We start from the raw sequence: 64,525 nt of genomic DNA on the forward strand, positions 1-64,525 counted from the left end.
ACTCATTTGCTACAGTTTTGCCACACAGTTAAACATCCCAGAAAGGAGGATTGTTGATTCTAGTGTCAGCCCCAATAAACAAATAATATTTCAAGATATATTAAATTAGTCAGGTTACACCTCCTTGTAATAAACATTAATTTGAGCAAAAATTTAGCATTACTGCATTGTGATCTGACGCTGAGAATTATGGCCATGTGGCTGGTAAATATTTTGAATGCAAACAGTGACAGTTGGTGTCCAGTCTGCTCAGTCGAGTACTGACATAGCCAAACAATATCAACAAACATGACCAATGATTGCGTGATTCAAAAGGGGGCTTATCCAATCAAAACCAAAAAAACAATCTCCTCATAACTGTTTTTGAATTGTCTATTACATCCGAGTGGCGCATCAGACTCAGACAAGTGAAAATGTGGTTGGAAAAACAGGCAGGCCGCAGACATGTAATGAATACATTTCCTGGTTGGCAGAAACATATTTGAATATAATTTCAAATGAGCTGAGGCACACTTTGTACACTGTACACTGGAATAGCTTTGAAAATAGATGAATTACCCTGCTGAATAAATCAAGCATCTCCCCCCCCAACTAGTTAATGAGTTTCCACAAATACGTATGTATGACAGTATATCAGACCAAGATTGTTTCTGTTTTTCAATAGGGAAATAAATGTTCTAGTTCACGAAGAAAAGACGGGGTTAGTGTTATTTTCAGTCAGTTTTAGGTAACATTTAGATGACAGTGTGATTATATAGTATGGAGTATGAATAAAATATTTACTGAGTACCTATCCCAGGACAAATATAACAGTAGTAGTAGTAGTAGTAAAAGAGAAGAGGACACGAGGTTTGGTAGTTACTGTAGGTGTTAAATAGTTTGTATTTAAAAGGGATTTAATTACACTGTATTTTTTAAATTACTGTAACTGAGTCATATTGGATAGCAAGACAGGAAAAACTGGGAAAATAATGTCACATGGATAATATTGCCACAAAATTAGTTGGTATCATGGGTATAATTAATTTTAGAATGATATGTGGAAACATTTTTCTTCATTAGTTGTTATTGTTCTTACTGTTGTTACATTTATATGGTGTACATTATTGCCGCTGGGGAACAAAACGTTAAGCTTTTTACAGCTGTAGCTATGAAATAGTTCTAATATATAAAAAATATCTAAGAAATATAAAAAAAATAAAAATAGGAATAATTCTGTATTGTTCTGTAACATGTAATATAGACAGACACTGCAGACTCATGTTTTATACAACGGCTTTCTGCTGTGGAAGTGCACATGCATGTGTATGCATGCAAAGAGGGAGACTTTTATTTAGTTTTTTTATGCACAGTACATGTGTGGATTACTATAAGTTCTTTGGTGCATGCACATATGAGTTAGTGTGTGGATGGATCTGTACTGGGAGATATGAGTATCTGTACATTATATTTATCATATTTCATTATTATTTGGCCCTTCTGTGAGGCTGGTGTGGTAAAAGGGAGACTTTCTGTTGTGGTTACAGCATGATGTAATATAGTCCATTAGTGGATTATCCAAGTAAACTGTTATGAATACATAAACTTTCACTTCACAAACTTTATTGTGGTTTATTGGACAACAAACAGTAAACAGTGTCGCGAAGTATACCCCCTTTGAAGTGTGTGCTATATTATAATTCATAATACATTTTTATTATTACTAAATAAAAGTTCCACATATAGGTATATGGTTCCTTTCCATGACATAGCTATTGTAAAAGGATCTCATTATTAAATATTTACTAGGCAATTAGAGGGTGTAATTAATTTCTAGGTTCCTCCTAAACACAAATCTCTCTTATTTGATGCACTTCTTCCCTTCAGTCTGTACCCAGCAAGTATTGGTACCCTGTATGTCCAACATCTCCGCACTATAATTTGCAGGCTGCAATTTTAAACATTGCCAATTTTTCAATATTTTTTAAAGGACTCTTGGATGTCAAACTATATTGCACCAAGATTGGAGCCTCATCCTTCAGATATGTGACAGGCCGAGCCTCAACACAATCATAACGCCAGGGGCAATTCATAGTGATAGACAAATGTACAAATATTTACAACATTTTACAGATGTTTCGATTCCATAAAACAAATCAGTGCTCGACATCTCGGCCCCTCCCTCAATCCTTCCTGTCTTTCTCTGTCAGTCTGTCTGTCTGTCCGTCTGAAGGTTGAAATGCAACGGCAAGCCCGCAACCATAAACACTGAGTGATTTTCCCGTTTGCAGCTGTCTTAAGCAGACTGGGAGGTGTTTGCAGCTTTATGGATATTGACTCCTCCTGTGCTCTTTGATCTTGGCTGTCCAGCTTCAGACTGGAGCCTCCCAGCTGGCTGTAAAGACGGTGACAGATTCAGACAAGTAGCACCGACAGAAAACTGCATGTACATGTATTACCCAGGCCTAGTCAGACAATAACTACGTCTGTCAGTCAGTCAGTCAAGCTGGGAATGAAAAGGTTTTGTTGTAAGATCACGGGAGAGGGGGTTATAGTTACATCCAATGCCTTACACACAATTAGGATTATGATTTACTGGTTTTTCATTTATCCTGATAAGTGGGATGAAATAGTGTAAATATGACAGCTGCAGTGCGGTTTAACAGTCTCACAGTGCAGTGCTTTGTCTTGACTGTACTTACACCCATCAGCCTGGTCTCCCCTCAACAGCTCACTCAAGGGGAATGTCCTCATTGTCTATTAGCTCGGTGTTTGTCCATGTGTTTACGTGTGTGTGAAAGAGGTCTCGGGCCTGTCATCAGTCAGATTTACTATAGCAGCAGCATTGGCAGGCAGGGGTTATATGGGTTGGGATGGGATGTGAGGAAGCTCGGCTTGGCTCAGTCCCTCAGGTCCTACTGTATGTGTGTGGATGAGTGTGTGTGTGTGTGTGTGTGTGTGTGTGTGTGTGTGTGTGTGTGTGTGTGTGTGTGCGTGTGTGTGTGTGTGTGTGTGTGTGTGTGTTTTTCAGGTCAGCACCTCGCCCACAGCCCAATGATGATGTCCATGCCTGATGATGTCATGGTATCGATCAGCAGGGCGTCTGTTGTGGGATTTGGTGTCAGTGTCTGGAGAGAGAGAGAGAGAGAGAGAGAGAGAGAGAGAGAGAGGAGAGAGAGGAAGAGAGAATTGGGTTGATGGGGTTAGGTGGAGAGAGATAGAAGAAGAAAAATAGATAGATAGATAGATAGATAGATAGATAGATAGATAGATAGATAGATAGATAGATAGATAGATAGATAGATAGATGAGAGGATTAATACCTCTCTCCTGTCAGTGCATTAAATATGAAGAAACAGCCAGAAGCTCAGTAGCTGAGAATCAACAGGAGGTAAAAAAAAGCAAGCTCTGTTTGAAGGTAACAAAATCTGCCTACCACCTGGTCTGCCACATAACCCCGATAAAACCACAACTTTTCATTATTTACACATTGTTTGCATTACAAAAGAAGGTGTTAATCAGAAATGTTTATTTTAGTATTTCTTTATCGACAGCCAGCAACCTTTTAGTTTAGCAAGACTAGTTACAGGGGGAAACAGCTAGCCTGAGGTGTCATTTTACGAGGGTTTTATTTGCAGGGCCATAATGCTGCATTCACATGAAGGCAGGCAGATGGTAGGTGGCCAACCGGATGTTAGTGGATGACAGCAGGAGGGTAAGGCCGGCAGAGAGTACCCGCAGCAGTAATATTAGACGGCATTGCTGTCCAAAGTTAAAATAAGGACAAAATGCTAATAATTAATAAATTACATGGAATAATATACAATAAATACTTTTATTTAATATATATATTTTTTTTTTTAAACAATCACCATAGAAACATATCGTCATGCGTGTTTCTAGTGTTTATGCTAAACTAAGTTAACCGGCTGCTAGCTGTAGCTTCATATTTCATGGACGGACATGCGAGTGGTATCAATATCCTCATCTAACTCTCTGCAAGACATGTATACATGTATTTCTCAAAATGCCAAACTGTTACTTGCACAACTGATTATATGCTAACTTGTTAGATAGATAGATAGATAGATAGATAGATAGATAGATAGATAGATAGATAGATAGATAGATAGATAGATAGATAGATAGATAGAAGGAGCGTGGGGAGGATGGTGCCCTCAGTGAAGTGAATCAAGCCCTATTACCATCCACACAGGGGACTTGTATGGGGGAGGATTACAAACCGTACTGCCAGGTCCGGCCATCATTTAAACCTACTTCAACATCTCATGCAGTTTTGATCGATATGTTGCCAAGCATTAGGATCACATTAACAGTGTGAATATATAGACTTATGAGATATTCTTATAAACATTCACTGCAGTCCCCTCGCAAGAACGGCCTGCTTTTGCGCCATCATCCTGCCAATAATTACTTTAATGAACATCCTCCTGTGCGATAGTGGGATTTTATGAAGTGGGCAGAATCATAAAATATACAGTGGGTTGTTTTTATGGATTTGGGTCCTCTGGGTTTCCCTCCGATGCCTCGGCGTAGTGCAGCACCTCCATCACATTGACAGTCAGTCAGTGGGCTGAACCATGGTGAAGTATATTGTGTAGGCTTGTACAGTGCAGTTAAGCTACAGCTGCTGCATTAGGGCTTGCATGCTCTGCTGTGTGCTATAAGGAAGAAGAAGAACAAGGGGGAAAAAAGACTTCCTTCACCTCCTCCTCCTCCTCCTCCTCCTCTATCTCTCACTATCCGCTTCCTGGAACCTGCCCATGCAATTGGATTTAGTGTCTGTCTGTGTGCCTGGCTTGTCTCAACCCTCTCTCTCTGTCTCTCCACTGCTCCATGGCACTCCACTTCCCTCTTTACTGCCCTCCTTGGCTCGTCTCTGTATTCTAATTGGACGATAATGCAGCCAGTGTGGTCCACAACTACAACACTACATGACAGTGCAACAACAATGGTGCTCCTTCAACAGGCACACTACTGACTATGTATCGAGCTGCTGCTGCTGCTGCTGCTGCTGCTGCTGCTGCTGTGTGTGTGTGTGTGTGTGTGTGTGTGTGTGTGTGTGTAGGTTATACTGTGTCTGTTTGCATATTTGTGCGTGCAGAGTGTGATACCCAGGTCTGGTGTTACAGTTGCTGTTTGTGTTTAGATAAGGGGGCAGAAAGAGGGAGCAGAGATGGGGGATGGAGAGATAGACAGTTCATTGTTTACCTTTATCGATTGCACTCCCTTCTCCTCTCTCGCTCACATTCCTGTCTTTTTCTACTGCATGCGTTCAATTTGATTTATCCTCCCCTCTGTCCATCCATCCATCCCCTCTCTACAAACCCTCCTTTACACCTGACCCTTTGCACACTTATCGCTGCACCCATTGCCCTGCGCTGCTCCCTCTGCATCTGCTCCATGTTCAGCTGGGGAATGGGGAGCTGGCCGAGTAATGGCTGTAGAAACAGCCTAATAACATTACAGCTGCCATAAGGGTAGGGAGGGGTCAGGGAGGGTAAAAAAAAAGGGAGGGGGGGCTATGTATGAAGGGTGAGGTTTGGTGGGGGGTGCTGTGAAGGAGGGAGAGGGAGAGGGAGGGGGGTGGGGGGGGGGGGAGGGGCAGGTGCATCACTAATGGCTTTTTAAAAAGGTTACAGCATGTCGCTCCCTCTTCATAATGGGGCCCTGGCTGTGCTGGAAATGCAATTTCCGGGAAAGATAATGCAAGGAGTGAAGGGCTGTGTGGTGGTGGGGGGTGGGGGGGTGGGAGTTGAAGTTGGGGGTGGGAAGGGAGGATGGGTGGGTGGTGTGTACCTTGCGCTTATGTTCAAGTGAAAGAGAGAGAGAGAGCTGGAAAGAGAGAACGAAGACAGAGACGAGGGAAGAGAAAAGTGGAGGGGGGGAGGAGAAGTGCGGGCGTGAAAAAACGTGGGGGGGTGGTGGATGGGTTTTGAGGAGGTGTTCGGGGGTGGATTTACAGATTTTCTTGGATGCTCAGATAAAGGGGAAGAGACAAGAGCGAGAGGAGGAGAAAAGGTGTAGAGGTGGAGGGAATGCAGCATATAAACTGGAGGAGATGCAGGGGCTATCTGCCTGCGTGTGCGAGCGCATCAATAGTTAATGAAGACATTATCTGTGGACACTGCGCCCGTGTAGCTAAACAAACATTATCCTTCAACCCTTCAACATCCTGCATGGTTGGTTAAAGCCACGTATACTAATTAACCCCGCACCACCACTGGATATGAGTCTCAACTTTGCCTGATTGAATCCTCCTGCTTTTCAATGGGTATCTGTAATTGCTAGTCATGTTAGAGGGACGATTTAAGTGTATACATTATGTTCTTGTCGGCACTGCACTCTTTGATGCTGTAGTAATACTTTCAATTTATTTCACACCCTCTGCACATAACACAAAATCAATAACTCACAGTTATGTGTAATTTCATTGAGTCAGCCTGTAGTTCTGCCTGAACAATTATAATTTAACTAAATTAATATTGAGCTGACATCTGGTATCTGTGCATGTGAGAGAAGTGTGCATGTGTATTATTTTTCATGTAAGGAGAAAAGAGAGGAGAAGGCAGAGCGGTGAGGAGCAGAAACATAATAAGTTGCTCTACACCTGCTGGAGCTTACATTCTATACAAATTCAATACCAACGACACACACCCACTCACACACACACACACACACACACACACACACACTCCCCTCCCTTCCACGTCTCTGTCCCATCATGACTCATCCGGCTTGTCTCTGCTCCTCTCCTCCACTTAACCACGATGATGACATGTGCAACTTCCTCAATGGAGCGCCTCAGCTGACTGCGCCTCACCTCCAAACTGTCAGGGGAAACTGATGCCCCCCGAACCCACAGCACCTGCTTTTAAAAACAGGTCCCGTATCCCAGCAGATAGAAGACAACACGGAGCGGGATGGAATTTGAGATTCGAGTGGGAATGCCCCATTGTCTGGATGTTATAGATTTTCTGTGGTGCCTCTTTTCTTGCTTTCCTCCTCACTGCCACCTGCTTGCTCGCTCTGCTGTAAAAACAACTAAATTCGATATAGAAGCTAAATTAAAACATGTTGGGTTTTGTCACGTAATGTGATTCACTAATCATTCTGTTTGGTTCATCCCTTTTTTCTCTTGCCTACAAAAAACAGGCTACTGACATGGACTGGCGTTAACTGTGAAAACCTGTGGATTTGCCCCTTGAAATGATTAGCAATTTTAAATCATAATAGTAATAATAAAGGAACAATGGTTCCTTGATTTTTGCTGGATTTTTAGAAATTTTACAGCTGAACCGTCAACTAAGCTTAGATAACTAAGCTAACATTAGCTACATGAGCTAAAAATGCGGTCTCCAGCTAACTCTATAATTTTACCAGGTGAGTTATCTTAGAAGAAGAATCGTACATATGACATGATACATGGTAAAAGTCTGAGCGTCCAAAGGCATTGTTCAGACTAATATAAAACCAGATCTTTGTTATTTTGTTCTAACATAGCCCTGCCTTACTTTCAAACGGTATATTTTCAGTGTTAATGTTACAGGAGAAAAGGCTTTCAGAATGAAGACTGACCCCATGGGAATAACCCGCTGTGTTTGGCAAACTTCACAATATCTTCGGTAATGACTGGGTTGTGGTTGCTGGAGTGTAAATTTCATGCCAAATCCAATAAAGAGCAGGATAGAGCTGCTAATGTTACACAGTACCCTGGTAGGCTCCAGGACCGGATTCATAGTGAGACTACACAGGCCTTGGCTGTAACACTTGGTTAAAACTGGACAGTAAGCTAGTTCGCTGTTCAACTCTTGTGTTTTTAGTTTTGGAAAGATAAATAAGATAAGACTAGCGAATGGTAACTTTAAAAATAAATTACAAAAACTTCAATGAGACTGATTAGGAATGCAAATGATTATCTTCTAACTTGATGTCATCTCCAGGGGTTAAAAAAAAAAAAAGGTTTTGAGATATTGAGGTCATAGGTCCAAATTCTCCCGGTGCAACTTGCCTACACCCAAAAAATCTTCATCACATTTAATCTATTTAACTGTTAAATAATTTTTTTCTTGATCTTTATATATCTATATTTTCTTTATTTTTCCCCTTTAAAACAATCAAATTAAAAGGTATTGACTCCATATATCTACGTATCATTCTCTTTCAATGGTTCTTCATCTTCGTGATCCTCTTCTAACATGCTGCCTAATACACTTTTCATGGTAAAGCCCTTTACAAAGACTGTAATATTGGATAGTTTCATTTGCACAATGTGACAAAATGTGATTACTCTCCAAGAAACACCACTTATTTCTTATTCTCTGGTCCCTTTTTCTCTGTGGCTCCTTCTCCTTACATGCACCTTCATCCGCAGTCTATAAACCACTCAGCACTGTATTACCATTCAAATATTTGGTCACAATGTTCACGTTTACCATGAAAGCCAAATGAGCATGCTGGTTTTGCAAATAAAATCACCTAAAATGACCAGAAAAACTCCTGTGATTGGAATGCGGAGAAGAACACAGTCAAATTAAAATTCCCAGCAAACTAACTAAGGGAGTTGTGCTGCCCACACTAATGAGGCCTGTATGGGCAGAAAAAGAGGCAGAAAGACGCTGCAGGTGGGATTTCACCAAGGAAACAGCGTCATCCTTTGAACCTCTCTGACTGGGATGTTTGCTGGTCGTTTAAATTCAGTAAAGCAGAGGTTTTTTTTAGGAATTGCAGGTGCATCTCTCTAAAGTCTGGAGAATTGAGCTGGCTGTAATTAGTGTCAGCTGTACTGTAAGGTTTCTTTGATCAGCTTTTCAGTGTAATTCACGGATCTGTGTTTTATGGGTGCAAATTCCTAAAATGACTCAAAAAGGCACTCACTGTGGAAAGAGCATGCAGAGTGAAGGGGTTTAGAGACACTGACGTACAAGTAATTCTTTCCATTATCTGTGACATGAAGAAAATGGATCTCATTATATCTCATCGGTGTACACAGGTGTAGATCCTCTCATTAACAACTGTGATTGTTCCTTTCATTTCATGACACAGCTTGAGAAATATCCTCATGTAAGATGTCTGAAAAGATGAAGGCTGGGTTAGAACCGTCTCTCTGTAGCCCCTTCAGAACATATATAAGTACATGATGTACATTGCCATCTTGTGGATTTAACTTGCAAATGCATAACCTCCTGAGAGTGACAGGAGTCATATTCCTAACACGAACAGTATGTTAGAGTCAACAGACAGAAAGTCAGAGTCAATGTTGGTTTTATCTTTAAATTCAAATTGTGATTCAGTTTTTTTCTTTGACCTGCATTAGTTACAACTTCCCTATAATCCACATGGCAGAGTTGAAAGGTGGAAAATTCTTGTGATCTAAAAATGAATATGCTGAAATATATTCTCCCTTTATATTCTTGCATGATGCATCATTATCAAGATTCAGATCCATCTAAGGTGTGTGGTGGGTACGAACACATTAGACCACATGGTGGCAGTACTGGGCCTATCACAGCACAGAGCACAGGTCTCCTTTACATTAAGACGTATGATACTTCTATAAAATAAAACACATAAAGATTAAACCAGTGCTTCCAGCCTTTTTGGCTCGTGACCCCTAAAAATCAGTGTCTAGCTGGGGGTCCATGGTCATGTTTCAGTTGTCTGTGAGTGGTTAGCAGTTCCACCAAAGAGCCATTTCTCCTCCAAACAAATTGTTTCATTTAATAAGTACCCGCAGATTTATCTAATGATCGTTATGGGGGGGCCTGACCCCTATACCACTGGACTAAACTACCAAAACCTAGGCCCACCTACCACCAACAACACCAACATGCTGGTGTATTAGTATTAATAATGTCACACAATAATATCGGCCATTTAAATGTAGGACTCGAGTATTTTTACATTGTTGTATTAGAGTAAAGAATCAGAGTATTTCTTCCGCTGGGATCAGATTTCAACGATGTCGAAGGCAAATAAATAATAATGACTTAAAAAAACAAGAGGAACACTTACTAGCTTTATTTGGAACCACATCTGACGGTCTTCATCGATGGATAGCTCAGTTGTCATGGTGATGGATGCGCTGTCATCACATGACCTAAAAGTGGATTGTTAGTCACATGATAAGAGGTGCTCATGGGAGTGCAAGATGGTAGCATATGTCTCTGTTCTAGGAAGGTCTTTGGATGTGAATGACCTCTTTGATGTTGATGTCAAAATCCATCAGGGGATGAAGACTGAGGGGCGGTTGAAAGGTCTGGAAAAAGATAGTGATTGAACCTTGTGTTTAGTAGTTAGTACGTAAAGAAGAGGGAAGACAGATTGTTACAGAGGTCAAACTCAATGCAGCAGAGGCCGACATGTCTCCACTTTTAGTCCCTATTATTGTGCAGAAGTATTACTTCAAAGCTCCAGAATTCTCAATAAATAAATAAGTACTATTAACAAGTACTCAGATGTTTCACCTGCTTCATCGCTCTGGTTGGACAAAAAAACTCAGTGATCAGTGGTTGTAAAATCTCACACAAACCCCCACACACACTCTTTACACCTGTGTGCACATACACAAGATGAACACACCAGCTCACAGAAACACCAGCGAACACACACTCACAAAGATCACACTGAATCACCGTGTGAATACTGTAACAAAACAAACACTGACACAGACAGCTTTTCTTATTGCAATATCCATTTATTGTTCTCATCACACAAATCTTTACAAAACAGAGGGTTTGCTGCAACAGGATCAAAGGAAATGTGTTTCTCCCACAGAGTTGCAGATCTGAAGGAGACCGGTGCTTTTTATTCACATGTCAGTCAACTGCTGCGTGTTTGTTCTTTAACTACAGTAACTACAGACTTTACAGGAAAAGTAAAGCTGTAGTGTTGACGGTTGAACCAGAGGAGAACATATTCTGACCTGAAGGGAATCTGGCTGCTGAAGGGTGTTTTTCTTTAGGTGTTTATTCATTTGTACTAAAGCAGTGCTCACACAGTGAACACTGATTCAGAAACTGACTGCATGGGTGAAGAGTTACTGAGATTTTGCACAAATGAGAAGCTTGTACTTAGAATTATAGGTTGTCACTGAAAGTACTTAATGTGTTTTTTGTTGTTACATTTTTCCATTAAGATTATTTTAAGGCATTTATGCTTCATCGGGTCAATAAAGACTGGGAAGCAATGAGGAAAAATCTGAAACACAGGGATATCATGCAGCAAAGGTCATGAGTTCACAACGTTGCAGGTTCGTGGTATATGTGCTCTCTGCACCACCAGAATGTCACAGTTTTCATGATTTTTCTTTTCAATCAAAGTACAAGATGCTCAAAAGATCTCTGTGCCATCTTTCTAATAATAATAATAATAATAATAATAATAATAATAATATGTAAGGGTAATTAAGCACATACCTTTAATGGCTATACTGCAAAGTTATATATAAAAAAACAACTTCCTGGTGTGATTCATGTTACTTTAGCTCATGCGCACAGAGGAAATACTAAAAGTGAATACAGTTTTCTCTCTTTTTTGTTGTCAGATCGACAGACACGTTTGTGGTCTTATGTTATCTCACACAGCCAAATGTAAAAGTCAATTAAGCTAAATACAACAGGGATATTAAGCAGCAGTAAGTGATTTTTAATCAACTGAATAAGCTATAAACAGACATATTATCATCTTGGCTAACATGTTAGCAAATAGTTGTCTGTTTTGACTATCTAGATTTTACCACACAAGTTTAAGATCAAAATTCTTAAAGTTGCACTAATCAATATATTATTATATAATTTATTTAATAATTTTTTTAAACAATGGATCAAATAACCGTATCTAATGTGATAGGGTTAAGCGTTGAACATAGTGAGAGTTTTAGCATCTTTGAGCTCGTTGTTTTGATTTAACTCCACTGTTAGGTGCAAATGTAGCAGAACATACACTCTACAACGTAGTAGAGTGTTACATACACACTACTACTACGTTGTAGTGTGTATGTAACACTCTCAACCTTTGTTTGTAGCAGCAGGCAGCTGTGATAAACCTACTGTATGCTAGCTGCCCAGCACTAAACTGCAGACACAGTTAGCTAACTTAATAGCTGGTGGACACAGGAGAGCATTTAGCGACAGATATATTTTCCACAGGAGTTTACATTCATCAGGTGGCCAGAAACAAGAATCCAGATAAATGCTAATGTTGCTCTGTGTCTACTGTGTAATGTGTAAATAAGCACCTGTAGGCTAACAAGTTAGTCAACATTATAAAGTGATTATGTAAATGTTGTGTTCACAGCTAGGTATTCCCAAGTCACCAACAAATAAAAAAAAGGATAAATTGCTGCTTTAACATTGTATTTTTGTTAGCTTGCCCTATGCTAGCTTCCTTGACTTTTACATATGGCTGTGTGAGCTAACGTAAGACCATGGACGTGTCTGAAGATTCGACAACAAAAGAGGGAAAAACTCTACGATTTATGCTCGTGTGAGAACTCAAAACAGAAAGGGCTTCACTTCCATAACTCAATGAACACACAGTATGATAAACTATAAGTAAACAACTCTCCCAGTCTAACCTTGGTCCAGTGGGCATGTAGTTTGATTCAAAGAGTGAGCCATCTGGCTGTTTTCCAGCTGATCCAGTGTAGGTTCAGAGTGGTTAAGCACCTTCATACACACTGTTCTCTATCATCATAATAAATACAACATTTTCCCCAATCTCTACACTGAGTGTTGTGATGCTCGTGTAAAAATCACACTCTCAATACAAAAAAGAGTTATGTACAGTATCATACAAATAGGTTTCAGTGTTAGAAAGTGGAACAAGGGGAAGGGACGTACAGTAATAACTAGGCTAGGGAATATAAGTGTGATTGTGCGTGTGTGCTTTTGAATATGTTCAATATATGTGTGCTCTGTAAAACAGGTCTTTATTCTTGTGTGTGTGTGTGTGTGTGTGTGTGTGTGTGTCGTCCAGCAGAGGGAAACATTTCACAGCACAGTGATGGTATTATAGTCAAGATATCACAGAGAGGAGAGCTAAACAGAGGTTGTAAATAAAGAGTGTTGGGAGAGGAAGAGGAGGGAGAATAAAAAAACATGGATTCGAGGGAGTGTGCAAATCAAAATCAGCAAAACTGTCACGCCACACGGAGTGCTTATGGCAACCACACAGTATATACATGTCAATAAATAAATCTGTTAATAAAATATCAGAAATTAATCACAATAATTACATGACTCTGTAGCAAATCTTTTAAAGATTTGGCAAGAAAGAAATTCCAGTTCAGGGAGAGCAATGCCATTCATGAGTGAAATAAAAAAAAAAAAGAAAAACTACAAAAAAAAAAAAAACAGTCTGTTGGCATCACAGAAAGTGTTTTGTATGAAGGCTCCTCATCTCGAAAGAATACAAAATACAAATATTTGCTCCTGAATGCGATGCACTTTATTTGGCTCACTGTTGTGCCACCTGCAGCCGAGAGCTTGGCTTTGTCTTATCAAATGTGTTTGTATTTCACATGGTTTTTTGGCGAAGCTGCAACCATCTGAGAGATAAAAAAAAAATACAAAAAAAACATGAAGAAGAAAGCCAAATGAAGATGTCGGTACTTTCATCCTGTTTGCTTTTGTCTGGTGCTTCTGCTGAGAGATACGAAATGGATTCTTTGATCTGAGTAAACCTCATGCCGTGCTGAGTAGGGCACTGCTACTCAGACTACAGGTGTGTGTGTGTGTGTGTGTGTGTGTGAGGGTGCGTGAATTGGATGAGTTAAGGACAGAGGGTGAGAGAAAGACACCAAGGGAGAAAGTAGAAAGAGAGAGGGTGAGAGAGAGAGAGGTGTGTGTGTGTGTGTGTGTGTGTATGGCTTGCTATGGGTTTTTATGGGTAAATCTCAGCAGCACACATATCCTTCAGCCTGTTTCTTTGGTCCAACATGGCAACCTCTTGACTGCAGACATTAAAGCTGCATCCTGGGAGTCACACAGGGAGTCCACCGTCACATTTAGCTTTCAGCACGTGCCTCCTTTAAGCGGGTGAAAAGTCATTCATACCAAACAAAAAAAAACATTCTCAGGGGTCACAGTTTGATGTGTTCTTCCTCACAGAGCACACCACTGAAGATGAAAGTGAGCTTCACATGAGTTTATAGAAGAAAAAAAGTTAAAAACAAAAGTCTTTAACTATAATATTCAAAATGAAAAAGAAGAGCTGTACCTGACTCTGCACTGAATGTTCAGCTCTTAACTTTACTGGGAGTCCAGCAAAGAGAAAGTCTTTGAAGAGTTTGCCTATCGGTTCCCCGGGGGTTGAGAGGGCAACAGGGTAGGGTGTGTGTATGTGTGTGTGTGTGTATTAGGGGGAGGTCTAGACCTGTGTGGAGTAGGAGCGGTGCAGCGTTGCGTACCGCCCAGCCGGATGGGCGGCGCAGTGCGGCGAGTGCTGCTCCGACTGGTCTAGACTTCGCTGGAAATGGAGCGAGACGGTATGAGGACATCGGGGGTGGCGGGGAACCGATAGGGCTGATGGTCATGTGATCTCGGTGAACGGAGATTCCCGCGGAGTCTGCAGGGGAAAGAGAGGAGTGAGAAAGAGAGAGGAAGGGGCAGAGAGGAGGCGAAGGAGAGAGAAAAGTGAAGAAAAGAATAATCAAGAGCAATGCACGGGATGAGGGGAGGGAAAGAGGAGAAGACAGATGCATAGAGCCGAAACAGAAATAAGGCAACAGATGACGGGGGGGAGAGTGAGGAGTGACAATGACAGGCAAAAAAGATTTAAAGTTGGTTAGAATGGTTGGACGTAGGTGTTGTAAGGTGGGGAGGAGGAGCAGAGTGCAGGATGCTGGAGGAGAGTGAGGGACAAGGGAGCAGATTGAGAGGAGAGAGGCAAGGTGGGAGACAGAGGAAAAGAGGCAGTCAGGTGAGGGTTAGTGACGGTGACAGACCACAGAGGATGCAAGACATTCTCCTAAACACTCGGACGTGGACTGGTGTTACACTACTGCCCCCCCCCACTGAGAGAATACCTTTAGAGAAGGCAGCACTGCTGAAGAGAAGATAAAAACTTGAGAGGGCCTCTGCAATCGCAACGACTTTTTACTATTATTTTCTTTTGGCCTCAGCTGAATTCATAGTTTTCCTCCAGCCAACTGCTTTGCATTATATCCAAATGGTAAATTACGCCTCGAGTATGTCAGCGAAACTGCTGACTCACCTCAAAGAGATAAGTGACTCTCTAAATCCCCGATAACAAGGAAGTGTGTAACATTGTAGAGTTTAGGAATACGGGGACACAGATGAGTTCGTTCAATCCTCTCAGCTGTGTTCGTATCAGCCGACAACAAGGCTTAGAGATTTAAAGTATTCACTTGGGCGTTGTTGTTGGGACTGGGGGTGCAGGTGGGGCTCGGAGCATGCATGTTTGGGGGACTTGTTCTCTTTGGGAAAAAAAGGAGGACAACGGATTCAGGTAAGAGACAAGGGGTGTGTATCTCAGCCCCTCTTTTTGTGAGCGCAGCCGTGCCTCACACCCGCCCCCGCCCCTTACCTGAGGGCCACTTAACTTTTCGAGTGGACTCTCCACACAGGGCAGCGTCACCATCGGCATGCCCAGCACGGACTCGGGGCGATGGGGTCGTGGTGGAGGAGGACTGGGCTGCATCTGCTGGAAATTGTTAATCACACAAGTCACCTGGAGACGGGGATAAAAACAAAAACAAAGGTATGAGGAGAGTTGACCCTTTGCCAAACCCCGCCCCTCACTGTGATTATCCAATCGTAGCTCAGCACAGCATGCATTGCCCATGTCAAATGTATTATAGGGCTTATACTGACAAACTGGTATCTCAAGAGTTTGGAAGGTGGTGTATTTTATTTTATTTTTTTAAACAAAAGAGCTATTCTTTACAAAATATGTAAGGAATAGATTTAACAAGGAAAAGTCTAGTACGACATTATTACAGTAGTAACCTCATTATTTCCAAAGCCAAGGGACATGTTAGCTGAGTACATTATTTTGTGGAGTTAGTTACATAAGAAAAAGACCTATTGAGGACTGGAACATACACCCTGTGGGAGCCAATATGCTAATATGAGGGTTTAGAGTGTAGATAGGGGCTAGGTCCTACTTTTTATTTGGTTTAGGGGAATATTAAACTCCAGAAAGTCATTTAAATTTTATTCATAAAGCTGTACTATAATACTAGGACTAACTAATTATACCCTGCAATAACAAACAAGCAAACAAGCCTCAGTCTTTTGGCACTATATCATCATCAAGTGCCTTTTTAGGACCCTTTTACAGGTTTTTAAATGACTCCGCTTGACACATTTAAAAAGTGAGCTGGAGATGGAGTTTTCAACCAACTCACATACTAGTATTTTAGCATTAGCATTAGCATTAGTAGCTTTCCCTAGCTAGCTACAACGGATAAAAACTCCTATTGACAGGCAACATTTCAGCCGACTAATTCCCCAATTGTCTGCTAGTATTGATAATCCTACAATATACAACTCCTACAGAGTTTCCTTCTCACCAGAAACACAGCGATGGCTCCCCCAGTGAAGAAACCCGCCAAGACGTCAGCCCAGTGGTTGCGGTACTCAGCCACCCTGACCACGCCTACTAGCATGGCCAGACAGAGCAGGCTGAGGCTGATGGTGGGCTTGGTCAGCCGCGTGCCTTTGGTCTTGAACACCAGCGTCACGTACATCTGCAGAGGAGCACACAAGAGGGCACGCACAGTAACATGCAACGGACACAGGAAGCAATACAAGACACACAAGCATATTATGCATCATTACAACCCAAGTTAATAGTTAACGTCTTGGTACAGTGTCTCTTTTGGGCTAAGTTGCAATTTGCTTCACATTCAGTCTGATATTCCTTATGATTCAATAGTTCCTGTGCAATGAGAATGTTCCCACCAGCCACTAGCCACCTAATTTACATTGAGTGGGGTGAGTGAGTTGGATGAGATGCTTGATACGAATCTTTGCGCTAACCTAAGACTGTGGCTTCATATTTATGGTATCAGCATGAGAGTGGTATCAATCTGCTTATCTAACACTCAACATGCTTTGAGCTCTTTTCTCAGCAAGAAAAGTTGAGTACTAAACTAAGTGAAAGCAAAAGGGTGAAAATATTAGTAAAGATGAGTCCTCTTTAATTGAGTAAGCAAGGTTTCAATTGGTGGCAAGTATTTATCATCTCGAGCATGCTCCAACCTACCACTGTGTACACTGCGGAGTAGACGCTGAGCGCCGCGTCCTTGGACGGGAAGGATTTCCGTGCAGACATGACAACCAACGGGTTGCCTGTACAGGCACGGCGCTCTGCGATGTACTGCATGGTGGACTGGCAGCCTAACGCTGTGTAGTTTGGTCGGCAGGCAGACAGGAAGTGAGGCGTCTGGTTTCCTGTCACTACCTGGCCGGCGTTGGCGAAGATGGTGGTGGTGAACAGGCCGAAGGCATAGACGCCTAGGTAGGAGACGAGTATGAGGGAAGGTTGGGAGGAGGGTTTGGGGGGAGGAGGGGGGATAAAGAAGTGGTATTAAGTATTAAGAGAGGACAAAAAGTTTAAAGATATATCAGAAGATGAAGAAAAGTATATTAAATGTTTGACAGAGAGCGCTATCCAAAATGTGTAACAGCACTATGAGATAAAACGGGTGATAATACGTTTATACTCCCTAAAATAGCCCCAACACATTATTATCAGCTGAGGTGTGAAATTGCAACAGAAGCCTCCACCTCAGCTGATTCAGCTCAAGATGCAAATTTGTAGACTACTTAATATTCACAAGTGCCACGATCCTGAATATCTTACTGCAAAGATTATATCACAGTTTATCATCCAATTAACAGCTACATGTACACGTTCTGGTTGACAAACTCTGAAGTGTAGTAGGTCACATTCTTACAAGTCAATCTTTTCTTTCATTTTATTTTAATCTTTGTTATTCGGCCTCTCACACTCCCTGTGAAAACTACACACCTAGCACCCAGATACAAAAATGCCCTTTCACAGGTCTGAAAAGAGCAGAGGGGCTGTGTAATACAAAACAGCAGGTTCACCTAGGAAGCGTATTATGCGTCTCAGGAGGGGGTTGAAGTAGCAGCAGTCTGCAGTGACGATGGTCTTCTCCTGTGTTCCCTCTGCCTTGGTGAAGAAGGCACACAGCTCTCCAACAAGAATCTGTGCACACAAAGAAAACACAAAAATGGTGGTTGAAAATGTTGAGTGTTGACATGCTGATAGACATTTTTGACACATCTGAATTCATCATGTTGTATTATCAACCGTTTTGGGGTTATGCCCCCCACAGCACTGTAACTACACTCAACCCACACCCTTACACACATAGGTCAAAGGTCCGGATCAGCCACAACACAGCAACCTGTGAAACTTTCATTAAAGACACTTCAACACAAACTTCAGCTGCAGCGACAGGACGGTAGAGGAGTTGAAGTGTGTCAAAGTTCCCAACTGCTTTTGCCCTACCTTCACAGGAATGTTTTCAACCTAAAAATACAACCATTTTTGTATTTTTAGCCATGCTAGCAGCGTGGCTCTAGAGATGGAAAAAGTCTGTCTTTTGGTTCACCACTTTGGCCCAGATATCTCTAAAACTACTGGATGGATTGGACAATTTTTTTCTCAATCAGTGAATCTACTAATTGTTGCAGCTCTAATTATGTGAATGAAGCATATCCCCCTAGTTCCCACTGCTCTGTGCAGGTGCCTCAATCAGCCAGTGAGAGCTTTCTAGTGCATCAATCCCCCACTGGCTTCACACCTGCAAATGCTGCTAATTGTTTGTTGTAGATCACTACCAGAAAATGAACCAGGGTCTCTGCAAAAGTACTCAGGTTTTTTGCTCATTATTAACATTTATTGAAAAAGGAAAAGATGTGTCTGAATGAATAATAACAGCACAGACAGGAATAAATAGCAGTGACTGAGGCAGATGTAGAACCAATAGCAAGTATTCTCCAGAGGTAGCTCACATTATGGAGGAAGACAATACACTTAGGACTTTCTCTTGTCTTAAACAACTTCTAACATAATGCAGTTCTACATCATTTGACCACAATGATGAGTGAACCTGTGCTGCACAGAGTTCTTAGCATTACTAATGATCTCAGAGCTCACAGTGCAAATGGATCTAATTAGACTCCTCAATCATCATCTGTTTTATTAAGCGTGGACTCCCTGGCTGTGGTCGGATAGAGATGTAAACTAACTACAGTCTAGAAATGCCTGTGATCAAAAATAGCAGCCATTGTTGCAGGGTGCTTGTGGTGTTATTGCTCTCTTTGTGAGGAGCATCAGGCTTGTGGCAGAGGTTTTGGTCAGGTGACTGTGTTCAATTCACTCCCTGTGAATCTGAACAGCAGTGCCTCTCCAGACTGATGACAGACCTTAATGGACTGCAACTGTGAGACTCCTCTGTATAAGAGCCTACAGCACTCATACAGACGCTGGCACATGCAGACTAAAACTTAGCCCCCTCGATGAATTACTATGACAGAGATATGCTTAATCTTAAATCATCCTGACAGTTTCCATGCTCTGCTGTGACAGTACCAGGACCCACTTTAACGCTGACCGTGTTCCACAAACCCATCAACCTCATCTTTCCTCTTTCAATATTTGACATAATCCCCCATTTATCCCCCTCAGTGACAATGCCTGAAGAACTGCTGTCTGAGCAGAGAAAGCAGGAGGAAATGAAGGAAATACAGACATTGTCAGAGAGAGAAAAGGAGAAAGAAAGACAGCACAGGAGGGAGACAAAGAGAGATAAAAATTATCGTGTTTCTGTCAAATCTCATGCTTCTGGCCATATTTCCAAGCGGGTCCAGCCAAATCAAATGAGTTAATAGCATGCAGGGGCCCAGTCAGTGCAGCAGTGCTGTGAAGTGCGTGCCCGGCCCAGTGCTTTCTTCCATTAGTGAAACACAACCCTACCGGGTGTTCCATGGCAACCCTATAAACACTAATGCGAGCATGAAATCAAAGCGGAGGGGGTTTAATCAGTAGCTTCAAATCAGAGATGTTAGGGGCACCGTCACACTGTGGACAACCATTTATGGGGCAATTAAAAAACAGCATGGTGGCTGTTTCCATGGGGACTGCCGGACTGTGGAAGGTTTCAGCATGTGTATACCACAAAATGTGAGATAATGGTAGTGTGCTGTCGCTCATGGACAAGTGCTCTTGAACACTTTGCCTCAGGCAAAGTTGTCAAGCAGTGGGTGGTTGGCCTTTTTGGAAGAATAGTACTACTACACCCTTTTTGTCCAAAACTGTTGTGCTATAATTCTGTGATAGGCCTTTTAAGACAGAAATCCCACACAGATTTCAAATTTAAATAAACACACCCAACTTATCTGGTTTCACTTTGATTTACTCTCTCCTAACAGTGTCCTTGAGGTTTTTATTGTTAAAAATTAAAATTTAGCTCAGTTAACTTAAAAGTTGTACCTTTGAGTTGGCCCAACTGAAAATGTTCACTTAATTTACTCAGAGAACAAAGAGAATCTGTGAACTAGAACTAGGCTCACTGTTTCCCCTTGTTTCCAGTCTTTGTGCAAAACTAAGCTGCTGGCTATAGCTTCATATTTAACTTGTGGTAGTACATGCTATTATTCCAATAAGCTGTTCCTAAACAACTTAATTTGATGTGTTAAGTGAAAGATCATTCAATCAATTCATCAATCCAAGTGAGAAGACTGAACTAATTACTATGAGTTGCAAATGATGATGATGATTAGATAATTTAATTACACTGTATTTGAAACTGACAAATGTATCCAGTCACACTGATTTAAAGATAAAAGTAAGTTGATTTAGTATAACTTTTACAGTATAAAAGAGTCTTGTATAAAGTAAACATGGTGTGAATTCTAAAAGTTGGTTTTCACATGTTTCACTACTACAGAAGTTAATTGAACTGTGTCACTTTGTATTTTATCACAGCTAAAGATTAGAATTAGAATTAGAATTCAACTAGGATTTTCACTTAAAAGGCGAATAATCTCCTGACAATTTGTAATTCTTATTTTTCTCAAAAATATACAGTTTTTGCTGCGTACCATAACCCTTTTATTGTTAAAGCAACAACCACACCCACTCAACCCATCACTACTGAAACCAAACCTATGCCCTTCAAGATAAGAGCAGGACGGTCTGTGAAAGATTAAGTGGAAGAGAGTGTGACAATACAATAGGAAAGTTGAAGCGTAAAGCAAGAAGAGAGGAACAGTATGGGGAAGGTAGAACGGGGATGGGGTTAGAGGTAATGCTGCAGGAATGAATTATTCATGCGTGGATGGCACCATGTGAATCATGTAGCGCATTATTTCAACCAACATTTCTAAATGATCTCTCTCCACTGCAGTGGGACGCGCTCCAGCTCCCTGCCTCTGCCCCGACTGCTTCAAGGATTCACAGTTAAATATGACGAGGTTGTCACTGCAGTTTAGGGACGAGCGGATAATAATTCCTTGAAATTAAACTGCTCACCCAGTCTACACTCTGACAATGCAGAAGTGCTGCGATGCGTCCAGAAACGTTCCAGGACACATGATGATTTCTAGAAATAACAGGATGAGATTCAAGTTTGGAGAAAACTGAGCATGGACGGGGACCTATATTACATACAAACTCACATGCATGATTTAGTTGCAGAACAAGGAAAAGGAGTGAAGGAATGAAACATTAATACATACATGAGACATTATTAACTCTGTGTGCATGCACAAATTACATCAGAACTCATTTCTGTCTGCAGAAGGAAGCTGGAGGATCCTGCTCTGTGTGTGTAAGTAATCAGATCTCGATTTGTGTCAGTGGGTATTAGTCAAATGTGAGAGTGCATTCAGAGTGGGGCTTTTTATGAATACGTGCCTATTAGAAGACAATAAGCGGGGATGTTTTACTTAGAGCGCTGAGATGAATGAAGAGGATTGTTGAAATGGTGGAGGAGCAGTGGGAGTAGAGGAATGAAGCAAGCAAGGAGAGATAAAGAGGAGCCAATACAAGATTTAAATGAATACACTTTATATAACTATTTTACATATTATTGTGTAAATAAACAATTATTCAGTAGATTTGCATGTTCAGAAGCCGGAGAAACAAATGTCAGGATATGTGCTCATTCTCAAAGTGAAGATTATGATCTGAATAAGCTCTTTTAAAGTTACTGGTGAATCTGTAAGATCTAATTACTGTGTAAAACTAGCTGTACTTGTGTGTTTCCTGTATTTTAAAGACTGTCTGAAGCCGCAAGTTAGTCTAAAGAAAGGAGAGGATGCAGGAGACAATCAGCCTGTCGTGCTATCATTGTGTGGTAATGATGTCAATAAAGCTGCAAGGACGAATTGAGCAACTTGGAATAAGTCTGAGTGATGGCACTGCAGCAGAGCAGTGAGATGCAGATTGCTTCCATTACTATTCTCTTCTGCAAATAGCAACTAACTCTGTTCAGTCCGTGTTAGTGACAAAATAAGGGGGGGGGGGGACACACAAAACAAACAGAAGATGGAAATATATGCTTGACTTTGAGTCATTACATAAAATGGACCAACGCTGCAAGAAGCACTAAGACTGGGTTATTATATAAATCATAATCCTAAAGAGTACCAAGCGGCACTGCCGTGGCTGGCAAGTAAATCCAACATGGAAGTAACAAAAACTGCAGTTCCTCGAACGGCCACTTGACGCTGGTTTCAGAGGTGACCAATCTCCATAAGACTCAAAATTAAAAAACAATTTGGTACAAAAAACGGTTTTGGTCTGTAAAGTTAATTTTCTCATTCATGAAGACTGTATAGGGCGTTTAAGGTTCCTGCTATGTATAATTAGGGCATGGCCACTTTGAGTCACAGGTGTCTTTGCCCAATTTTAGATTACTAATCACTAATCAACATTGCCACCAGGCAACCAGTGGAAATGAAAAAAAGGTTGATTAGCGGGCTTTATAGGTGCTGGTAGGCAGATTTTGTTACCTTTGAACAGAGTCGAGCTAGCTGTCTTTATGCTATGCTAAGCCAACTGACTGCTCACAGTAGCTTTACATTTACCACACAGACATGAGAGTGATGTCGATCTTCTCATCTTACTCTCTGCAAGAAAGCAAATAAATGCATTTCCCAAAATGTTGAACTATTACTTTGTTAATATTAACAATATTAGAATGCTACCTTTACAGTTCATTTGATCATATTTCACAAGGATGAGGAGGACTAGACGAAGTGTTCTTAATATCCCAATAAAGAAAAAGTAATTCTACTCAGAGCTTCTGTCTGTAATTACCCCGTCTCTCAACAGTCTTACGTATGCTAAACTTTAAATGGCAAAAATGATGATCACTCACAAGTAAATTATTTAGCAGAAACTCTTTGTCTGGAGATATTCAGTCTTTCACTGGCAACGGGTGTAATGAAAGAATGCTGCAGCCCTTGTATGGTTAGGTCCAAGTGCAGACCCATTTCTGTGAAGCGCAGCTCTGCAGCCATAAGACCTAATGCTTCTGACAAGATTGGGAAGGTTATTCAAGTGTGAAGTACAAAGAGATGCCTAGCTGTCACTAGTATCCCATTATCTGTCATCATCTACAGCGACCTCAATCTCTGAAATGCAGTGTATATGTGAGATTTGGGCTAATGGATGATGCCAAAGACACTGCACCTGTCTGAGCACATCAGGATCATTATCACCTTTACTCACATGTGGTTCTCACCGGGACTTTGACTGCATGGAATGGGTGCTAACAGGAAACGGACTGAAAGGACAGACAGGATACAAACAACAGCATGTACTTCAAATCCACTGACGTGATGAAAAATGACGACTGAGAAAAGAACATGATTTCATGGATGTATGAGCACACAACACATATATGCATTCACAATTACATAGGGCACTTCACATAAACCTTACTGCATCTACAAAAATGTAGGCATGTGATAAAGCACAGCAATTTATGCACACAGATTATGAAATCACATATAACGCAGCAATTCCACTCGTTTCACTGAGCGAAGTGCGATTGCACATCTTAACCACTGTTAGCCTGCTGAGAATCTGTCCTGGCATCCAAACACTTGTTTCTAGTATTGTACTGGTATGCTTTCAGGAACACAGATTTATTCAATTTTTTTGTGTTCACTAATCCATCTATTTCTCTCTGATCTCTATTTTCCTCTTTCACCTTTCATTGTTTTCTCGTTCTGGGAGAAAAAGTAGGTTATATATTCTTTGTCTTTCCTCTTCCATTTTTATCCAGTTCAATTACATGCCCCCCTTTTCCAAATCGGCTCTGTTACATTCCTTAAAAATCTGCATCAATGCGACTGCAAGCTGCTTAATGTCTCACTGTGTATGTATCATTCTGCTTTTGCCTCCCTACTTCTTTGTCCTTTCAAATCTTTTGCACATGATCATCTATTTTCTCTCCTCTTGATCACACAGTTGTGATCTGATGGATGTACCTGAATGTACCTTTAATGACCAGGGTTAAATACTGGAAATTTAAACAGCTGCACAAACCTGGACATTTTTCGCCTGTGTGTCCTATTGATCTGTGTGTACTTATTTGTTGCTGTAATTAAGACTGAATATTAAGTATGGATAAAAGACACCTTCTCCAAATTTCATTGAAGTTATAATCCTTTGGATTTTCAAGGAATCTGTTTTATCTAATTTTTTTATACTACTTCAATGTATTTACATTCTGTGATTACTGTATATCCTAGATTTTCTTTCTTTGTAGTGGCGGAGCCATATTCATGCTGTATTCAAATTGCTCTCACACACTGGGGGTTCATGGGAAATGATGCATGTATGTAATCCAGTGTTACTGTTGGTAGTTTTATATCTCCGATAGCCGCTTCACTGTCCACATAGATATTAGAGCTGTGTTACCGCTAACGCTAACCCAACATTTCAGACCTCTGTAGCTTTAAAAGCAAGTCACTGGTGAAACATAGGATGACTTTTGCTATAAAGTAGTCACAGGAAGAGCAATGTATTTGTCATAGAGGTTAGCGCTGACAGAAATGTGTTATGTTGGAGTAATGGAACAAAAGTAGCAGCCACAGTCAGCTAGATGAAAAGCTTCAGGCAACACACTGCAAATCTCCAACTCCTCAGCAATGAAACCAACTTTACAGTGCCCTGTTGTTAGGCCAATTATATTACAACTTTAAAGGCATAATGAGTAGGATTTTCCCAAAGAACAATGTCTACACTCATACAAACATAATGCCTCTCAATCACTACTTATGACCCACTAGAAGTGTGTGGTGGTGTCTTAATCTGCAGAGACCCTGCCCTCTATTTTTCCCCTGTATTTTCTTATTATTTTGTTTTGTTTGAGCAAAATAATTAAAATGTGTTTTAATATATTATTGCATATTCTAGTGAATGAATAACATAACAAATTATAAAACACATTTTGTAATTAATCATCTGTATTTCTGTGTTTAAAATTAAACTTTATTTATGACAGAAAATGTTAATATTCTACAATAATACTTTTAAAATCATAAGAGTACCTTCAGCCCTAGACAGGAGAGTGACAAGTGAACGCTGTACTACTTTTTCCACTTCATTCACTCATCTGTTTCATCACAGAACCCCAAAATAATATTCTTCAGAGAAACTTAAACGCACCGTTGTATAAGATTCCCTGCTGGAGGATGATGGATGTCACAGCATGGCATTTCTATTCTCAGAAAGCCATAGATTTGGTCCAGCAGCCAAATGCAAACTGTAAGAATAGAGGGTGGCGAGCTGGGATGCACCCCTGTTGTGAATGCAGATTGGGCACTGGCATTCGTCAGAGATCTCTGAGGTGCTGAGTGAAGCATGGCAGTCCACCAGCCACGCAGGACCCCTGAGGTGTCTCTCCTCTCTGCCTGACTGAAAAATGGATCAAAGCTAAGAAGCAGAAATGACAGCCCCTGTTCGGTCTAATTTCATTTCACAGGAATGGGTGACTTCTGCCGAGACCACTAGATAGGCCACAGGAAAGCATAAACACTCTCTCTCTCTGTCTCTGTCTATCTCCCTCGCTCCGAACACTCTATAGTCAATCAGGGTGATGCAACAACCGCCTTGGGCCCGCTAGGAAATTGTACATGGGCAGGCAGCTCAGCTGTGAACCAAACTACAGGGAGAGTGAAAGAAAGGAGCTGGTTAAGGTGACAGGGAAAAGAAAATGTGACAGAGGTAACAAGGTGATTGTTTGATGTTGCAAATATAAAAATGGTCTGGTGATGCAATCCCATGCTGGCTTGAGTAGGGTGTTTATAATTGTGAGCAGTAAGATTGTAGCTGTGTTCCAGGCAGAATGGGAACTGTGCAGACTGTGGTGAATTATACTTCTGTATGGATATCAGTCTCACAGATAGTTACAGCTGATAGAGATAGAGCAGTGAGGAAAACAACATGAACCTCATACCTTCCATGAATCGCTTTCTCTTTTGGTTTCTTTCTGAGTCTTGATTTAATCTTTTCTCTTTTTTTTAGGTTAGGGGCTAATTCGTACACCATCTCCCCCCTCACCCTCTTTCCATCGCAGAACGAAGAACAGAAGTCAAAGGGCAGAGGCGAGAAAGCCTTCACCCAGGCACATATGCTCCCATGGCAGCCAGTGTCACAGCAACCAATGCCCCCCCTCTCTCACCATGGAACCCACCCTGCCATCTGTCTCATTAACCTGGGTTAGCAGCATACTGCCCTAGACTGTATGTGTGTGTGGACGTCTGTGTTTGAAAACAAAAGGGAGATATGGCATGTAGTAAAGCAAAAAAAGACGATGGACAGGAAGGAAGCTTAAGAAAGAGATGACTGAGTGAGAGACAGACAGACAGACACAGAGGCATTGATCCATGTCTGTGCAATTGTGCATGAATGTGAAAGTTTTCTTTTAGGGCTGGTGTGAGGTCATAGTTCCGCCGGGTGCATAGTGCAGTTTAATGTCAGTCTACTAACATCACGGCTGAGGGCTTGAGGATGCTGACAGGACACCTCTGTGACATCCAGTGCACATGTACAGAGTGACTAAAATATGCTCTGAGGTCAAAGATAGGACAAATACAAAACACACCTTACACACACTAACAGTGTGAATGGTCAGAAGCATGATGTTCAACTCATGTTTAAGCCTTGCTGACTATGAATCATGGTTTACTGCTGGGTTACCACCATGCCTAAACATAAAACTATAAAGAATGTCACACTATCACTACAAAGTAATGCATTACTGTAATCACGTTACATTTTGCTGTAATGCAGTAATGTAACGTATTACTGTCCCTAAATTCACTAATCACATGACAGTAACTAAACAATTATGTCGTTGCTTGTGTTATATGAGTTCTTCAATTATCTGCACAATTGGCAGAAGACTCAAACGTGTCTTTTAATGCACGTTCAGCCAGGGCGCTCTTGTGCTGACTCCAAGGAGGAACAGGTTATTTGGCAAATGATTCGAGAGGCTCCTCCTCATGAGGTATAACCACTACTGTAGTGATAAACGTCAAATAAGCTGGACTAGTCTACTATAAAGTCATGGTCAAGAGCACAAGCAATGACTTGAATGAGTTTGTTCGTAATGCAAAAGTAATGCAACAGTAGTGTAACAAATTCTTTTCTATCACAAAGGTCTCAACTTCTAATATCCGGTGCTGTAGTGGATGCCAATTTGTCTCAGAATGTGGATAGCAAAACCCAGAAACACATTTTATTTCTTCAGAGAGACAGATGAAAGAAATGATGAAGGAGAGATTGCATTGAGTTACAGAAGCGAGTGAAACAGAGGTTCCCCCAGTCGTGACGTCAGGACTTTGACTCTCTCTGGCTCTCTGAGCTTCTTTTGATTTTCTGAACTGTGCTGTTTACTCCACCCCTGGCATTTGTTCTTAGGAGTGTACACCATGTCATTCAATAAAGAGTTACTGAAGGAGGAAAAACACTGTGAGAGATATCGAACTTGGTAACTGTCAGCTAGCAAGCTAGCTAGGTTGCTAGCTGACAGTTAGCAAGTTCCAGTTATGTCACTAAATCCTACACACTGGTCCTTTAAAGGTCAGCGCTGTCAACACAACTTGCTTTTAGTCAGTGGTGCAAATTTGTGTGTGACCAGGCCTTTATCATGTTTGCAATGTTATTTTTCCATTAGAGTTAAACATAGCGGATTCCCTGTTCCAATCAGCAAGACATATATACTGAATCATTTATACTCATTATTACGGCACTTAAGTGAGTACTAATTTGTTCTTATCAGTATCACTTAATTGAGTTTATATTAATTAAGCATCAGTAGAAGTATAACTTGTGATATTGGGACTTATTTGCTGCTTCTGGGTAAAATGAGCTTGCCTATTTTTTTGTAGTAGCGTCTTAACTACACATGGGTGCAGTGTGGGCTTCACCTTGAATTCAACTGGATGAGTCAGAACAAAGCTGTAAGCTGACATTTTTTCATGTTTATTGAGTTAAGTGTTCATTTCTCACTGTGTGTGCCTTTTATCTCAGTATGATTTCAGTCACACACAACACTTCTGTCTTTCTTTATCTGTGGATAAGGAAGTGGGACAGAGGAACAGAGTTTTGATCTTCCTGTGTTTGATTACCACTCCACCCACAGACTGTAGAGCAGACAAGCTGAGAAGCCCTATCAGTTCCTAGATGTGTTAATTGGGAGGTGAGACAAACAACAGGTGTGAGGAGAGGCCCATAAGGGCATGACATAAAGAGTTCGAAAAGGTAGAGGAGGTGTTGATGAGAGTAGAGACAATCTTGGAAAAAACATAAGGAACATTTGTATTGCGTGCCATCAGGCTGCACTTTGGTGAATTCAGCAGATTTAAAGCTAAAGAAAATAGGCTAGACTAAACATAGATAAGGCATATGGAGGGGAGGATTGGTGATGAATAGAACATGAAAGCAAAAAGGTCAGCGTGGATGAGATGTAGCGCCGTGAGGAATGGGGAAGGTTGTGGAGAAAGGACAAGCAATAGAGGTTAAAAGAGAAAGAGAGAGACAAAAAACCGAACTGATCAAAGGAAGGATTTACAGAGGGGCAGGAACACATATATTTGCGCATGCACTGTCAGGCTGAATCTGTGCTAGATAAGTTAATTCATCCTGGACTTAACTGACTTACAAGCTCCATTAGGCAAACTTTCAAGATGCCCTTAAAATGAACCAAATACCAAAGTGTGTGGCTGTGAATTTTCAGTATTGCAGATGCAGCAGATGCCTTGGGGTAAAATCCAACAGTATTCTATAGCACTAAACTATTCATAAAAAGAGTTTTCCTCAACGGAAATATGATTATATCGTTTTTCTAATACAAACGGAAATGTGTGACTTGCTATAACTGCTCAGGGAAATTTGCAGTCTTGTGATAGAAAGAAATAATGGCGATTCAGCACAAATGAATTCATCTGCAAATAATCACATCTCTGATCTAATCAAAGGAGGTCTGCACATTTTTGACCACTTACATAAAATAATCACATCAACAAACATTTATGCCAAACTTACTTACATCTTCTTGCTTCTAAAAGCAAAATACCCTTTTACAGGATACAGGATAAAAATGAGTCAGCCTGAAACAGCTGTTTTAAACCGACTCATGGAGCTAATGGTAGCTTAATTAGCTAGCTAGCTACGGTTGATAACATCTGCCAGCAGTAATCATCATTTCAGCTGGCAAAATCTACGGTCGCCAGCTACAAATGAGAAATCCTAGCCCCATTGTTTCAAATCTGCCACCATTATCACTATATAATAATAATAACATACCTCTCTGGTTGAATATGTTCAGTCTGTTGAACTTGTAATCACATCAGTTGAAGAATAACATTAATTTCCAGTTTATTAGGTATATCTGGGTAACACTAATACAGGCTGATACAAGAGCTGTGCACTGAATGCTAGTCAAATCCTAGATAGACAAAATATAAGAAACACCTGTCAGTATAAAGCAATACAATTCAGGAGCACTACAAACTACAGCTGCCAAACTGATCACAAAACTGAATCATTATAACCTTCACCAAGGTAGGGTTTATTGCAGGGCTGTTACATGAGACTGTGTAAGCTTCTAGGCATACCAATTGTATAAACTCAAAATAGTCTAATAGATTCTTTTGGTGCTTTGACATTTAAGACCAACAATTTGAACTACTTCACCCACAAATGTAGACCAACTGTACTACCCAGGATGATAATACACTGTTTTTATTCACATGTAATACAAATGTGACCAAGAGACCGAGGTCTTTTCTATTCTGTTTCAGTCTCCAAGTGGTTGATTGGCTCCTTGTGCTGGAACTTCAAAAGGTTATTGATGATTTTAATTAGATGTTGGGACCCTACTGGGAGCTGACGGAGAGCTAGAGTGCCCTCTTTTGGGCTTGGAGGACTCTGGGTCTGACCCAAATATAGTGGTGGCTGATTACCTACAGTGATTCAGGGAGGCAGGGTCACCTGTCAGTTCTGATAATCATGTCCAATTTCTAATCTACAGTCAAAGTTACTGTAAATCTCTACCTTTCTTGTATACAGAGCTATAAAGACAGACATGTTGAAAAGCAAAAGATAATTATATTGTTCAAAACACAAGGGTATGTACAATCATGTTGCTTGGCAACTAAAAGGCTATGTTAGATCTGAACTTTTTACTTAAAACCATACAAAACGTCATAACTCTTTCCGTATTGATGACGGATAGCTTTTGTGTCATGCAGCCACTTCACGAAATCACCGAACACGAAGCTCTGATTGGCCGCTGCACTGGACAAAAAGAGATCAGGCTCCTTTGCAAATAGCAAAGCACGTTTGCACCAGACTGGCACAATCACAAGGAGTTACTGCTGTGATTTACCTTGCTGTTTGTTACACACACCAAAGCTTCTGTCAGCACAGGTTAAGGCAGACTAGCTGGTGTAAGTAATGTGCTCTGACCCAGATCAACTTACAAAGTAATTTACCCTCAGCTAGGGCAGCTTTAAAGGTCTGCTTGGTTTGGATTAGTGAGTGTAGTGCAACTGCTGTATATATCAGCAATGTTAATAAAGGGATGGTGCAGGTCTTTAATTTAACTGCAAGAAACTAAAGCTCTGCCCAAATGATTGGGGTAGGGAGGTTGGGCTGAGTCTTGGATTAAAAGGTTTTTCTATGAACCCCCTCAGAAAAAACCTGCAATCCCCTCTCCCCAATATCTCAAGACAATATATTTATGCCAAACATAGGACAAAAAAATCCAGTCGCCTGTTGAGTTGAGAAAAGAGCTGATAAATAAAGTATGAAATCTCACAAGGGAAGAATGAAATAAAAAATCAATCTAGGATGAAAGGAAGTTAAAAAACTCTCCACCTCCCCTTTCCTGACTGCCCCGCACTCTTTAATCATTTTCATACAGTCCCTAAATCAATACTGCACTTACGCAGACCCAAGTGTATCGACTTTATTAGTGACTGGTGTAAACACAGTCAATTCCTAATATAACTTCATTCAAAATTTGTCCAGGGTGTATTGTGGCAGTGAGACAAAGTGTACACCCTGGCCCCACGTTGTAACACACAACCTTGCTCCTCGCCATCTACTGCGGCACACAAACAGGATCTGTTTCTATTTCGTGCTGCAGTTGTAAGATATTCTTGTCTTTGCAGTAGGTGCAGGCTATGGTTTTGCCTGCGCATGTAATCCGGTCAGGTTATTTGTCTGCTTTATATTGTGGCTGTAGGCTGGTTCTGTCTCTGCTGTTCTCAGTGTTGTTTTTTGTGGTCTGTTGGGATGTAAGCTGTTAAGGTTTGTGTCTGTGCTCAGAGTCAGTGCCAGGTGTTATGCATTTCACGCTCACTGCCTTCCGTCTCACTTGGGGCTCAGCAGCTACCCTCACACACACACACACACACACACACACACACACACACACACACACATACAAAAAAAACAGCACATGCCCCCCTTCAAATTGCCTTCCTTTGTGCTCATTGTCTCTTTTCTCACCTATCATCTCCAGTTTTTCTTTTCAGACAGAATCTGCTGCCTGCCATTATTAGTCCGTCTTCACTACAACTTTTGCACTGTTTCTTTCTGTTGCTTTCCCTGTTGTTTGTCTCTTTGACCGTTCTTCTGTCTGTCTCTCCTTTGCCACGTCTGCCTCTTTCTTCCACTAATGACTTATCTGCTCATCCCCATTACATCAATTGCAACAATTTTTGCTTCATTTTTTCTCTCCACACACACACACACACACACACACACACCACACACACACACACACACACACCTGCCTGTCATGGATGGAGGGGGTTACCACCATGCAGCTTGCCAATCTGCTCAGTATCTCAGTAATGCTGCACACACACCAGAGATGATTCATCACAAGACTGCAAAAACTCACAAATCAAACGAAGCAGAAAGCAAACGCTCGCCCTAAATACTTTCACATACAGAAAACAAACCCATCACTTCAACTTTGACAAAATCTTAGTTTCTATTACAGCTCTTTCCTTTTTCCCCACTCTCCCTTTTCAACATTAGGACAAACACCTTCTACATTTACTTCCTCACTTATAAATATACCCAACTCTTACCGTGATGGTGGGGATTGCTGTGACGAGCGAGTACATGAGCACAGGGGGGATCTTGCTGGTGTCATCCGGACCAGGGTAGGGCTTGGAGAAGGTCTTGTCGTAGCAGAAGAAGCCCTGGATGTGCACGGGGAAGGTGTCTGTATACTCAAAGTAGTAAGCCAGCAGCACCGTCCCAGCCATGATCACCAGCTGGAAATAGAACATTATCCCTCCGTTAGGAACCGAGAGGACGAAAGAGGATGGAGAGGCGGAGGAGGAGGAGGAGGAGGAGAGGAAGAGGGGAGAGTCAAGTCCCTGTTCCCCTCAGCCACAGGGAGATGCATAGGAAATACGAGAGAGAGACAGAGTGAGTGAGGTTCAGTGTTTGGATCAGAGAGAGAGAGAGAGAGAGATAACAAGACCAAAAAGAGAAAGGGAAATCTGCATGGGGAGGGTCCTCTCTTCAAGAGATGAATACGGGAACAAAAAACTGAATAAAAGAGGGTTCCGTGGCAGCAGAAGCAGCAAAAACAGAGAATTGCATAGAGAGCGATCGAGAGAATGAGAGAGCAATAGAAATAGCGAGAGAGGAAGGGAAGGAGGGAGGTGGGAGGGAGAGAAAGGGGGAGTGCTGCCAGCACTCATGAAATCTACTACAGTTGAGCTGTGGGTGTATATGTAGATACCGTGTGTGTGTGTAGAATACATGAATGTGTGTGATAAGAGCATGTGCAGTGTGTTTTTGCAGACATGTGGTTCTCACCCTGAGCTGAGGTCTCTGCTAAAAAGTTGAATTCTTAAAATACTTGTAGGAACTTCTCTCTCCTCTACTACTACTGCACTCTAATGTCTGTAGGTATACATGAGAAATAATTATGCATAAATCTGATCTGATGTTTTTTGGCAGAGGTAAAACTGGAATAAATCATGTCCGATGTTTCAATCTGTGATAAGAGATATAAAACACCTAAATATGGAGCCAGGAGTCTAGTCCCTTCTGCTCTACCTGCTCAGCACCAAATGTTAGGTAATCAATTACCAACCAGCAGGGGAACATGGTGGAGCATTTAGCAGCTAAAGAGACAGATTTTTCTCTCATGAGTTAATGAAGACTCATGAATATTGGGCTTACAATCATCAAATGGACACAAACACGACTCCAAATTAATTCTACTGCGCTGTGGGTGCTGGATGTGTAAATAAGCAACTGTTTGCTGACTACTTATAAACCTTAAAGGTGAAACTGCTTCAGGTGTTATTTAAATTAAAGTGATCATGAAATGCAATATATATGAAAAAATAAAGCATGCTTTTCATAAGACACACTGACAGGTACACTGACACACAAGACAAAAATTAACTTAATCATTCAATAGTCCATTAAAACTAGAGAGTTGCCTATTTACACATCAAGTAGATAAGTCCAATATTCACTTTCTTTTTAGTTCTGGTTTGGTTTCCATCAACTCCTGAGTGATATATCTGGCTCTTTAGCTACTAAATGATTCACTATGTTCACCAGCTAATCACTAACTCTGACGCGGGGCAGGGAGAGGCAGAACAGCTTTTCACTGAACAAAGTTGGCTGCTGTTTGAAACGAGGTTGGTGAGAGCGCTAGGATTAAACCAAAACCGTAAAGTTGTGGGCTGAAAAAAAGCAACTCCTTACACATTACACATAGGGATTTGAACCAGTGTTAATATGAAACGACTTTATTAGTGCAGCTTTACTATTAAAGTCTAATATGATTTTGATGCACAAAGATGTTTTCTCCCAATATTATTTTCAATGGCATTTGAGATAACACCATTCAGTATCTGTAACTGTAAGTTTAAGAATTGGATGTAATGAAATGCTGTTGCACTTGACAACAGAGAGAAGAGGCTGAGGGTTGCAGTCTGAATCCCTCTGGGATGTTCAGCACAAAGTCACATCACTCTGACTGACTCCACCCACAGCTGTGGCACAAACAGTTGCCCACTGCATGCACTAACATGTACAGTATATGTACTGTATATATGTATAATGTAACCAAACACCGGCTAATGCATACAGAAGCACACACAAACACACACACACACACACACACACACACACACACACACACACACACACACACACACAGCAGGTCTAGTGTATATACAAACAATGGGTGGTTGTTTTTTTTATTAGCGGTTTCTTTATTTGTATCAAGTCAGCCTTCATCTGTGCCTCCCTTGAGGAAGATGTGTTTTGCTATCTGTGGTTGTCATGGTGAAGAAATGTCTGAGGAATCAGGTTAATAATATTCTGTATTTATAGTGCTTCTGCATTAAAAATGTGATTGTAACGACCAGTCTTTAGCATTAAGTTTAAACTTTCTGACCAAAAGCTGAACAGAAATCATACCAGCATGTTGTTCATGTGTGCTATTTTTTGTGTACATGCCTGTTGGAGGTGAGGGGCTGCATACACACCTGATGGGAGCTCTTTGGTGGGTTTGCTTTGGGCGAGAGGGGGTGTTTGATATGTGTGACTCATGAAGCCTTCCCTTGTTTTCCTGTTTGATATCGTAGTGCTCCTCCCCTGCATTTACCCAGCATATTGTGACTGGCTCTGACTCATGCCTGTGATTGCTAAACTGAAAGCACACCAGTAATTCACAACGCCGCCTTAAAAACAGCAGCATACTTAGTCGAGCTGTTAACATGCTTTCTTAATTCCGGCTGAGAATGGTGGAGACACGATTTTGCTTCGAGCTCCTGCAAATTCGCAGGTCAGAGTTCATATTATTGAACTTTAACCCGCAGAGCCGCATGACCAGCTCAAAGAAGCATTGCTTTTTTGGTGAGTCATCCTCTGTGATCTTGGCTTTTCCTCATCACCCCATTTTTGACCACATTGTGCGAACTACAAAAAGCAGCATGAACTCGAACGTAATGTACCATAAGAATGTGTGCATTTATGCAGCTCTAAAAGGATGAACAATGTGGCTGAGTTACTTTCACCGCACCTAACGCGAGCACTTGAGCATAGCTACACATTCACAGTCTATCGAAGTCACAACTAACCAGTGGTGATTGCACAGCTGTTGGCGAGGCCTCTGTCAAACCTGTTATGTGGGTGACAGCAGCTCTTTCACACCCTGACAGCTTCCTTATATCCCCCTGCCCTCCCTTTAGCACTCCTTCACACTCTCCCACCCACTATCACCTAGAGACTCCTGTATTCTTCCCTTTCATTTTTCTCTTTCTTGACCTCTCGTCCAAAAAAAAGTGTTGCCATTAATAGAAAAGGGGACAGGCTTCTGAGTCAAGAACCCATCCTGGTCTGACCTATTTTAGCATTGACATGGAAAGGCAGATCAATAGCAAAAAAGAGCTTGTCAAGATGAAAGGTCACATTAAGGCAGTTCAAGCTGGGATCTGTCACAGGGAGACATGAGGCTGTGTGTTACGAGCATGAAGAGTGTGCGAAGACTGAGGAGTGTCTTCCTCTATCCATCTTCAGACGTCATCATCTCCCTCTGAGTCTGCCTTCATATCACCGCTTTGAAAATATACTTAATACGTGTCAGATTATCAAGCCATTACTGCACTTTGCCTCATTACCTACTGACATAAAAGAGACTAAATTATTTCAGGTATCAGGATATTCTGAACAGGCCTCAGTTGTGAAAACTGTGGATATGTGCAACAGGTCTTACAGGAAATTAGTTTTTCATTAATTTCTATGAAGCACTATGAAAAGTGCTCATCGAGGATAAGAAGAGGGATTATCTGGTCTTCATGACCGATCTACAAGAGACAACGGTCAGTAATTAAGTGCACATACTAAGAACTCAGGTACCTTCACTTGGGAATTTTAATTAAAGAAAATGTAGCCCACTGTATGGGCGAGAGAAACATCACACTTTTTTTCCCACTACAGTTACAATTACTTATTAAATAAGGTTCTACATAAAGTGTGTAACATTTAGGAGGATCAATTGGCAAAAATGGAATATTATATTCATAGGTATGTTTTGAATAGGAATAGTTGTGTTTTCGTTAACTTAGAATGAGCCGTTTTTATCTACAGTTAAGTCCACCATGTTGAACCGCCATGATCTACATCAACATGCTCGGAAGGCAAACGGTATTTAGTTGGTCGCAAACTGCAACTTCACCACTAGATGCCACTAAATCCTAAACACTGGCCCTTAAATGTACAAAAAATGTTATGCTATGCCAAATTTCACTATGCTGATTGCACTCGGGCAAAAAAATATGCATTTAATTGGTGGGTGCTGAGAGAGTGAGTCTAGGTCTGAATTGCTGTAGATCAAGTTTTAATCAGTCAGAGCTGCATCATTTTCAAAATATTGAGCTGCTACCCTTAAAGTTGTAAATTGACAGTTTTACCAACAGGAACAGCAACTGTCCAAACATAGTCTGTCCACTTTTGGGTTTCTCTACATGTTTGAAGCAGTGTGCATGTGGCTGTATTTAAAGAGTGAAAAGGGTGGTGTCGTTTTCCAGGCAACAAAGACCAAAACCAAAAACCCAAGAGCAAAATTTTAAGGAATGTATTAAACTGTGTTTATCTGCTCAAACTGTGTTGGGTTCACTGGCTTACTACCTACAGTCAGTGGTGGAATGTAACTAAGTTCATTTCATATTGTACTTTTTACTCCACTACATTTGTTTGACAGCTTTAGTTACTAATTCATTTTCAGATTACATTTGTTCATCCCCTTCCTGTCCAATGAAAACCATGTATCTCCAGATTCTCCTACTTTGAAATAAACAGTTTAAAAACCCTCATGGACTAGCTGGAAAATGAATCATCACAAAGCTGAAAGCAGGGCGCTTAGTGGTTCTCACAGGACAGCCATGCTACAAACATATGATGATCTCAAAAAATATGATGCATTGCTGTATTAAAGAATTTTAAATGAGCTCAAACTTAAATGTCTACATCAGTACAATACAACATACACATTAATGCAGCAGTAATATTAATCTAAAAACATCATGTATAATAATAAAACCCTGATAGGGACTTTGTTACTGCACAAAGATAGAGTACTTTAACGTTTTATACTTGAAGTAAAGTTTACAGATAATACTTATATCGCTTTACTAAGGTTTTGAATGCAATAATTTTACTTGTAGTGGAGAATTTTTACAATGTGGTATTAGTACTTTTACTAAAGCAAAGGATCTGAATACCTCTAACACCACTGCCTACCTGATAACCAAAGAGCCAAGGCAAAGCCAAGGAGATCATCATCAGCTAACTGCTTAAGTTTGCCGGGTCCACTGTGCAGTATTTCCTCACTGTGTGGAAGCAGGACCTAGCTGCTATAAGAGTTTAAGCACATTAAAAAGAAAACTCAAGCAGTCCCAGTCAGTGTTAACCAAGGTAACACATCGGTTAGTCCTCACCATAAAAAGCACACTGTAATATGAACAAGTATGTAAGATAAGCAGCTAAAGTGGATTGTGTTAGAATTAAATAACAGTCTGATCTTTCCTTCATACTTTCTGTATACTACTAGCACTTACTAGCTCTGCTTTGCAATACAAGAATGATACTGTTTCAACTCGATGATGATGTTTCTTTGCCTGGGACATGTAGCTTCAGCCTCAGTATTTTGGCATTGTAGCATGTATGCAGCCATCAAGTGCATTTAAGATCCCTTTTACAGGGTTCTCGTATTGAAACTAGTAGGGCTGCACCCTAATAGGCAACTTAACTGTTAGTCAATGAGAGTTGAAGTCTTAGTCGACGCACTTTTAATTAATCAGATAGTCGCAGAAAAACAAAAACAAAATGTCAAACTCTATTCATCATCACAGTATGATACATAATCAGTCAAACCACAGGGATTACGTAAGGATTCCTCCACCACTGGTCATATTATTTTCATAGGAAACACTGCAACTTGTTGAGTGTACTGTATCTCATTACCTTCAGTTGGCTCATTTAGTTTAGTATGAACAAACAGGGTAGCGTGGTGAGCTTGTTTCATCTGATACAGAAAAGAAACACAAGTCTTAAAACCTGAAAACAGACAACCAAAGTCCAAAGAAATTTAGCTCAATTTGCACATTATCCCTCTCTGAAAGGGCACAGTATTCAGCAGGTACTCACCGTCAGAGCACCATCACATTCCCAACGACCCTACAGGATGAGATTCTGCCCTTTTCTCAGATGACTATCCTGTTTTATCTGATATCTCCATGTATGACAATAGAAATGTCATTGTGTGTCTCTCTTTCAACTGCTCCATACTTCTGCCTTTAAAGACAACAATACTCAAAGACCCAGCCTTTCCTCCTTCTATATTATAATTTGACCTCCTAAAAGCAACCCCCCACCCCCGGTCTCAGCTGTTTCTGTTATTCTTCATTTCTCACTCATCCTTCTAACACGTCTTCCACGCCTGTGACGCCAAGAGGCAGCCAGGTTTTACAACAGCAGTGACTAAAAGACAACTGGAAACACGACACAGATAGATGAAAAGCATTTTGGCAACGCTGTGGGAATGTGTCCAGGGAACAGCAACAGCCAACGGCGTGTGAAGGACCTACCGCAGTGAGCACAGTGCAACTCTTAAAATATAATCACTCTCCCTCCATCCCTCCCTCCCTTAACCTGGATAGAAAAACATGCCATCCTTGCACAAATCCAAATCATAATCTTTTTCTTCACAAAAAAGGGATAGACTGCTTTACATGGTTAGCCATCCTTTATTAACTATATTAATACTTTACTAATATGAAGGGAATGTTTCTGTGATGATGAACGTGTATCGAAATATAGTGCTGTTGACTATTAACCAGGTGAGCGTTATATGTGTCAGATGATTACTGTATTTTAATTGCACATTTATTGTTCTTGAATCTTACCAAGTGAGCTTCAGCCAATCATATCTTATACTGTCAGCACTGCAACTATCATCATCATTTTTGGTGTTTTTATGCATATTAATTTCAAGTTATTACTTTTGTTAAGTCCTACAACGCTGCAATAACGAAAGGCAAACATGTTGTGAGGTAATCTTACCCGGCATTAAAGGTAGTATTCCAAGAAGTTTGATTAATATTGTGATAACACTGTTTATGGTAAGGACTCGGCCTAGATGGGGGGCTTGCTCTACCAGGTGAGCTACCTTGCGCTACATAGCATAATTTTGTCATCTGATCTGCTCTGAAAAGGACTGTGCAGCTACCCTAAATGTATTTTTGTGTGGACTATACACACCTACAAGCTGATGAAGGCATCACAAGAAAGACAGATTTAAAAAGAAAGTCAAAACAGATGCAGCAGAGGCCGAAACATCCTGACTTTTAAGGGTCAAGCTCCAACAACTCTGGATCCTACACTTCCCATAATGCTGTACATTTAGTCTCACACAAGGGTTATTTTATTTATTTTTGACTCTTCATTGATTAAGGAGGCATGTTTTAATCTTCATCTGTAAAACTGGTGAAATTACCTTTTAATGAAAACAAATAAGCATATTGATTATGATGCATCAATGCAATTAACAAATTAATAATTATGTTGGTAGAATCAATCTTACAGCAGTAATTGTTAAAGTAGGTATCTCAAAATTAAAGACTACAATACCCAGAGAGCCACCTGCTTCTTTTCTGCAAAAAAGATTTTAACCTCCTCATCTTGGCATCCATCAGTGCTTTCTGTTTTGCTTTACTGCAGAGAATCAACACCATCAACACCATCAACCATTGGCACAATTATTTAGAGGTTTAGCTCAGTTTGTGCTGGAGGTACACTGCCCTCTTCCTGTTTGGTGCTGAAAATCAATCCAACAACCACAACAATTAAACCGATGGCACAGACTGCAGCAGAGCAGCTGCCAGCTTTCTCAACAGTTATCTCATCCGATTTCAGTTCTTTAAAGCTAAAATTGTAAAGATATAAGATAAGATATAATTCTGACTAAAATGTTCCATTTTGCACCTTTACAAGATAGATCTCCACAGGATATGAAACAGCCATGAGGCTCTAACAAGAGTCAGTATGTCTGTTTGTCCTGTGTTGTTCTCTGTCTCTGGAGGTCCAGCTGTGTCCCTGGATGCTGTTAAAGCCGTGTTGCTTGAAAGAGCAGTTTTGTGTTTTATGGACGGAGGATTTAGAGCAGAAGGACGGTGAGGCACAGGGGTCCACCGTCAGACACATGCTGTCCATTAAGAGGCCCGCCATCAACACACGCTACACTGCACCTGGCCAGCATGACAGGAGTCCTGGGGGAGGAGGAGAAAGCCCAGAGGAGGGGAGAAGGAAGGAGGGTATTAGATAAGAATGGAAGAAGGTGGGGGTTCAAAAGCGGGGAAGGGAAGGGAGGAAAGACGAGATGAGAAAGACAAAAACAGTAGAAAACCAGAGACGGAGGAAGGACAGACAGAGACAAGAGTGAAGGGTGGATAGAAAGAAAGAGGAGGGGATGAAAGACAGAAACACTTCAGTGTGGAATATAATTGTGTAGTTTAGGTAAAAGACAAGAGAAGAGGGGTGTTTAGGGAACAGGTGCAAAGCTCAGGGTGGCGGCAAAATAACTTTACCACCTGCTCCTCTGTTCCAGTTTCTTCTTCCTCGTGTCCTCTTTTTTTGACTGTTTTTGTAATCCACAGCACCGCTGACTGCCATTCACCTTGTGGAAATGTTAAATATGAAAAAGTAATACACCTTCCTTCCTTGGTTAGTGTGGGTGGCTGTGTTTGCTGTCTATGTGGGTTTAACTTGACGGCTGTCTGGCAACGTAAAAAATGTGTGTGTGTGTGTGTGTGTGTGTGTGTGTGTGTGTGTGTGTGTGTGTGTGTGTGTGTGTGTGTAATGGCCAGGTCGTCTCTGGTGGTTTGAGCTGTGTGAGTGTGCAGTGACATTTGGTCTATTTTTGTGGTGGCGAGGACGTGACTTGATTTGATTCCACATCTTTTGCTGGTCTGTGCCAGTTGAGGCAATTTAATGGTTCTTTTTCTTATTCTAATTGTTGACTCTGGCTTGTTACAATTTGTTTGCTTAATACTAAACCTGGAGTGTAAAAATGTCATGTGGTGGTTTTATGGTAGCTTATGTGCCAGAATATTTCTTAGCTCGAAACAGTAACACAAGCAGGCAGTTACTGAAAGAAGACAAAACAAACAAATGAGATATGACGCATGAATTTGTGAATTTCGTAGGTGCTGGTAGGCAAACTATGTTACTTTTGGACAGAGCCAGGCTAGCTGTTCCCTCCCGTTTCCAGTCTTTGTGCTATGCTAAGCTGATCAGCTTCATATTTACTGTACAGATATGAGAGTGTTTTTAATATTTTCATCTAATTCTCATCAAAATTTTGATGGCAGTGACAAACAACCGGTTTAGTTTGTAGGACTTGTGGGTATACATATGTTTTGTGTGTGTTGTGTGCATGACCATGTGTATGCTTTACGTGTGAGGTGTGTTTGAGGTAGACCCACTGTTCTGCACTGAACACAACTAAACATGACAATAACATTCGACATAACGTTGTTCAGCGTTCAGCATAGAGACACTACACGCTCTGATAAACTACGCAGCACAAAAACACAATAAATTATTGAACAACTGCTGTATCTGGTTTCCTGTTACATATTACAGAAAAACATGTTTGATCTCAGAAGACCATGACCTTGTATTGTTTTAGAGTGAGTTGGAGTGTGTTTCCTCAACTAGGTATAAAGCCAAAAACCTCCTACCAACCAACACTGTGCCAGCACAACCACCAGCCCCACCCACACAATACCGTACTCCCACTCCCACACTCCCATTTCTTTGGGTCTCTTTTCCACCTTTCATTAAACAAAAGAAATGCCCTGACACAATTCTACAAACAGGAAGATTTCTGTCATCCTAATGTGGGTTATTTTGTGTGAACTGGAAACTGACAGGCGGTCAGTGCTAATTACAGCTTTGCAGCAGGAGTTGGAATAGCTCAGTGGTCTGCACTGATCTCTAATCTGTCATTCTAAATACAAGCGAGCCTCCCTGCTGAGACTGGGACTGAAGGGACTGGGCGACAGAAACAAAACAAAAACCTTCAAAAACACAATTCTTGAGGCAGACACGGCCGTATTGTGAATCATTAAAAATGCTCAAGTGTCCAACTGGTTCCAGCCATAGTAGCTTTTTCATTTCATTGCAAAAATTAAACTTCTTCAGCTCTACCGTGCATTATAGCATCTTTAAGTTTGTTGTTTTTGTTTTACAGCATGCAACTTCACTGTTTTGTAAAAGCTCTGATACTACTGCTCAGCACCAAACCGAAGGAGAGTTAGCTACTAGCTGATGAATATTTAAATATCTTTTCAAAATCACTTATATTTTGAACTATTTTGCGCTTGATTAAAAGAACAAAAACTTTTATTCCGTCCATCACAATGTTTATTTTGATTCAGATGCACATTAAATATTTAAAAATGCAATTCCTCTGCAGCTGTACTGAGACCTGTGGTCAAATCAGTGTTTCATACTGGTGCAGCTGTAGTAGAGTGCACAAGTGACTATACAGGTACAAGCTAATGATTAAGCAGCTATTCATCTATCAATCTGTAGACACTATCTTCTCACTATCGATTTTGTCTGAATGTGATCCGCCCAGTGTGGCTCCCTGACAGTCGACCATGGGTTTACCCAAGTCTATTTCAGTCAATGGAATGTAATTTAGCTGGTAGATGTCTGATGTCTGATTCTGGGGTCATCAACCTTTTATATTACTTAATAGTGAGGATTCTATCATGTTTTTAGAAAGAGTTTTGGCTCACCATCCGTACTGTATGGAAATGAATCTGTAATAGGATCTTTGCATTTGTACAGTCATGTATAAGATTTAAAACTCTACACGCTGGCGTTGTTTTTTTAAAATGCATTTGTTGTCTGTCTCTCTTCAAATTCCTTCCCTACAATTTTTTTTAACATGCATCATCACTCTCTCTATTGATATCTTGCTCCAACGATGACAAACAGCTACATTAAAACAATAATGTTTGGAGCTGGCTTGTGCACCCAATCTATACTTGTACTTTGACAGAGGAGAAGATGATAAATAGGCTTTGTTGGCTGAATAAATGGTTTCCACCAGAAAATGACCCTGAGAGCTTTGTCACTTGTTTGCAAATGAATGAAAATGTGAGAGAGTGAGAGCAGTATTTTATAGTCTATAAAAGTTTAGACGGAGTACTTAAGAGTGAAAAATGTAGAGAATAAGAGAGCGGCAGGACCAATGGTGCATTCAAAGAGCGCTTGTAGTCCCGGCAGCATAGGAACAAAAAGGAAAGAAAAGGGAGAGGAAGAGGTGTTCAGGGAGTGAGAGAGGGTGGGAGGATGATGGGAGAGGGGTGAGATGGGGTGAGTGAATGAAAAGGAAGGGAGAAGAGGAGAGCTGGCAATGGAGAGGGTTGCTCGGAGAGTTTTGGCCTGCATGCTTTCAGCAGTGTTTCTCTGATTGAGTGTGTGTGTACATAGGTGTGTGTGTGTGTGTGTATGTGTGTGTGTGTTTCTGCAGGTGAGGTGAGAGCAGGCGAGAAAGAGAGAGAGTGGGAGCTTTTCAGCTTTTGTGCTGTATTTGTGTGAAAAAAGGGCTGAAGGGAAAGGAGAGTCCAATGGGAACAATGAGAAAAGAGATGAGAGGAGTATTGCTTTAATCATCCTCCAGTCAAATTCTCTTTTACCCATTTTAAAAAACACCTCTTCACATTGCTCTCATTTTATTTCCTGCCAGCTATCATGTACACTGCCTTACAATGATCTTATAACAGATAATACAGGATAATAATACTACTGTACACACTGTTGGGGACCCACCTCTCTGCATGTCTTCAGTGCGGTCAGATACACACCCCTGCAGTGCACATAGCACCACAGGGAAACCCTGTGCATGCACATTACAGAGATTACACTGCAGCAAAACAGCTATTACTGGCCCACTACCTGCCCCCAAGCTCCAAACTCCTTTGTCTGCCAAGTCATACAGTTTGCAATCTGTGTATTACTCACTCCTCATTAATAAGTAATGTCAGAGAAGTAGCCAGAGTGCAGCGCAGTGGGTGAAAGAGCAGGGGGTTGTTTTACTTTCTTCATTGGTGTGATTTCAGCTTAATATCACACTAAATGAAGGGAGATGATACAGATGTGTCTTAAAGGATGCATTCCAACATATTCTGTATTATTTGCACTGTCTCACACTCATTGTTGTCTCACCAACAATGAGTTAATTCTACTAACAGGTATTGCTGGTACAGCTCTGTGTCATAGAGCTCCACTGTTTTCTAAAAACTATTAAAAACACAGTCTCATGGGGTGACATGTTCCTTCATTACCATGGTAGTGTTTCTGTACGTCACTGCTCAGAGGTTTGACTAACATTTCAAAAAATAAGAATTACTGGAAGTCAGGTTTAATTAGCAGCTCTTGTCAGTACAAGTTCAGTACAGTTCAGCTGACTTACTATGTTTAACGTTATAACTAGTGAACACCTTTAAAAACTATTCAGCACCAGTTCAGTGAACATGTGATCACTCATTCTTTTATACTACTTTAAAGCTGAACTTTATATTTTTTCAGTGTATAAATATTTTTACAGTGTAATGTCTGTGATGATAGTGTTGAATGTGCACAACTGAACCAACGATCTAAACAGTTTTAAGGTTGAAAGGTATTGTGCAACTTCAGTTTTAATAGTTAGAGCACAGTTAGAATTATGAAGGAATATAGTTGTCCTGGCTATATTTAGAAGACCGCTATGCACAGGTGAGTTTTCAACAGTTAAAATCATTTATCATTAAATTGTAAAAGCATACAAAAACATTTTATTAGATTTTCTTTATCACATATACCTTGCGTAGTAGGCGGCTGCCCCCTCCCACATCTTGTTTAAAACATGGTGGGTGGCATGAATTATTTTCACGGCTACAGGGGGGAAACTATATATACTGGATATGAAGGGAGGAAACTGTTAAGCTACTCGTTTAGACAAATTACTTTTATAATGAAGGCAGATTTCTTTCATCTGAATTTATAGTTTTCTCCATTTAATTCTTGTGCAAGCAGCTGCAACTGAAAGTGTGCATTAAGTTTTAGAGATGTGCACATCCTGGTTTTGTTATTAATTATTCACGACACTTGTGCAGAGTTTCACAAGAATGAAACCACATTCAGTTGAGCATGTTTCAATATTTATGGGTCAAGTCAAAAGTCAAGTCTCTTCAGCTTTTTGCCTTCAAGCCTCAATTGGAGCCTTTGGTTATTCAAGTCTCAAATAAGTCCAAGTCATAGACAAGTCCAAGTCTCATCATACACCATCCTGGTGCCTTAACTAACCACTCGCAATCCAATTGTGAACTAATTTGCAGCTGAAAATAGTCCCCACAAAGCCAGTCCCCTCCACTTTGAGTAACACAACTTACATGCTTACAGTGACAAAGCTAACATGCTAATGTCTAAAAAGTGTAATGTTTACCATGTGCACCATCTTAGTTTAGCATGTTAGCGCTAAATAAAAGGTCAGGAGATCACCAAAGTAAGTAGGATGAATGAAGAATCATGAATGTCTGTATAATGTCTCTTTCCCGGCAATCCATCCGATGGTTGTTACCTATTTACACATCCAGCAGATTTGGAGCCACCTGACGAATGTGAGTCCAGTTTTCGGTCTCTATCATCTCCTGACAGAAATATCTGTCTCTTTAGCCAACAGTAAAACATATATTGATAAGTGCTGCTATTCACACATCACATCTTCAGTAGGAACAAATAGGCTTTGGGTTTAGTGCCAAAGACAGCACAGGGGAGTCAGAAAGTACAACAACAGTACAACAAGAGACAGACTAAAGCATTGTTTCCGACTTTCATTGGATTTGCTGACAAGAAGAAATATAGAACAACACCCAACACCACGCTGAAAAAAATTTAGTTTACCACAGGTTAAATCATTACACACCTAGCAGGGAGGAAAACTCATCAAGGCCTCAAAACATGTTTTCAGTAAAAGTATGGAAACAGAAACAGATGTGACATCTGAGTTTTTCTACAGTCTCATGTTTCAAGAACTTTACTGTTTTTTTATTCTTGTCTGACCGGATTAAAAAGATTAAATAAATCCAAAAGTTATTCAATTCTCAACATACAGTATAGCTCTATATGTTGTGATTCAATTGCAGTAAAACCACCCAACTCACACGCTCCAAGTTTTGAGATTATCAGCCAACTGTATTAAAGTGTAAAAACAAACTTTGGACAAGAAGAACTATTTGCAATTGACAAGACAGGCTGAGGTGAAAGATTTTGGTGATTATATTCAGACAAGAAAAGGACACTCTGCTTGTTATTCATCAGTGTGAAGGTCTGATAGTCTCTTTGGCTTGTTATGCATGACAGCATCAATTTAAAGCTGCCACATAGCATCAAACAGTAGGTCCTGCTTATGAAGTATACCAGCTGCTCTCTTGTTACATCTGATTTAATTTGCTTGATCACACCTCAGAGACACTATATATGCATATGCTTTAGGCTGCATGTCTGTCTTTGTCTCTGGTGCACTTTTGTTGTATCCCAATATGATTATTAGAACGTTTGTGTGTCTACCTAAAACTCTGTATGTTCAGCCTATTTGTGAATGTTTGTGTGGGGAGGGGTCTTTGTTGCCTAGATGCGGAGACTTCCTGTGACAGGTGTGAAGCTGAGTGTTACCCACCATTAAACACACTGGTCTATTTATAAAGTTGGAGGAGGCAGCCAAAGACACGCTAATGTGTTCTCTGTATAATCTCTGCAGGTTGCTCAGGTGCTAATGAGGCTTGTGAGAATTTGTGTGTGTGTGTGTGTGTGTGTGTGTGTGTGTGTGTGTGTGTGTGTGCACGTGTACATGACACAGACACTCATCTGAAAAAAATCTAAGATAAGTGTCAAAGTAAATTATGTGAGAAAAAAGAAGGAAAAACTTGTGATGGTTATGTCAAAACTCCTTTTAATACAGCAGGTTTAAAACTATGTGAAATATTAAAAAGCTGCAAACAGCTGTATCTTGTAATGGAGATTCAGTTGTGTTACAGCAGTGCCCTCTGGTGGAGAAATTGCCCCAACCTTTCTCTGCATGATCTTCCTAAATCATATCAGAGTACAGGGTGCACCAAAGGAATATGTTCATGCTATATAAACCCCCACAAGCACCACAGATTGTACCATTTGTCCACAGTTCTGCTATGAAAAGCACTAAAAACATAGAAAAGTCTGCAGATTTCCTTGTTCCTGTCCATAAGATTAATGTAAGACATCTATTCACAGATTTCGTGTTTTTAAAATAGGGGTTTTCAGGGAAAATAGTGCAAGATTAAGACATTGGCTCCTTAAATATGGTTTAATTTAGATGATGGCAAAGGAGAAGGCCACACCAACACAACACACTGAACCGCAACATGGGCGGTTCAGTGTGTGGGACAGCTTTGAGCTCATCAAAGGATTGTGCTAAAAACCTCAATGGGATTTAACCTGAGCAGCCAATCCACCTCAGGCTCATATTATTAATTTAAGTTATGGGACTGTATGAACATTATTTGGAATGGGTTGAATATTCAATTTCATTTCATTTAAATAAAGCGAGGACCTTTTGTGCCTCTGCAAAACATTTTGTAATTGTCTATTTAAAGATATTGGACTGCTCAAGTGGGATATGGGCTTATTTATGTTTATTGGCCTTATATAAGGATTTCCAAATAAGCATAAAAGAAGCAGAATTGGAGAATCTAAATGTATTATCATGTTTCTTAAAAACAAATGTCACAAGGGAAGGCTGGAATAAAATATAAAAGCAGGGTGAAAGAAATTACTAGAACCTTCCCTGTCACACTATCCTCCCTTCAGCAATTAGTAAAAGTCCATAACCCTCTCCCTTTTCTGATACCTTGTCCCCCCTGATAATTTACAGTACAGTCCCTAATATATTGTAAATGCCAAAAGTGCAGATCTATACTGATAAAAATCCCAAATAATCTAAATCACAGCTGGCATGAAAAGGCCAAGGGTAAAGCTGCAGCGAAAATGGTGCAACAAATTTTTAATACAGGTCAAAAGGTGACATTAAACAGTTCACAGTGTGGCACATAACAGTGGCAGCAGCCTACAGAGCTGAAAGAAGGGCTGTAAAAAGTATTTACAGTGGTGGAATGGGGTTTTATGTTCACCCCTCCACTGGTCTGGATAAGTGCCTAATCAGAGGCTCTTCACAGTAGAAAGCTACATTCTCCATTACACCTCTTCACTGAAGCACACTGTAGATTAGCTTTAAACAGAAATTACTTTTAAACTGCAAATTTGCTTGCGTGTCCCCAGAGGGCACTGAATATTTGTATTTTCAGCAAACATATCTTCAATATGTAAATGAACTGTGCCAGACTGATTCATGTTTGTTCTTGGGGTGAAAAGGTTGAAGAATTCATCTAATTGTATCATCAGCAGAATTACAGAATTTTATTAGATGAGAAGGGGGGATCATGACATGGATTTGTAAACACTGAAACAGGATTAATCAGAGATTAATGATAGGTGATGTCAGTATCTGTGCTTCTATGAATGGGAGGGAGAAATCTGCACAAAATCTGGGACAGAAGATGAATGCTGGCGTGGAATCACACTGAAAAATGGGAAATGATGGAGCAAAATGGAGGGAATAGGAGAGACAAGCAGAACAAGATGGCTGAGTGGGTAGCACTGATAGAAAAGGTTGTGACTTGTGATTAGGGCAGGGAGGATGAAAGGAGTCAGAAGAAAGAGAGCAGAGATGGAGAATGAGTCGGGCTGATTGGTTTCCATGGTAACTGCTGATGAGGTGTGGGGCTAAATAAAAGAGCAGGTCCTTCTGGCTTGGTAGGGATCACTGTAACATTTCTCTCTTTCTCTCACACACACACCAACACATTAAATGCTGAGGGTGTGGAGGTACATGGCTGATAGACTGTACTGCACCTTTCCTCATCACAGGCCGAGAATGAATCAGTTTCAACTGCAATTGCAAGGAACAGTTTGACAAGAGTCAGATCCAAGAAGTCCCTGCGTATGGCCATTAAATGGGACCAAACGTGACCCTGTTTAAATCACAACATATCATTTTTACACATTGTTTTATGTAAGGTTTAAACAAACACGACATAACCTGTTAATCAGTAACAGAGGTACGAGGTTCTGGTAGGTACATTTTGTTATCTTTGGACAGAGCCAGGCTAGCAGTTTCCTCCTGTTTCCAGTCTTTATACTAAGCTAAGCTAAGCAGCTGCTTGCTAAGCAGCTGCACAGACATGAAAGAAGCTTATTCCCCCAAAATGTCAAACTATTCCTTTAACTTTTCTTGCATATCCCCCATAGCGCCTTCAGGCCAAAAGCCAATTTCTCGAATTTTAACTTATTAATAGTTCACTGACATTGCTCCGTACATTTCATTGCACTGAAGCAAGAGCTGTGTTTACTCTGCATATTACAGGCTGTGTTCATTATTTTTTATGTGAATACTTTATTTGTTTTTAAATTTAGTTTTTCTGTTCTCTGAGTCACTTCGGGCCATAACCTGATCCAGCACACGCAAGGACAAGGGGAACGCTCATGTAGCCATCACGGGGCTAACACGGATAGACTGACCATCTTTCTCACTCACATTTATGGCTCTGGGCAGCTTGCAGTAGCCAGAAACTAGGCTGCATAAACTCCTGGCAATCACAGAATATGCAGAGAGACCCAGGAATCAAACCTGAATCCCCTCCGCTACAGTTCTGACAGCACTAACCACGGAAGCACTTTGCAGTCAACAATAGTAATCTTATTTAAGGCGGCAGAGTGGCTCAGTGGCTCACAACAAGAAGCTCTTGCAACTTCAGTTTGAATCTTGGATTCATGGGAGACATATAGGTAACATTAGGCATGTGATTCGAATTCTCTGAATCGCAATTGAGGGTGTGACTGTGGACGTGTTTGTAGGCCTGCAACAGACTGGCAACCTGCCTGCAGTAGTGTGTGTGTGTGAGACAGGGTGCTGGAGAGCAGGGAAGCAGAGAAAACAGTCAGCTTTATATTTCTGGACAGCATCAGCAGAACCAGTACCAGTATTGAGTATTCAAAGCCATCAAATGTAGAGTAACAGTGCAAAATAAATCATTTCTACTCTATCCTGTAGTTGCATGCCTGTACTTCTAACTGTCTTTTCAGCCTCGAACATTTTCACTTTACTATTTTGACCCCTTCAGTTGTAAGTTGTTGAGTTTTACACTCAATGCATAAAACCTGACTTTCCCTTTTTTTGTCTGCCAATAAAGAATATCCTGTCATTAACATCATGGTACTTAAGGTCTTTATTGAGTATAAGATCATTTCAAAGACGGTAACTTCAGGTCAGATTATGATATACAGCGAGACAATCAATGTAAACAATACGGTGCAATATAGGGGTTGTATCTTTCTAGGCATCTACTAACATCATATTTCAGATTTAAGAATTAAAGAAAATTCCATACAAGGTTTAAATTTGTTATTGGTTATTTTAATATATGCGTGAATATTACAATAATATATGCAGTGACAATAAACTGTTGTTATGCGTGCTCTTTCTCTGGCTTCCATGCACACATTCATGCTTTCATGTCTACAAGCAGAAGAAAACCTTGTTCACTGTCCTCCATTACAGGTAACGGCTGCTGGCCTCTTTTCTCTGGTCCTGATTGTTTGCTAAGGTTCTCCATCCCAATACAAATAGATAGAAAAACTCTCTCTCTCTCTATCATACACACACAGACACACATAAATGTAGAGTTAGCAAGGGAATTGACTGAGACCTGAGGGCTGAGAGCTGATGTGTGGGAGGCATATGGCGGAGTGGCCTAATGGAGAGCTTTTACAGTGTATTATAACCAAAGGGAGCTGTTTTTTGCAGACAAGCTCACATGGGAGGGGCAGGTTAGTGTAACTATTGTATTCAGGTCCATCTTTTGGGTGCAGGCACACACAGAGGTATAGTACAGTACAGTAGGTGAAGACTTTCTGAGGTGTTCAGGTAAAGGGCAGCTTTAATACACCCTCTCAGGTCATGATACATGTACTTACAGCCAACTGCAAGTACATGTGTATGTACTGTAGAAACTGCTGAATTTCAAGAAAAAGGCAGATATCTTGTTTAGCAATTATGTTGTTGTTGTTGTTGTTGTTGTTTCTTTAAAGTTTGACACTGTGGGCCCTCCCTCAGACAAAATTGATACCTGCATCCCCCAAATATATAAATATAAAAGTTAATATTAATGGATTTTGTAACTCCTCGTCCTACTATGTTTGGTCTTAAGAAGTCATTGTTTAAGTATTTGAACTACAGTTCTAATAATTTGGAGGGTTTGGGGGATGTATTTATGGATTTAAGGACATTTATTTGTGGCTGACCTCTGAGATAGTGACATTGGAAAATGTAAGTCACTGTGAATCTAAAAATATATGTGTATGTCTGTAGTTGAGTTATAACTCTATGAATTTTGACGCAATCAGGAACCACTCCAGAAACTAGGTATGTTCTAGATGACATTTATACAGTTTTAGGTTAGAATCTCGTTAGAATCAATTGTGAAAACTTGGATTCATTAATGCAATGGGTTAACAATGCAGACAGTGCATATATATCTAAAATACAGTCCAAAATACACACAGTTTGCTTTCACACACACTGACAGTATAGAAGTGAATCCAAACATGTAAATCCAACATGACGTAACATCTGCATCACATCATGACGCACCTGCAATGCAACACAAACAGCTTCCCTTATCTGAATCTGGTACAGAACAGTGCTCTGAATGCACGGAGACCTCCAGCAGAAAAGCTGATGGTTGGCTTACTTGAAGCCAAGAGCTTCTGAACTGCTTGGTTTGTCTAATTAGATTACAGATAGTCTGATTACCTCACCAGTTCATGCTTTTTCTCCACCTCAGTTACAATTTGGTGAAGGCCCTGGGACTTCCATTGCCCTCTGAGTCATCTGTCTGACTGCTCTCACAAACAATGCAGAGCATGCTGGATGAAGCGGTGTGTGTGTGTGTGTGTGTGTGTGTGTGTGTGTGTGTGTGTGTGTGTGTGTGTGTGTGTGTGTGTGTGTGTGTGCGTGCGTGTGCGTATGCGTGCGGTGCATTAGTGTGTTCCTATGAGCATTCTTGGTCTATCACAGAAAATGACCTTTGGCATGATCTGTACAACCCAGCTCCAAAGCCCACAGTACAGCTGCTGAAAATCCACTCTGTCTGTCTGTGCTGTGACATCCGCAACCACCTCAATGAATCATGCAGTTCACAAATATGCTGGAAAACGCTCAACACGCCACAGAACAACTGTAGCCACTTTGCAAAGCCTCAGCGGCCCCTGGTGCTAGAATAGGGCGGGATGTGTGACACCGAGTGGGAATGTCAGTAACAGAGGGCCTGTTTGCTGAGCTGTCCCAAACTCTACTGTTCAGCCTGAAATATTTACCACTGAGACTTGGTAGAGGAGAGGAGAGGAGAGGAGAGGAAAAGCAGGGGGGTTAGATAGAGAGTCAAATCTCAAAGCCATAAAGGTTTTTCCTCCTTGACAGGACAGGCAATTGAAGAGATAAATCATGAGTCAAAGCCCAGAGAAATAGGAAACAGGAACAGAGATAAGATAAGATCTATAAGACCCTCTCCAACTAATACCTTTAGGCTATTCACTCACTATTATTCCACATGAGCAAGATAAAGGTACTTGGTGAGGAGATGCTCTAAATGATGCTTTGAAAAATAAGAACTCTTTTTTTAATTCTCATGTTGAAATGTGTTGTTCACAGACACGGTGATAAATGCGATAGCTGGTTCATGCTTCTTACCTCCACAAACAGGAAGCAGGGGACGATGGAGCTGCTGCTCTTCACACCCGGCTTCTCCTCCACTGCCATTACTCTCTCTGTTTCTCTGAACGACCCTCTGTGCAGCTCGCTGTCTCCTTATCCTGAAGGACAGAGAGTTAGAGTTAGGCTAGTCCACTGGCCAACTTGAGGTCAGGTCCAAAGTGTGAGATTAAGTAGAATCCAACCAGGACAAATGAGCTTCAGATAGATCGAGGGCTTTCCTTGATGGGTTCTCTTTAGTTTTTCTTCAGCACATTGTCTCTGTGATAACTTTTTATTGTTTATTCATATGATACTTTCATGAAAATTTAAAACATGCACAAAAATTTAACTCATTTCTGTACACTGTGGGCTATGTGCATTCTACAGTTTACTGTGGCAGTCATTGAAATTAATTTACTTATTTTGGATTTTGATGCTTCATGTATCAAAGCTGGTGGAAGAACAAAATAATTTAAATAAATGATAACAGTGCACTCAAGTCTCAATACAACTTCCAAGTACAATCATTTTAACAACCACATACTGAAATATTGTTTGATCTGAAAGAAGTATACATACAGTATGTAAATCATTATAGCAAAGGCTTATATTACAGTCCATTTCAAAATGAAAGGGAAATAAGTGAAATGAACAGTCACACAATTCATTTACCAGCCCTCTCAAAACAAATGGTTCTAAAAACTGAAGACAATTTGCAGAGATAGTAGGCGTAATACAGTATTTGGCAATCTAACTGGTAATATACGAGCAAGACTGGAACATCCTAACGCCATCCAGGTGCAACAGGAGGCTCTCGACGGACCACTAAAACCTGCCGTACAACTGGTGTATTAAATGAGATTAAATGAGATTGTAATAACTTGCACAGCCAATAGTTGTCAGCCAACAATAAACATGCTAAAAGCTTAGCTTTCAGTTTTGTGGAGCAGTTTATACCTATACACCTACTTCAATAGCTTCCTTCATCTTACTTGTTGTCTTTAAGCTTAAGATTTAGTACGGATTAAACAAATGAGATACAACATGTTACTTACTGAGCTTTAGAGGTGCTGGTAGGTGGATTTTGTCTTTGTACATAGCCAGGCTGCCTGCTTCTATGCATTGGCTATAGGGTCATACTTAAAAGACATGAAAGTGGAATCAATATTCTCATATGACTCTCCACCAGAAAATTAGTTTAAATTAATGTGTTTCCCAAAATGTTGAACTACTCCTTTAAGCTGCAACATATTTCCTTTGGTAAGAGACAACTACACCTCACTGCATTTCTATTTAAACTGGAAGAAAAATAATAAGACAAGAGAAAATACACACATAAAAAACACTGACAGATAGATAGAGGACAAGGGCTTCAACACTACAGAGAACAAAAAGGAAGAACTGCCAGCAGTATGTACAGTGTGATCCCTGCTGTCACACTTTGCAAACAGTCTCAGAAGTGAGTAGGAGTGCTCAGTTAGATTTAGTGTTGGCTTCCAGGTTTTTATCCATCACATTGCTGAACTTGGAACACAAACTCTAACTGTTTTCAGAGGCTTGACATGGACCTTGAAACATCTGTTGTCAAGTTGGATAGATTTTAAACATACAATGTATAGAAAGGAGAGATGGAAAGAGGAGAGGTAGAAAAAAAAAGATTTTTTTGTTTCTGAGAAGTTGTCAGGTTGACCTCTATTCTGCTGGTGAGTGGTGTGTTGTGTGCAAGAGAGCTTTCTTCTTCCTAATTCCTTCTACGCTGGTGGAAAGAATAGGCCTGAGGGATGAATAAGGCATGAAGCCAAGCTCTTAGCAGCCCTCCGAACAACGCAATGTGCCAACCAAGACTGCTTTTAGAGAGGGTTGGTTGGACTCTGTGTGTGTGTGTGTGTATGTGCATAGTGTGTGTAAGGCTTGTCAAAAAAAAATGAAAAAAGGAGCTGTCAGGGTGAACAAGCAGAGGCCCCAGGTAACGGAAACCAACAGTGAGAGAAAGAGAAACAGAGACGCAGGGAGGAATCATTCCTGTTTCTTCTCCACTAGAGGCTGATGGAAAGTGTTACTTTGTGTTTCATTCTCTCAGTGGGAGGCAGCACAAAGAGACGCTCTCCCACAGTTTGGGCCACCGGCTGAGAAAGTACACGCATGAGCTGTGAGTTGGTGGTCTCCTGGAGATCAAACTGTGTTTTGGGAGAAACCACTCGGGTGGCCAGAAGCTTTTGATGCTAACAATAATGATAAGTGGGACACCAAGACAGGGAGGATTTCACCTAAAGAATGGGAATTATAAAGCTTGTTACATTTCCCATTGGTGTGTGCAGACTTCTGAGCTGTCCCACGCACATTTGGTGTAAGTGAACTTTTCTCAGAAGCCTTCCCTGAGTGCTGATTTGGGTGACAAGTTTGCAGCTTAATTAATATGAAAAAATCTGACCACTGCTCTGTATGCGGGCCATGGGAACTGATTTAGAGGCTTACTCATATCTTTGTTACCGTGCTCAAAGGAAATCAGGAGCATTAACATAAGCGTCATTTTCAGCTGCAGCTGTTTTTAGTTAAAATAGTCTAAAAACCCACTACCACCACTACCTGATGATCAGCTATAAACATAGACACAGTTAGCGACTGTTGGTAGGGACCAAAAACAGAGCTACAAGAGAGCGAATATTAGACTAACATTCATCAGGTGGCGAGAAACACAACTCCAAATGAATGCTAATGGATCTCTGTGCCTGCTGGATGTGTAAATAAGCAACTGTTAGCTAACACATTCGCCACATCAACTTAAAAAGTGATAATATGTCACTTGTTTCTGCTGCCCCCAAGTGGCCAAAGAAATGTGTTATTGCGGGTTTATCACAAATTCTAACAAATATAAAACAAGACACTGTGATTTAACAACAAGCTTAAAGTTTGAAGGTATTTACTGACCATCAACAGCTAACCTAACGTTAGCCACAGTGAGTGCATGCAGCTCTCCAGCGGTCCCATCCTTATAGCTTAAGCTAACAGGGGTTAATCCAACTCTGAACAAAACACAAATGACTCCTCTATGTAGTCTTACTAGCGGCTAATGTTAGCACGTCCGCTAGGTAGACACAAAATTTTGGAACTACTAGAACATTTATCCCATTTTGGTAGAGGCTAAACGCCCTACCCACACCTTAAGCCCCTGTGCTAAGCTAACACGTCCCAGTCCAGTCTGTCAACTGCACGCAGAGAGAGAAGCTGATATCAATTACTGGAAAGTAATCACATTACCATTACTAAGTAATGTGTTACTGCCAAATGCCAGTTACGCACTGATTGTGTGTGTGTGTGTGTGTGTGTGTGTGTGTGTGTGTGTGTGTGTATTTCAGTCACTATCAGGAAAGAGGAGGCAGTCCAGCTGGATTTGATCTTATCAATGGGAGAGCAAGTGAGAAGGGGCCTAATCTGATAGTCCATCTATCAATCAGAGAAAATCCAACTAACATGTCAACACAGACAGAGATGGGTGGATAGAAACACAGACGTGTGTAGTTTTGAGTGGGGAAACAAAGAAAGACAGAGACTAGAGCCAAGGAGACAATTACACAGAGACACACACCCACAACACACCAATCAGAGTAAAAACATGAGGGAGCTGAAATCAAAATGGTGGAGATGAGAGGAGCAAAGCGAGCTGCAGAGTTGAAAGTTGAATTAGCACCATCACACACACACACACACACACACACACACACACACACACACACACACACACACACACACACACACACATATATGCACACGAACGTCGAGGAGAGCAGGACATTTATTTAAATCCCCTGCTGCTCTGAGGACTCCAGTCAAAGGGTAGAGACCCAGGCAGCCATATGTCCTCTCTCCTGCCTCTGCAGTCCACCAACCTGCCCCAGGACATGCAGTACACAAGCCTGTGCATATGAGCACACACACACACACACACACACACACACACACACACACACACACACACACACACACACACAAAAAGGCTAATTGGGCACACAATATGGATCATGCTTAATTTTACAGTTATTTCTGCCTTGCCTCTTGCAGAGTATGATATCACATATTCCTTTATGCATAAATCCACATTTAATGCAGCAGTAACATAAGACAAGGTGCAGCAGCAATGCAGCGTTAAAATGCCAACTGTCAGTCAGCCATTCTTCAATTTCTGTGTGCCAGAACCTAAATATTCAAGACTTTAACTGCAGAACATTTTTCAGTGTGGAGCAGTGACGGAAATAGTCTCTTTTTTTGACCATTTACCTGCAGCCCAGAGCTGTCACTGTCGATCTGAGCAAAGCCTCACATCCCTCCGCTCTCATGTTGCTTTAGATTTTTTTGTTTTCTGTGTGTGCAGTGTGGCCATTTTTGCCCTGCCATTGTCACACCACTTTCTTTCAAGTCAGACCCCACGCTGTATCACACAGTCACCCCTATATTCTACATGCAGTGCAGATAGCCATACTTCTTAAGCACACACAGGCTACAACTACAAACAATGCACATATCCTGACACCTGAGTTGAGTCACAAACAAACAAGCAAACATCCCACTCCTCTGCCTATAAGGCATTCCCTCCCTACTATTAATAGCGTGAAGTCAAGGAGAGTAAAACCCTAATAGGATTTACCCAGTGCTGGATAATTAGGGCTTCTGTTTGGGGAATACCACCGCAAAACACAGAATGCCACAGAGAGACACTCCCCCACCACCCACCCACACACAACACACACACACACACACACACACACACACACAGAGGCAAACTCAAAGACCTGGGGAAGAAGCAAATAACAACAAATCAACTTAAAGGGCAGGATATGCAAAACAGTGACTTCCACAACATGACTGTTCTGTATTGGCACCCCAGGCAGGACTGGCTGTTCAAATGCATGGAGGAGAAGAGAGGAAACCTGCCATCCATTTATCCCTCCCTCCATCCTTACCTCGGATACCTCGTCGCCAAGCTGACGGTTGCCGTGGCACCAGATTCCTATGCGGTGGCCATGTCACATCAGATGATGGTAAAGTGGCGTGTAAATCTCCTTCCACCCAGCTGTCTGTCTCTCCTCTCTTCCTCTCTTCCTCCTCTTCGTCTCGTCCCTCTACTCTCCCCTGCTCCCTCTTGCTCCACACTGAAGCGTGAGAGACGGCAGCAGCAGCGGCAGCAGCAGCAGCAGCAGCGGCAGCAGTGTCTGTGCCTCCAAATCTTCCACACACACTCACTCACTCACACACTCTCACACACACACACACACACACACACACACACACACACACACACACACACACACTCACACTCACACACTCACCCTCCTTTTAATTAGCTTGTTCCAACAACCAGCGATGACTAATAAATTAAGTGGCTGAAATTACCTCCTGTGCAGTGTACAGTCCAATGAGGAGACACAGAGGAGAGGGAGAGAGGGCAAGAACATGTGTGTGAGGGAGTGAGAGTGTGTTTCTGAGAGAGACAGTGATCGAGAGAGAGAGAGAGAGAGAGAGAGAGAGAGAGAGAGAAAGAGAGAGGGGGGGGAGGGAAGGGGGTGGGGGGGCATGCATTATGTGTGTCAGCTCATTTGTATTCAAAGCTTGTTTTCCCTCTTCATCCCTCCCCTTCTCTCTCCCTCTGTCCATCTCTCCCCTTATCTCCCTCCATCCACCCTTTCCTTCCTCCTCTCTCCCACTCTTTCCCTCCCTTCCCTCCTTCCATTCCTCCTTCCTCCCTTGCAAATGGACGCAGAGGACATGAACCTGACCCAAACATTAGAGGAAAGAAGGAGGGATGCTGCAGACTACGAAAAAAAAAAAGAAAAGAAAGAAAGCTGCATCTGTGTGTGTTTGTGTATGTTTGTAAGACTGCTCAGCTGCCTGCCTCCAGCTCAACACTCTGGATGTGGGCTAATGATATGTGGCTATTGATCTAGCACTCCTGGAGCACATGTAACATCACAAGTCAGGGCTGGTAACATAGAAAAAAAGGTTGGCCAGACTGGCTGGACAGTAGCTGGTTGTGCTTATGTCAGCGTTAAAGTGGATGAAAGTTTGGAGGTTTGTGCAGGAAAAGGGTCTGAGCTGAAACCATCTCCGGTCATGATGAGATACAGAGGAGAAAGAATTAGCCATTAAACCAATTCATCACCGTCTGCTGTGAAACTGCTGAGGGCACACCCTGCTATTTAAAACTATGCCAGTTGTGACGCACTACTTCTCTGTAGACGGTCGAGGCAATGCAATACTGATAGCTGCACTGTCTACAGCAGTGATAACAAAAGATAAGGAGGTTGCCCTGGATTTATACTGAATGAAAGCTTTTTAGTCGAACTAGCAGCGTGGCCCTAAGGGATGGTGCTTAGTTTAAAGACCTCCATGGTTCCTAGAGGATGAATCCTAATAAGTCTGGTAATCCCTTAACTTTCCATCTAGCGCCATCATCAGGTCAACATTAAGACTTTTGTCAAACACTGGTTTGAAATCTGGTTTATGACCAAATACCTTGAAAACTAATGACATTCTCATCAGCCTCAGCTGTACTTTGTTGCTAACACGTTAAATGAAGATGGCCCCAACTACAGCCCCTCACACCCCCTACTCCACTAGTTCTGGGCTGGTACTAGTGCTGGTTCAGAGTTGGTTCAACTGGTTTGCTTTTCCACGGGCTAGAGAGCCACTATAGAGCCATGTCACTGTATACATCTCTGTAAGCTACTGTTACCAACATCAATGTTACTAACCTCGAACGTAATATTAAAGTTATGAATGAACAAAGCACTGATGTGAGGAATGAGTAGCTATTGTTTGTTACGCTTGTTCATGTTAGCTGACCAACAGCGAGCTAACAAGCCAGCTAGCTCAATGTCACGTTGGTAACGTCAATGTGCAAAACAGCTGATAAATACATAGATGGCTGGCCACAAGGCATCCCCAGCAACTTTTGTAAATGGTTTTTGGTTCTAGACCAGCAAAGTCTTTGTGCCACACTGGAACCAGTTTCCCTCGCCAAGAGTCGGTTCTGTGGCTGTTGAAATGCAAAAAACTGGTGTGAGATTAAGACCTGGCTCCAAACCAGCCCTCAAACTGCTTTGGTGGAAAAGGGGTAACAGGGACAAACATGAAAGGAATAGTTAACATTTGGGGAAACAAGCTTATTTACTGACTGATTTACCTGTAAATACACAACAAATCTTTAATTAAACAAGTGGCATAAATATTTTATTGTAATTTCTTAACAACAGAGCAAATTGGTGTATTTTCCAAAAACTATTCCTATAATCTCAAAAAAGGAGGAGAGATGCTTTGTGTCAGATCTATGTGTCAAAACCATTGTATATATAGATATATGACTTATACATATTCACTACAACTTCTTAAACTGGAAATGAAAAAAAATCTTACTCTAATCTTACTCACTTATTGCAAAGAGGATGAAATAGCATTGACTAACTCTGAGCTTGACCTACATCACAGAGAACCTTAAGTCACTGAACCAGCTACGGAGATTAAAAATAACATGAAAGAACCCAGGAAAGTGTGCCCCATTTAAAATAATAAATCAGATCTGGTCACTTTTTGCAAGAAGCTTTGATCAGAAACAAGTTATTTAATCTTCCTCATCATCACCAATACACTGCATTATCTTCTTTTGTAGTGCACACATTAACAGGAGGACAGGTGGCCTCCTGCAGTTCAGAGAGACCCAGAGGTGCTATGGCTCCAGCCTTGCCCACTCTTCATTAATATAGCATTAGCTCAGAGACATTAGTGGCCACTAGCCTTTTTTATGTGCACACAGCTTCTGATCTATATTTTATGAATGATAATACATCATGAAAGAGGCAAAGAACACCAATAACCGCCAGTGACTTATTTTCTTAGAATTGTGAAATGGAAAAAGTAACTAAAAGAAAGGAAATCCACATAGCTGAAACGTAGAAATAACCTAATAACCTTCTGAATTCAGAATCCTTTATCCTCAAGGAGTCAGGGAGAAATCAAGTCAAATTTTTTGGTCCCTAAATAATATCAATGAAATTCATCGCTATTCTCTGTGATGCCCTCCAAATCACCACTTCAATATGTAGGTCCCACTCCCCCTCCTCCAATGCTGAGCGTGCTGTCCCGCCTCTGACTGGGTCTCAGTGGGATTGTCATGGTGCTAGATGAGATATGGTCAGAGCATCGTGGAAATGAGAAATCTGCCTGTTATGGGGCTGTTATGGTTTACAGCACATTGGATGTCTGTCCCATGGGTCTACTCTCCTCCTGGTCATATACCCTGCTCCATCTCTCTGTCCAACCCCCTCTCAGGCTGCTTGCACCATCCTCGAGCCCTACAATAGAACCCCCACCCCTCCCTTACTCTGTCCTTGACTGATGGAAAGAGAAAACTAAGAGCGAGGGATATAGAAAGGCAAAAGGAAGGAGGTTGGATCTGAAAAAGAACTTGCTGAGCTGTGCCTCCTGTGTGAATTTGTTGTTACCACGGAGAATTTGCCGTTGCATACAGAAGCGTGCACAGAAAACACATTTAGTTAATGGGACGCAAGTTATATGTATGCATTAACACATTTACTCATTCATGCACATGGCACAACCATAAATCCAGTAATGCTTGTAAACTGCGCACTGCATGCATGCATGAATACAAGCATCTACAGGAAACTCGGTACAGTTGGATGCTTTCCTTTACGATTCCTGCATACTAGAGCTGTACATGCCTGATTTAAATAATTCACACAATCAATTTACAGTCAAATTAACATCAGATGGGTATTCATGTAAGAAGTTCGGTCAATGTGATGACTCTGGCGCTAGAAACACAAAAAGCTACTCAGGATTAAAAAATGCTTTAAAGCTGTGTAAAAGTACAGATGAAAGTACTCCCTTTAAGCCCACCCATCATGTTCTGTGTGTGAATTTTTATCAACTTTAAACTGGGTGTTATTTAACACTACTAACTGTGTAAAGCAATAATGTTCTCATTTAATTGAACTCATGTTTAGGGCAAGTTTGATCAGGCATTTACCAAAATTCCAACCATTTATCTATTAACTTTAGTTCAATCAATGCTTAAAAAGAAGAGTTTGACATTTTCTAATTTGTTTAATGCGAACAAAAACCAAAAATGCACACATTTCATAGTTGAATGCTCCAGACTGCAGGAGACAAAATGGGATACATGAGCCCAAAACCTTAATATCCAATTTCAAGCCCATCACATAAACACACACCTCACGACAGATACACACATTACCCCCTTATTACCACCACACATTATTCCCGCACAGCACTTTAAACATACCAACCCCCTTTCAGAGCACACACACACACACACACACACACACACACACACACACACACACACACACACGGCCCTGTATCATTATGCCAAGAGCTCCAGCTGTGGTCTATAGGGGCAATTCATTAATCAGCTCGACAACAAAGGACCACATTCCAACACTATCCGTTCTCCTTTGTCTGGACCTCCTACTTGAGCCTGTGCTAATTCTGCCAGTTAAACACACAACAAAGCTCCTTTTGCTTATTCTCCAACCAAATCATCCCAATTTCATCATGTGTATCTGTAGTAATACTTACTGTTGTGTAAACAGCACTTTAAGTCTGTAAAAATGAGTCCATATTGAAAACAAAAACAAACAAATCAATGGACTTTAGCATCTATACGTAAATGCTAAAGTCTCAGTTTAATGCGATTTTATCTTCAGAAATGTATTTTATAACATAGTCTCCTGTCTCGGGTTTCATCATGGGGCTGTGCTGCTTCATGCTAATCATAAGGAATTCCTTGCTGTCCTGGAAAATGCCATTACTGACAGACCATGAACACAACAGCATGAGAGCAAGGTTCTGCAAATATCAAGGGGGGCCCTACAGCAGGTGTTCCCTTCTTTCATGGTGATTGGAAAATAAATTCCATCTCATGTGATTTGATTTCCTGAGCTGCAGTTGGCTATTATCACCCCCACCCCTTTACACAGGATCCACTGGAGTGGTCCCTTGGTCATGTATGCTTGCTATAAACCCCTCAGGCACCGAGGGAAATGATGCATGTCATTGTGAACACACCAGATGGGGTCCTCAAGCAGAGAACAAGGAGGTAGAACAGCAATCCTTTCATAATGAGATGTAAATGGAGGCGACTCCAGGCTGGGGATGGTGACAGGGAAGCTCATTTCAATGGATGACAGTGCAAAGTAATGCAAGTGACAGGTAGCAAACCTGCTTGAAAATAAATCACATTTGTGAAATTAGGCTGAGGACACAGCCCTTCGTGGACTGGGACCTATTATTAGAAAACCACCAGTCAACACTGAAGCGTCTAAAATCAATATTTTTACAATAAATCACATGACTGTGATAGGACAGAGGTTGCTCAAAGTGATGAACTCACAAATGATCACCTGAATCTGTTGTTCCTTTCCGCTCTACAGCGCTTCATACATCTCTATACGACTGCTAGAGCCTAAAGGTCCAGTGTGTAACTATTAGAAGGATCTATTGGCAGAAATTGAATATTTTATTCATAGTGTAAAATCACCTGAAATAAGAAAGGTTGTGTTTACGTCATTTCGTACGTTTAACTCCACTACATTTATCTGACAGCTATAGTTACTTACTAGTTTCTTTGCAGATTAAGATTTTACACACAAACATATGATGGGGTTATAAAGAACCCCTTGGTTTTATTCACATATTTGGTATTGAGGTAATCTAAAAATAACGGTAAGTGATCAAGTTACGTTACTTGGATTAGGTTACTGACTATTTATAATAATTACTAATTGTATCGGGTCACCAGTTCTTATTTGAAGATATTTAAGAGGTTTTTCATCTCATTGTATCGGACTGGGTGACATGTTATTGTTATCAGTGTCACTCATAAAAAGAAAGGAGTTCATCCAAGATTTTTAAAAAGGAGGCTGTTTATAACAGACCCTGAGATTTCCAGGGTGTCAGTGAACATGTTACAAGCCTGTCAATCACTTTCTCCTGCGCGAGCTAGATATAATAGCTACC

General features: G+C 41.0%; 1 protein-coding gene across 8 annotated transcripts; it reads right to left on the bottom strand.

Moving 5' to 3' along the window:
- Positions 1-10,675: 10,675 nt before the first annotated feature.
- plppr2a (phospholipid phosphatase related 2a) lies at positions 10,676-58,950 on the bottom strand. 8 transcript variants are annotated; one of them, XM_051387318.1, is made up of 8 exons: positions 58,435-58,950; positions 53,474-53,595; positions 32,631-32,819; positions 18,081-18,201; positions 17,233-17,483; positions 16,538-16,714; positions 15,566-15,693; positions 10,676-14,568 (listed from the first exon to the last, which is right to left on the bottom strand). In XM_051387318.1, exons 2-8 carry the CDS (start codon positions 53,540-53,542, stop codon positions 14,460-14,462), a joined length of 1,044 nt encoding a protein of 347 aa, XP_051243278.1. In that variant the 5' UTR covers positions 53,543-53,595; positions 58,435-58,950; the 3' UTR covers positions 10,676-14,459. The 8 variants fall into 8 exon arrangements, with proteins under 8 accessions (XP_051243278.1, XP_051243284.1, XP_051243279.1 ...); XM_051387324.1 differs by having other exon boundaries at positions 15,550-15,693; XM_051387319.1 differs by lacking the exon at positions 58,435-58,950 and adding an exon at positions 57,752-57,770.
- Positions 58,951-64,525: the final 5,575 nt, after the last annotated feature.

This window comes from Dicentrarchus labrax, unplaced genomic scaffold (assembly GCF_905237075.1).
Source record: "Dicentrarchus labrax unplaced genomic scaffold, dlabrax2021, whole genome shotgun sequence".
In the NCBI taxonomy this organism is placed as follows: domain Eukaryota; kingdom Metazoa; phylum Chordata; class Actinopteri; family Moronidae; genus Dicentrarchus; species Dicentrarchus labrax.

Excerpts from the sequence above, each read along its gene's own strand:
- plppr2a (XM_051387318.1), bottom strand. The coding sequence starts at position 53,542 with ATGGCAGTGGAGGAGAAGCCGGGTGTGAAGAGCAGCAGCTCCATCGTC. Across the intron at positions 17,484-18,080 it reads ACGCATAATACGCTTCCTAG|GCGTCTATGCCTTCGGCCTG; the intron begins GTGAACCTGCTG and ends TCTCCTACCTAG. Across the intron at positions 14,569-15,565 it reads GTGGAGAGTCCACTCGAAAA|ACTCCGCGGGAATCTCCGTT; the intron begins GTTAAGTGGCCC and ends TTTCCCCTGCAG.